This window comes from Saccostrea echinata, unplaced genomic scaffold (assembly GCF_033153115.1).
Source record: "Saccostrea echinata isolate AGI-Se365-2 ecotype Australia unplaced genomic scaffold, CSIRO_AGI_Sech_v1 ptg000023l, whole genome shotgun sequence".
Taxonomy (NCBI): Eukaryota; Metazoa; Mollusca; class Bivalvia; order Ostreida; family Ostreidae; genus Saccostrea; species Saccostrea echinata.
The window spans coordinates 1,259,631-1,331,719 of record NW_026889772.1 but is presented as its reverse complement, the minus strand read 5'-3'; the positions used below and the strand labels follow the sequence as shown (position 1 = coordinate 1,331,719).

At 33.8% G+C, this 72,089-nt stretch overlaps 3 protein-coding genes and 1 pseudogene across 3 annotated transcripts in view; 1 reads left to right on the top strand and 3 right to left on the bottom strand.

Annotated features, from left to right (window-relative positions):
* Nucleotides 1-5,560: 5,560 nt before the first annotated feature.
* Nucleotides 5,561-11,108, top strand: LOC133191036 (E3 ubiquitin-protein ligase TRIM71-like; annotated as a pseudogene).
* A 5,288-nt stretch (nt 11,109-16,396) lies between these two features.
* On the bottom strand, nt 16,397-39,992 carry LOC133191037 (cullin-1-like). The gene is made up of 20 exons (XM_061326695.1): nt 39,905-39,992; nt 39,258-39,506; nt 38,746-38,926; nt 38,439-38,606; nt 37,104-37,245; nt 36,412-36,575; nt 35,955-36,117; nt 35,486-35,616; nt 34,592-34,699; nt 34,047-34,153; nt 33,852-33,900; nt 32,161-32,292; nt 31,866-31,989; nt 30,559-30,641; nt 29,969-30,100; nt 29,338-29,430; nt 28,241-28,356; nt 24,062-24,167; nt 19,731-19,844; nt 16,397-19,384 (listed from the first exon to the last, which is right to left on the bottom strand). The coding sequence occupies exons 2-20, from the start codon at nt 39,398-39,400 to the stop codon at nt 19,304-19,306; spliced, it is 2,337 nt and encodes a 778-aa protein (XP_061182679.1). The 5' UTR covers nt 39,401-39,506; nt 39,905-39,992; the 3' UTR covers nt 16,397-19,303.
* A 16,914-nt stretch (nt 39,993-56,906) lies between these two features.
* Nucleotides 56,907-61,131, bottom strand: LOC133191051 (caprin-2-like). Its single transcript, XM_061326725.1, has 3 exons — nt 60,406-61,131; nt 60,202-60,330; nt 56,907-57,517 (listed from the first exon to the last, which is right to left on the bottom strand). Exons 1-3 carry the CDS (start codon nt 60,971-60,973, stop codon nt 57,126-57,128), a joined length of 1,089 nt encoding a protein of 362 aa, XP_061182709.1. The 5' UTR covers nt 60,974-61,131; the 3' UTR covers nt 56,907-57,125.
* A 6,373-nt stretch (nt 61,132-67,504) lies between these two features.
* LOC133191048 (uncharacterized) overlaps nt 67,505-72,089 on the bottom strand; it is a 5,674-nt gene continuing 1,089 nt past the window's right edge. Inside the window, exon 3 of the mRNA XM_061326721.1 lies at nt 67,505-68,082. Within this exon, the coding sequence (XP_061182705.1) occupies nt 67,691-68,082 (392 nt within the window). The 3' untranslated portion in view covers nt 67,505-67,690. The remainder of the gene's footprint in view (nt 68,083-72,089) is intronic.

Sequence of the window (72,089 nt, the reverse complement as noted above, 5' to 3'; positions counted from 1 at the left end):
TTATGAAATTTTTTGGCAGGTTAATATACCTTTATTCTTTGAAATACACTCTTCTTGTACATCATGCACTTTAAAATTATAGCTTTTTTGTTTGTGACAAAAAAATTTATGATTGTCAAAACTTAATTGAAATTGGACGACTTACAGCTATGAGCTTGGTGGTTAGGATACTTACAGCTATAAGCTGGGTGGTTAGGATACTTAAAGCTATGAGCTAGGTGGTTAGGATACTTAAAGCTATGAACTGGGTGGTTAGGATACTTAAAGCTATGAGCTGGGTGGTTAGGATACTTACAGCTATGAGCTGGGTGGTTAGGATACTTAAAGCTTTGAGCTAGGTGGTTAGGATGCTTAAAGCTTTGAGCTAGGTGGTTAGGATGCTTAAAGCTTTGAGCTAGGTGGTTAGGATGCTTAAAGCTTTGAGCTAGGTGGTTAGGATACTTAAAGCTTTGAGCTCTGTGGTTTACATACTTATAACTTTGAGCTGGGTGTTTATGATACTTACAGTTTTGAGCTATGTGGTTTAGATACTTATGACTTTGAGCGGGTGGTTAGGATACTTACAATGTAAGCGTATGGTATATTGGTACGCAAGTGAAAAATAATAGAAATACGAGCATGTCATTTCAGTCTCATCTATTCCAATAGTATTGAAGTATCATTACAGTAAGATGGAGCATCTAGGCCGTGACAATACTTTATCATTTGTAAAACAAAAGTTTTATTTGTCAAGAATGCAGAAAGATGTGACCAGTTGGATTGGGGATTGTGAGAGATGTCTGCGTCTTAACCGTTAGGGTAAGTGTGCATGGACTATCTTACTTTGGAGTAATCAAAATGAAGAATTCAGATTTAGAACATTTTAATTAGTGGTATTACAGATCATTTTACGAAATTTTCTATTGCAGCTCCAGCGAGATATCAGACAGCTAGAACAACAGCAGAGACCATCTTCATCAATTTCATCATTCATTATGGAATTCCTTGGAAACTTCACTCTTATCAAGGTAGTAGAAGTTTTTCTTGTAATATTATTAAAGAATTGTGTTTACTTTTAGGAATTTCCAAATCTAGAGCTACTCCATACCATTCAATGGGAGATGGAATTACTGAGAAATTTAACAGAACCTTATGTTTATGTAAGAAACTTTGAAGAATTCACAGAAAGACGACTGGAATCGCACATTTACAGCCTTGTACATGCGTACAACTCTATCATTAATGACACGACAGTGAGGATTTACATCTTTTTTTTTTCTTGATGTTCGGGAGAGAACTGAAGTTGCCTGTTGGTGTAATTTTTGGATTGTCAAGATCCTTTGATGAAGACATATGTACCACCAAGTATATTTCCAAAATGAGAAAGAGATTACAAGAAGGAAGCTCAGACAGCCAAAAAATCTCCCCTGCAACGACAGTAATCCATGCAACTATGACATAAGTCCTAGAGCAGCTACAGTGAATGTTGGAGACAAGGTGCTTGTCAAGAGGTAGTCTCATATTATGGCAACCATAAGATTGCAGATAAATGGGAAGAAGTGCCATATGACATTCTATCTCAACTGAACGAGAACATTCCTGTTTTTAAGATGAGCCAAGAGGATGGTGAAAGACGATGTAGAGTTCTACACCGTAACCTATTATTATCTATAGGATCCAAGTTTACATCTCCTTTACATCCAAAACTTAAACCTAGACAATGAAGGAAGGCAGAAAAAGAGAGGATTCTCTAAATACTAAACCAAATTATTCTCTTTGTATTTCAGATTCTGAATGTAATTTTTCATTTATTATAGGTAACCTATAATGCCAGAATTCACCACCAGAGTCCTCCAGTCAGGATTGGAGAAGTTTCAGAGCCTGATTCAGAAGAGGACACCTCTTCAACAGGATGAGCCTGAGAATCAGAGATAAGGTGACGTCGTAGAAGAAAATGAAAATGAAGATTTTAAAGGTGCACAAAAGGTGATCAGCCTTCTATAGTTGCTTTTTCAATAAAAATTCAACTCATAAATTTACTTACCTTGTCATTGGTCATTTATAAAACCACAGTCAAAACTGTCCCAGCGGCCACTTAAATTCAATAGCCACTCGCCACAAGCGGTCACTTTCAATTATGTAAGGGTTAATGTACGAGTAGCGCTCCATTCCTTAAAAGTAATGGAGCCGAGGCCCCGAAGGGGCCGAGGCCCATTGCTTTTAAGGAATGGAGCGCTACGAGTATATTAACCCGCGTAAAATCCACTTTTTAAAATGCTTGTATTTATTTTTGTTAATATATAATAAAGAATATTTATATGATACACTGTAAATATACATTACATATTAGTAGTATTTAATTTATATATAGAGAGAAAGTAGGGCGAAAAAAGTGTACTGAAGTTATTCTAACCCACTGACAGTCAACTGCTTCGATAGCACAGTGAAATGAGTTGCTAACTACGAAGTTGAGGGTACCGGGTTCGAATCTCGACATTGGAATATTTATTTTCTTTATGTGAAAAAAAAACTTAATAAAATTTTCTAAGTTCTTTTCTCTGAAGAGGCACGGGAAGGAAAAAAAGAACATAACAAATTCCGTTTTCAATGTAATTTGCAACTCTCCATTCCTGAAAAATAATGGAGCGCTCAAACAAAGGAGTGACGTCACAGGTGGATTTTACTTTAAATGGAATAAAAGGCCACTTTGGCGAATTATGCATGTTTGTGTTGGAAATTTACATCAATCAGTACATACATAAGCCGCTGCCTAAAGAAAGAGGCAATGTAGCGGTAATGCATACTTTTAAATACAGCAGTTACTAGTACTGTTATACATGTACATGTATATACTTTTTTTATAAACGGAGACCGGAAGTACTCAGTACACCTTTGCCGTAAACAGTTTTCAAACTGCTAGTGTGTTATTAATATTTAAAAGTATGTGTACATTGTAAATGATTTACAAGTTAGTATATTTGGTTTCGTTTTATATATTAAGAAAGATTGATATTCAGTAACATTTCATTTATTTATCGTCAGATCATATAAAAAGTCCGTAATGTTTGTCTGTTTGGCCTGAGGACATTTATTTACAAAAGTCTCCAGAGTTGCCAGAGTCGTGAAAACTTCCGACTAATGCCCTTTGATCGTCTGGGTAGATGGTATGCACATGTGAGGCACGGCCTTGTCGTCCTCGCTGTCGTCGCGGTCTACTGATATTGAATCACTGTATTTTCCTTTCACTTGTTTATTATATCATTTTCGGTTTTATTGCTATTTACTGACTCAAGGATGATTTTTTATTATGATTTATTATGAATACATCTACTAGTACTCGATGAACTTTATTCAAACAATTTATTATAAATACATCTACCTGAAACAACAAAGAAACCTCGTTAGAAAAACACCCATTACGGAGAAGCTATGAAGTCAACAAACCGTGACTAATCCGCAGTCCCTGAGCTGATTGAAAAGGTGTGAAACCAGGTGTCAGAATACGTTATAAGAGGTGTAATTATGTAACGGGACCAAATTTCTAATACTTTATAAGCGATACTACGTTATATACAAATACGTTGTAAGCGGTGTTTTTTCCAATGAAATATATAGACACTTTGCTGGGACTACGGAATGGCTACTTTACATCCGGAGATACTTTATAACCGAGTACGTTATAAAAGAAGTTTACTGTATATACTTTTTTGTTGCGGTAATGAGAATGTAGCGGTAATGACAATTTTGAAAATGTAACGGTAATGATATGCACCAAAACGTTCTAGATACCTAGCACTGAAACTCAAAACAATAGACGGAAGTGGTGATTTCTGACTATGTAAAGCGTTGAGGCCTCCCGGAATTGCACGGAAAGTCTAGAGAGGTCAAATGGCCGTAGGAACCGGCGAGGGGGGGGGGGGGGGGCACGGGGGCCGTGCCCCCTCCCCCCCCCCACAATAATTTTACCGATAAATAGATTACCATAGAAAACATACTATATGCTTGTGTCCCCTCAATAAAAACATCTGACGACTTTTTTTTTTTGCTTGTGAAGAAATTTTTGGTAGATGAGAGTGCCCCCTCAACTGAAAATGTATGGTTGTGCCCCCCCCCCCCCCCCAAACTGAAATTGCTTCCTACGGGCCTGGGTCAGAAAATGCGCCAAAACTATTCTCTCCAGATTTACCGCGATTTTTTATTTTTATTTTTAATGGATGTATTTAGACAGACATAAAAAACAAACAATACACAAAATACACCATCCTGATACCAAGCGCCTGTGTTATCACCTACGTATGCATTTCCTTTATGGATTTCGAGGTATTGTCTTTATATTTCGCATATCCTTGAGTATTTGTTTTAATATTTTGTATATCCTTTACATACATAGGTTTGCTTATAAGGGTGTTGCTAAAACGCGGAACGGAAAACGTAACGGAAAGCGGAACGGAACGGAAAACGGAAAATATGATTCTAGGTTAAATCACTGTAAAATATAAAAATCATACCTGAAACGGTATACATCATATAAATTTTTCATATTTAATCCTTATTTATTTAAATACGAGTTGATTTAGTCATGTTCGTTCTCTTATTCATGGAGATCTCTGAACAAAGACAAAGAACGGGGTACGGAAAACGTAACAGAAAATATCTAATGCCGTACATATATACATGTAACATGCTGTGGTAAAATATGGATGAGTGGGAAAACTTTATCTGATCAATATGAACGGCAAGTATTCGATATCCTTATGAGCCGTATGAGCGAAAAATTCCATAATTTTCAATGCATATGTACCCATGCACCTTAAGATGTTAAGCTTGGAAAACGTACATCTCTGCCCCCTCCCTTTCAATACAAAATATTAATAACAACTATATGTAATTTCCCCATCTATCTTTACATTATTCTGTCCAATCAGTTTGTGATGTTTTGCACCATTTGGCCATATTACATCTTCCTTAAATCCCCGTATCAGGTCCCTGTGGATTGCATCGTTGCAATAAACCTTTTTATTTTAAATTGTTTCTTTAATGCCAGTGATCGTTGTCTCCAACACAAATCTATGTATAATTTGTCGTTCTCTTTCTCTCCGCCTGTTTAAAAACATTGCCCCTTTTATAATCAATAATGATATTTTGTCTCTGACGAATAAGTCATTTTGTAAATTCAGAGTTGGATGAGTGATAAATGAGACATTCTGATAGATGATTTGTTTGTGAATGTAATTAATGTGCATTGTATTGACCATTGCATGTATTTGCCACATGTTTTGAGGAAAAAAAATCATGAATAAATCAAATTATTATGATAACTTTTAATTAGATATGAAATACATGTATTAGATAAAGAATATTGCTTTCTATGTCTGAATTATTATATGTGCACAGTGAAAAACTTGACATCAAATTTTCCGTTCTCCGTTCCGTTCCGTTACGTTTTCCGTTCCGCGTTTTAGCAACACCCTGCTTATAAGTGGGCACCGATGGGCTTCTGTAGAAAGAGTAAACACCTACACCTGTCACGTGACAACCTACCAGGAAGAAAAAAAAACAAACCAAAAGTTGTAAGATACTTCAACAGAAACACCCAAAAGGATAAGTACGTATTCATGACGTTCATTAATAGCAACAGCGTCTAATTCATTGTTGTATGGGTATCTCTCTCTTTCTTTCTCAACCCGAACCCCAATTACTATCTTAAACAGATTGGCACCAATTGTAATAGCCTGTTTAGAGGTATTCGGGCCTGTCTGGGATATTATATCCCAAAAGGAAATAGTATTACAGTGCAAAAAAAAAGATTATTTGAATTTTTTTTTTTAAAAAAAATCAATATAAACGTACATTAAATGCAACTATGTACAATAAATTCAGTAACTTTTCATCCCAAGAAATTCTGCGCATTTTCTCCGATTTAGTTTTTACGGAAGCGTATTAGGGCCGCAGCAGTATCTTTTTTTTTAAATTTGTTTAAACAAATTATTAATTTGTTTTAACAAATTATTTGTATTAACTAAATTCTCAGTTCGAGCAAGTGAAACTGTTGACGTTCTTGTCCGATCGTGCAAGTGAATCTTTCTCATAATGTACATGTTTAGTTAACAAAAATTTAAAAATAAAACAATGAATTGAATACATGATTTCCGCCTCGTACCTGGCTGCCAATGTTTTTGCATTCAGAATTCCTTGCTAGTGTTTCTGGATTATACAGTTCATCTAAAAATCTAGCTGCAGATCTGTAGCTCACTATCTGAAATAATTGGGATGGACGACCAGAGAGCTTCTCTGTTCATCCATCCCAATTTTTTTCAGACCAGCGAGCTACAGATCTGCAGCTATTAAAAATCGGATTCGTTATTGTTTTCTTTCGTAGTGAATACACTCTACATCTAGACTAACAAGTTTGTTAACTTCCTATTAGAAAATTAGATTATTTATTCACTCGCAGAATATAAGTACAGTTGATCAAGATGTATGTTTTGTAGCAACCATCTTCTTTCACAGTTATCTCTGAAAATCACAATTAAAAAAATCACTGACCATCCTATTTCTCATGCTTTTGGGCAACATAGCTTTATCGGCTTATTTTGTTTTAATTTCTGAATCGTTGCATTATACTCAGGTGACCGTTAAGGCCCTTGGGCCTCTTGTGAATTTTAAAAATGGGTATACACAAAATAATGCACTGTTTAAAGTAATAAATAATTTTCTTAAGTTTTTCCTAATTTTGGGCAACCAAGTTTTGCATTCGGACAAGTCAAAGTTTGACATCACTTACCCGAAGGGCAAGTGAATCTGAAAGTTAATGTCTATCCCTGTATTAGATCCATGGGGATTTCAACAGATTGCAGGTTGTCAATGAGGAACTCGGACATCTTTTTAATATTAGCTCCAGAGTACATGTACGTGTGTTGAATCACAATGGTTTTCGCAAAGTAAATTTGTAGATGATAATGAGAAGATAGGAAGAATTTGCTCACTCCATTTTTATTAAAGAAGCAGTTGTCTATGATGCCAGATAGACTGTTTTTTTTTTTATTTAACAAGGGGACTGGTTGTATTAAGTGTTGGAAAAGTCAACTTTTCTTATTTTATTTAGTATTTTTCCACTATCACCTAATTATGGTGTTTGTATCCAGATGTATTCGGTACGCAACATCATGCTCTGAGAGGGAGGGTACTGGCAAAAAGTAGATGTTACAGGGATTTCAACAACCTCGTTTAAAGTCAGCATTTCGAAAATTTTATATGGGCGTTATAATGTCATAGTTTACATCTACAATCTACATAAATCACTCAATTATATTACTGCTAACGTTTTTCATACCCATTGTGAGGCCCTTGTTTTATACTAAATTACTCCGTCTACTTGCTTAAGGTATAGAGCTCAAGGCGGGTGTGTCAACAGGGGATGCTTACTCCTCTTAGGCATCTGATTCAATCTCTGGAGTTTCCAGGGGTCCACGTTTTATGTACTGTTCACAAATTTGTATTGTATTTGAGATTTTGAGATCATTCACTGTTTGTTATTTTCACCTATTTCATTTTGGATGAAAACTACGTATGCCAGTATGTTTTGTAAAGAAAATTCAGTCAGTTCAACTTATAAACTATAGTGGAAACTGGAAAGTCAGATACTTCTTCTTTTCAGTTATTTCATTTCATAGAGAAAGATTACCAAATTTCAGATCTATAGTATTTTAATAAGACCATATGCCATTGTCATTTCCGAATTCATTTCATATGTTTTGGCTGTCATAGGAGGTCAGAAATTTGTATAATGAATTAATGAAAAATAAATGAGAAAGGGTTGAAATTATTGAATAATGATACAAAGGAAATAAGGTGTCACATTTTTTATTACGGGGGGGGGGGGGGGGGGGGGGTGAATTAGGGATGGAGAGTTTTAATAATATACAAGGGCTAAAGCTGTTGTGTAACATTAAAGTAACTCTCAATTTTCAAGTTGGATATAGTCATCACTAAGTACGAATCTGAAGATACATGTATTTCCCCATTTTTGTTAAGTTTTGTAGATTGTCCCTCCATGGGTATATAAAAATACTAGTATTGCCTGTGGCGATAATATTCAAAACGTTCACTATAGTATATAAGTGAAAAATAGTACAGGATTGCATATTAAAGCCTTCTTTGCACAGTTTAGAAAAAGTGAAAAAAAAAAAATTTGATAGATCTTTAGAAAACCTTAGACCTTTCTTTCTTAAGTGCTACATGTTTAGCGTAAATTGACCATTTCGAATTGAATATGCATCAGTATTCATGTTACTCTAAAGAATAAAAATATATTCAGTGAACAGCTCAGTAGGAAGAAAATTCAGTTTTAGTTTTTGCTTGCTTGTTCTTTGGGGGGGGGGGGGGGGGGCAATTGAACAAATTTTCATTGACAAGCAAAAAAGACACAAAGAAGGTCAACATAGTGACATTGTTTAACTTTGTGTCTTTTTATATAGTATATGATCACATGTATAAAGGGAAACAGTCACCCCGTGCCCCCCCCCCTTTCCCTCACCTGATTCCTACGGACATGGTGAAATATAGTTATCTATATATACATATGTTTAATTATGTTATATACACTCGTGTAATTTTTGAATGAATAATCATAATTGTAAAGGTCAATTTATTTTATATGTGTTTTTATGCTTTTGAATTTTGACCCAGTTTTATGATCAAAATTCAACAATCCGGCTCAGGCTAGGATTTGAATTCAACGCTGATGGTCTCAATATTCAACGTTGAAAAAAGACCCCAGGGTCAGTTTTCAACCCAGGTCAAAATTCCACGTTACAAAAGCACTAAATCTGTAACAGGAAAGGAGAAAATGTGTAGCTGGATGGGGAATCGAACCCGGGACCCCTGTATCACTATATAGTCAGGTGCTATAACTAATGAGCTATCCAGGCTGATATCTACAGCCCAAATTAAAAATTAAATACTACAAAATTAGTTGACATATGATTTTTAAATAAATATTTCTACACATCGGAAGCAGGCCCCTATGATTCAAACAAAATAAGCTCCAAATGATTGTTCTGTATTTTCCAACTGTAATCTCAGTGTAGTATTTGTGAATGTAACATATTTACTTAAGAAACTAAGCAAAATTTTCAATGTTTAATCAAAAAGTCAATATTTGAAAAGCTTCATTTGTAAAAATAATGCCAAAAAATTTAATGATTGTTTTGTGCTAATTAATAGGCTGTGTCTACCAAAAAAAACAGGATTTCACCTTTTTGTCTATTTTATTTTATATCTTTTTAATTAAGGAGAAAACCATTATTAGGCCTCCCTTAAATTTAGGGGGGAAAACATGTTTATATTCAATACTTTTTAAAAGAAATAGTATATTTTATTTTAATTGTCAAGTTAATTTTTTGCAGGTATGGCTTCATTGTAGAAATAGGAATGGCCACTGCCACCACCCAGGCACAGGAACTCGTAACCTGTGACCTTTGTGTCAAACCTGTCCAGCAATTCTGTAACAGCTGCCAAGTCGGTCTGTGTGAAGACTGCATCAACAAACATGTCAACAGCCTCAAGTCCATGAAGCATGACATTGTTCCTTTCACAAAGCGTACAGTACAGCTTGTGTTCCCTCAGTGTACATCTCATTCCCACCAGAGATGTGAGGTCCACTGTCAACAGTGTGATGTCCCAGTCTGCATCAAATGTCTTATTGGTCAACATAAAGGTCATGTTTTTGAGGACATGGCAGACATCATTGCTGCCAAGAGAGAAAAAATTAAAAGAGAAACTGAAGAAATTGAAGGCATTATTCCAAAGAACACAGCACAGGACGTAGCCACTGAAAACAAAATTTCAAAATCCATGGCCCATTATGCAGATTTACAGAAACAGACCAATGGTCATAGAAAACAATAGCACCTAGAGGTGGACAACATTTTTAACAAAATGGAATCACTGATTCAGTCACTCAGAGATCATCATATTACAACTCTAAAATCATGCCAGTCCAAACTCAGAAGTCAAAATTCCAGTATGATCCAAACTGTTCAAGAAAACAAAGAAATTCTGAAGTCCAACAAAGGATCTGATGTCAACAACTACCAATCTAAACTGAAGGAATACAGGAATGTTCCACAAATACCAGATTTACTATTGCCGTCTCTTCAAACAAACACAGTCCAAGGGAGAGAACTCAGCATAGAATTAGGAGAATACAAGGCTACACTGACACGGACATCACTATCCAGTCTGACAGATGAAGTCTCCTTTTCATCTGTTAAGGAATTATTAGAAGAAGCTAAAGTGATTGCAAACATTCCAACAAATGTTACAAACTTATTCAAAGTAGCCTGTGTAGGATCAGATAAAGCTTGGATTAGTGGAACAGACAAAATGATAACCTGTGTGGACATACATGGAGCTGTACAAGACACTATCACCAGTACATGTAAGCCATTCCCTGCTGACATTACGGTGACCAGACAGGGAGAACTGATATACAGTGATGGTCACAATAGAACTGTGAACATTGTCAGAGATGGGAAGACAGAGACACTGATCACCACACCAAGGGGCTGGTATCCATCAGGACTGTGTTGTACCAGGTCAGGGGACATCCTAGTTAGTATGGATACTACTGATGGTAGTCATTATAAAATAGTCCGTTATCAGGGACAGAGAGTGATACAGGAAATAGATAAAGATGAACATGGTGATCCAATCTATCAAGGAGGAGTATATGTAGTGTATGTGGTGGAGAACAACAATGGAGACATAGTGGTCTCTGATATCAATGCTAGAGCAGTGGTAGTGGTGGACAGGGCAGGAAAAGTCAGATTCAGATACAACAACAAACCTCCAGGAGGAAAGGAATCATTTGGTCCTAACCAAATAGTGACAGACTCCATGGGTCACATCATTGTGTCAGATTCACTCAATAACTGTCTACACATCCTAGATCAGAATGGACAGTTCCTGAGATGTGTGGATAATTGTGGACTAGAGCGTCCTAGAGGACTGAGTGTGGACAGTGAGGGGAGGTTGTGGGTAGGGTTGTTTAATTCAGGGGAAGTGAAAGTCTTACAGTACATGAAATAAACATCAAATATTTATTTCTTATGAATTTTCTTAGCATGTGTTTATCACATGAATTCACATTACAACTTCAAATCATGTTCACTTCATGTCTAAGATTAAACTTTTATAGAAGAATTAAAATAAGAGAAATTATTATTATAATGTTTGTGATAAACTTGATCAACTTGAATAAACAAAGAATCAAATATACTCGTCATTGTATTGTAGGAGATTAGATGATGCAATCAAATTAAAGTCTTAAGAATTTTTTTGTATGTAAAGAATATTTTTATTATCTGTACACATAGCTTAATTAAAAATGAAAAACAAAAAATGGGGGTCAATATGCCTCTTTTAGTGCTATGATGCAATAAATGTGACTTTTCTGCACTGAAATTAACCATTGTTTTCCACTAATCTTTTTCACCCAAATAAATTATGGAACCAAATACAGTCTTATTCTGTGTTACATGGACACATTGAAAGCCGTCAAGGAGAAAGTTTCAAATTATTAACATAATCATTTATGCACTTTTTGCACTCGTAGTATAATTTTTTGGCTTTAAAAAATGACAAGCAATAATTTTTTTTTAAGTGTAAAGAAATTTCAGAATTTACAGCAGAGTCATTTGAGTTACTGTATATAATTCAGAAAAAAAAACTTGTAAGTTGGGGTCTATGGTGTAATTTTCAGATATTATAAAAAAAAAAAATTGTTAAATCTGAGCTAAAATTAGGATTATTTTTTCTCAACTTTCAAATAAATTTGACTCCGAAATGTAATCTAATATGTAATTAGGATCAACAAAAATTATCTCACTGTGCACAAAATAACTCAAGCCTGTAAGTCTGGAAATCTAGAACATGCGCGGATCTAGAGGAGAGGTCGGGGAGGGGGGTCCGCCCCCCCCCCCCGGAATTTGCAGAGTTAGTAATAGTATATAATGAAGCAAATAAAAAAAATGACTTTTGAACCCCTGCCCTTTAGAAAATTTGGACCCCACCATCACCACCATGAAACAGGTGTTTTTCACGTTTGGGAAATTGAATTTACGTTTTTTTTTTTGTTTTTTTTTTTTTTGTTTTTGTTTTTGTTTTGTTTTGTTTTTTTTTTGTTGGTTTTTTTTTGTTGTTGTTGTTTTTTTGTTGTTGTTGTTGTTGTTGTTGTTTTTGTTAACACAATTTCTGGGTTTAATACGTTTGGAAAGGGAATGAAAGTTTTTTTTTTTTTTTTTGCTTGTCAAGAAATGTTTGGGTTGGGATTTTTTTTTTTTGACTGTGGTGCATACCCCCACCCGGAAAAAAATTCCTGGATCCGTACCTGTAGGAATCATAAAAAAGTGAGAAGAATAATTTGCAGAGGAATGAGTTCCATTTTATCCACAAAGGATTTCCTACTTGAGGTGTAAGCCAATAAAAAAAATCCTCTAAACCCTATAGGTTTACAAATTGCTGTTATGTTAAGTGAAAGCAATTATATGAATATAAGACGATACGTCATAATTTAAGAATTTAAATGAAACTATTTTTTATTTCTATAACGTGCAATCTTAGTTAAATTTATATGCTGAAATCATATTTTTTCTTCATTTCAAAAAACTGGGTAAATGTAAGACTTCTTACATAGTCAACCCATTAAAAAATACACTATCTGTCTCTTATTTTTTATTTTTCAGAAAATAGCAATAATGTCAAAATTGGTAAATATGTGAGGCTCTTGCAGTTGGTAAATATGTATTCCTTCTTCCAAATCACCAAGAAAGAGAGGAAAATGATGATATTTATAGAAGAATTACAAGTAGCAATGAATTGCACATTGAATTGAGAAACATTGAATTTTCTGTTTATTACATTTTTTTTGATTTCTCTTTGCCTCTGTCTTTTCTTAACACAGTGTCATAGACTGTGATGTCATAATTGAGCGGTTGAGACGTCATACAGCTTAGCAGTTGTGAGATTGAAAATATTGTAACATGGATTTTAGCAACATATTTGGGAAGAAATTGACAGTTTTAGTCTCTATAAAGATGGTTTAGTTACTATCTTTATCTTGTGACAGGCCAAAATTATTTTTTACTTACTTTGATATCCTTTCACATTGTGACAGAATATCACTGGTATCCTTTCACACTATGAGAGAATATCACTTTTATTCAATAAATAAATCACAGTATTTCACTGATGGAAATGTAATAAATGTCGTACTTAAACTGTAAAAGTCATTGATTGAAAAGTATTTATAAATAAGTGTATGAATACACACTAATGTTATCTTGCCACTTAGCAAAGGAAAATCAATTGCATTTCTTGAAAACAATTGAAATCTGAACTTTAAGTCCCAATCAAAGTGTATCCGGTTTATATATGCATTGATAGATTCCTGGAAGACATGTTCCTCCAAAGCTTGTTTAATTAAAAAAAAATTACAAAGATTGTGAAAATAGGATGGGGTCATTCAAAATGCTTCTTCTAAAGAACATTAAACCAGAAATGACAAAACTTTTTAAAAAATATTATTTTTAATAGGTGGCCTATGGGACACAACACTCACCTGAGTCACTGTACCCATACTGTTCTTCATCGGTAGGTTTTTCTCTAAGTATTCCTGTATAAAACTTTGATTGCCTATTGTGGCCCCACCCTACTCCTTCGGGTCATGATTTCAACAAACTTGAATCTACACAACCTGAGGATGCCTCCTCCAAAGTTTCATCTTTTAACACCAAGTGGGGATTTCTTTTCGAGAGGAAGATTTTTAAAAGATGACATTAAATTTTCACTTTCTTAATTCCCTCCGCTTGGAAAATGTCGCAGTCCTTCATTTAAAACAAAAAGTGAATTCCCTTCAGCCAAAGATACATTGGTGCAAGTTCGGATGAAATTTGTCCAGTGGTTCTTGAGAAGTCGAAAATGTAAAAGGTTTACAAATGGATGGACAGAAGGACAGTCAGATAAATGCCTGAACAAAATTTGATCAGAAAAGCTCACTTGAGCCTTTGGCTCAGGTGAGCTAAAAATATTATAAAAACAATAAGGCAATAGCAAAGGAAATGACCAGGATCTTTTATGGCCCTCTAGTTACCCATGGGCACTTGCATTGTTTCCATAACAAAGATATACATTTCAGCATTTTTGTACACAAGTCTAATTTTTTTCAAAGTAACCCTTGATATAAATACATTTAACAATTAATACTAGAATCAGAGTATCACAGAACACAGAAATCTTTAGTGATATCCAATAATCAGCATCCTTATTCTGTTTTTCTACATCTCTAAATAAAACATTCCATATCAACTTTCGTAACTTCAATGTCTACAGTCATGATTAAAGCACCAAAAAGAGAACCACAATTTTGTTACATTCATTAGATTTTAACATATATTTATTACGTGAAAAAACAAACAAACAAACAAACACATAAATAGATTGGGTAGTAGGCATTGCCTATATAAACCTTCTGTGTGTTACGTTAAATAAATTTCTCACCTTGAAGTACTTAATACGAGATGATTTATAATGCAATGAAAATGGGTTCAGTTTATCAGAAACACTCCACCAATATTAATAAGTACTCTGTACAGTTCTCCATCATTAACGGAAACTCTTTAGAGTTCACCCCAATAGGTATGAACATATAATATATAGATATACAGTACTGTACTATTCTCCTCCGTTGATACTCTTCACAGTTCATTTGTACTAATTGAAATTTCATCCTGTTCAACATCAGCTGTAACATTTCACTATTAATCAACCCTCTGGGTCTCTTTTGTTCACCACTATTAACTGATACGCCATACAGTTTGCCACCGATATTAAACAAGAGGCCCATGGGCCACTTCGCTCACCTGAGTACTAGTAACTTTGGCCATGCTGTTCTTTACCAGATTTCCCCTTGAAATACCTATTGTGGCCCCGCCCTACCCCCCGAGGTCCTGATTTAAACATTTAGAATCTACACTACCCCAGGATGCTTCCACATAAGTTTCAGCTTTTTTGGCCCAGTGGTTCTTGAGAAGAAGATTTTTAAAGATTTTTCCTATATATTTCCATGTAAAAATTGGATTCCCTATTGTGGCCCCGCCCTACCCCCGGGGGTCATGATTTTAACAATTTAGAATCTACACTATCCCAACATGCTTCCACATAAGTTTCAGCTTTTTTGGCCCAGTGGTTCTTGAGAAGAAGATTTTTTAATGACCCCACCCTATTTTTGTCTTTTCTTGATTATCTCCCCTTGTAAAGAGACTTGGGCCTTTATTTTAACAATTTAAACTCCCCTTCATCCAAGGATACTTTGTACCAAGTTTGGTTAAAATTGGCCCAGTGGTTCTTGAGAAGAAGTTGAAAATGTGAAAAGTTTACAGACGGACGGACAACGGGTGATCAGAAAACTGAGCTTTCAGCTCAGGTGAGCTAAAAATGCTATCCTTGCAGACATTTATCTCTAAAATCTCAAGACACTATAATTAAGGTAAAGAAGAAGGCACAGTTTGGGCTTTATTGTGCCCTTAAACTTAAATGTTTTCAAAAAGTTATGAAACTGGCTTAAATGGATGTGATAAATCATGAAAGAATATTGCATGAAGGGGGACCAATCTAAAAGAATATGACATTATCAATTTGGTATATTTCTAAGTTTTAGACAGAAAAGCCTCAAAATGACCCATTTCAGGGGTTATTTCCCCTAAGAAAACAATGTCCACAGCTGTCGCCATCTTGATATGTTGTGTAAAATCCTTTGAAAAATCACATTTCTCAAAATCTTTGTGGGCGATGCATGTACTCTATATTATCTGAAAGAAAATTCCACTGAAAATTGATGTCTCCTGCAACTTTTTAAGAAAATACGGGGAAATTTAATGCACCAGTTCATGACGTCACAATTAGCATTTAGGAGATCGTATGGGAAAAACAAATATTGTATGTTTTTACTGCATGAATTTCAATGATTCAGAAAGAATGAATTTTGATTTCTTACATCACTTCCACATTTTAGAAAAATACAGGGTAGAATTGTATTGAAACTGTACATAAGACTTGTTCTTTCACGGTCCTAAAACACCCTTAATCTCCTAATGGGAAGACCTGAAGGGACTGTTTTCTTTCTATCTGTATATCCATCAGTCTGCCCCACTTCGTTTTCTGGACACATCTATTGAGCTGATTTCTGGTTTGTCAGTCTTCTTGAGAGCAGTTGCATATCCCAGTTCAAATTTGGGTTATGCCTTGATGGTTTTTGATAAATTGCAGCCCATAATCGAAGAAGAACTCAGTATTGCATATACAATGCTTGCAGAAAACTTGTTAATTCATTCAATGTGCATTTAATCAAATGAGACAAAGAAGCCAACAGTTCATTGACATCATTCTATAATGCAATTTAATATCTGTGACATTCTAAATCAAATTAATCAGTCCTCTCACAATCAGAACATAAAATATTGTAACAGATCAACAAAGTGTGATACTGTCTAAGAGATAAAATCTGTACTTATCAAAAAATTTACTCTCAAATTTTAAGTCAAACAAATTTTCCTCAGTGTTGATAATGTACATATTGAACAGACTCATCATTAAACAAGATATTTCAGATTTTCTGCTGTTTGTTGAAACTAACAACTGTTAATATAGTGTTCATATTTTCTTCCATGGCTTTTATAATTGAAACACAGATGGAGGGAAAGAGAGACCCTCTTTGAGCATGCATGACTCAAAGTACACACTTGACTTTTAGTACTCATGCTTACTGATCAAGAAACCTGTATATTGTACATCCTTCTCACACATTTCAATCTCTTTTAACATATGCAATGCTAAAATCAATCAGAATCTTTTATTTACTCAATATTGAACACTCAAGATGAGCTACTTTAGAGAGTTAGGTTTCAAACATCTGATACTTCTTCTTTCATACCAAAGTTTCTAATGATCAGCCGATTTTGTTACAGGACTGGGGATTAATCTTGTTAAAGATACATGTTGGTGATTCTAGTCCTTTGTTAAAGGTTTAGAACTTTCTAAATGTTTTAGACATATTTATCATTTTTCTTCAAAAAGGGATAAAATCTTATTTTCCTTACTTAGGAGTGGAGATACAATAGAATGTATACAGCTAACAAATAATGAAATGTTGAGTACCAGGGTTAGAAACTCCATAAAATTACAACTCGCAAATAATTGCGAGTACCAAGAAAGTGAACTCGCAATTTTATAAGACTACTCGCAATTTTCATATAAAGTTAAATTTATATAAATTAAATACATGTAACTTAAGGAAAAAGTAACTACTGTACAATACACAAAATACAGATACAGGGTGACTTTTATTAAAATTACTGATTGAAATCAAAAGCATTGTGTTCTGTCATATTATATAATTTTGCTACAGTTTCAATGCAAAAAAATCAACTGGCAAGTTTTTTCGAGTTACCTAATTTTTAACTCGCAATTTTGGAATTCTAACTCGCGTTTTGCAAGTTGTATATAGTGAATTTCGAACCCTGAGTACAGCCATATCGTGTTATCAGGTAGTAGAAATACTGAGCTTGTAACTGTAAACATTGAATAATAGATCAAATAAAGCAAAGCTGATTGTTTTTATCTATTTAAAAAGAAGTGAACAAGAAGTCTGTGAGCCAATGCCTACTAATAATACCCCCACTCTGATGTGAATACACAAGTTCAGTTATGGACAGACACAGTGATAATCAGGAAGTTGACATCGGATTTGTCCAAAAATGAATCCCACCATATGGCAGGCCTAAACAGTGAGTGTGCTAAAATTTCAAACATCTGCGATGAGTGGTTGCTGAGAAAACTTCCACCCAAATTTGTTATGTATGGTACAGAAAGATGCACGGATAAACAGGAAGTTGACATTAGATTTGTGCAAAAATGAATCCCACTATGTGGCATGCCTAAACAGTGTGCTGAAATTTTGAGCATTTGCAATGAGTAGTTGCTGAGAAAACTGCGACCAAAATTTGTTATGTACAGACGCAGAGATAAACAGGAAGTTGACATCGGATTCGTACATGAATGAATCCCACCATATGGCATGCTTAAACAAAGAGTGCTAAAATTTCAAGCATCTGTGATGAGTAGTTGCTGATATAACTGTGACCAAAATTTGTTATTTATGGTACGGACAGACACACAGATAAACAGGAAGTTGACATCGGATTCATACAAAAATGAATCCCACCATATGGCATGCCTAAACAAAGAGTGTGCTAAAATTTCAAGCATCATGAGTAGTTGCTGAGAAAACTGCGACCAAAATTTGTTATGGACAGACACACATACAGACAGGCGGACAGACAGACAGATAGACACACAAGGATAAAACAGTATACTCCCCTTTCCTTCAGTGGGGTATAAATAGTTTTGTAACCTGATATTTATCAAAGTGTTTATTCTGTCAGGTGCAACTTTTGGATACTTTTACTTTTTAATTATAAGTACATAATTGAAAAAGAAAATTATTCCATCATCAGGAAAGATTTCAATATTGTATCCAGTAACAAGAAAAATCACCGAAATCAATACAAGAAGCGACAGTTTCTCCATGGGTTGATTTGTGTACTTTTAAAATATTTGTTACATGTGCGTTTCTTCCCTGGCATCACACATACGAATTTAACACAGTGATCTATACAAGATATCACAAGGCAATGCACATAATAAATTCTCACTTTTCAAACATGGCTTAAAATCAATATGCTATGTTAACTATGATTAAAATAAAAATTAGATTAACAAAAAAAATTATGTCAAATCTGTATGTCCAACAATATACAAACTTAATGCACAGAATCAATAATGCACAGATTCAGCCTTTGAAGTTTCTGTGGCAAGCACTTTGTCTATTTATATCCCCCTCTGAACATATTCCTGGGAGTCAGACATGACGGCACCAATGTCTCATATGTTCATCAGAAAGTAAAAAATACAGTGTGAAGTCAATAAATAGAATTTCTTTGTACAATTGCTCACCGAGGAACCTAGGTCATTTCTTATGTCAGAAAACAAATGATATTCCTCCATCTATATTAAAGACACAAGAAGGGTCAGATAAAGCTATGATGATCTTATAACGAACATCAAACACAAAATCGGAGTTCCAGGTGGGCCGTGTCACACAGCTGGGGTGTTAAGCAGCTGATTAACAAGTGGTGATTAAATCACCTAGGGGCGGTAACTCCTTTTTTCGTAGCATATTGTACATTAAAATAAAAGCCGGTGAAACTCAGGCCAGATAACTGTAGGTGTCTTTCTGTCCCTCCACTCTCTCCAGATATTCCTTCTCAATCAGAATGTCTATGCATTTCTGTCAAAAAAAGACAAACTGATGTTAAATACTTAAAACATTGTATCCAGTCATCATAGTAATGAAAAGACACGACTGTAAAATCACAGCAAAGCACAAAGACCTGGCTCCAGGGTCCTTAAAACTTAGATGACCTCACTTTTGATCTCAGTCTCACTTTTAAGTAAAACATTCTTATTGTAAAAAGTGAGACCGATAGTGCCTCTCAGTTTTATGGCCTCGGAGCCTGGATTGTGTTTGAGTAAAAGAGCAAAGAGGTCTTAATCTTTATTATAGGTATTTCGAGTTTGAATTCAGTTGCATAATGGAGGGGGGTTAAATACCTTAAATTTAAGGAAGGGCTTACCTTAATTATAGGTACTCTGGGTTTGAATCGAGAAGAAAGCTGATTCAGGACCTCAGCTAACAGCTGTTGATGCTTCAACACTTTCCTCATCTTCATTATACGTACAATAGCAGCCTGTAACAGAGATAAAACACAATAAACAATGGCATCTGCCTAAACTGTATATGGGTGAATTAAAAAAAAATGACCACCAAACTGAAATTTTTTGGAAAAATTCAACTACTTATAACATATTTTTCACTTATATCATCATGTTGCACATGCATTCTAGTTTAAAATCCTGAAGTGGCAATAGAATAGTTAATTGGATTAAAAAGTTTCAGAATTTTTATTAGTAAAATTTCTTTTGAAAAAAGAAAATATCATTACACCTTAAAAGACTTTCTAAAATACATAATCACAAGAAATTATATTTTTTATGCTTCAAAATGGTAAAAGGGGTATAAATGATTAAATCTAGACCTTGATTGAGTATCTTCTCTTGTATATGTGACAAAAAATTGGCTTTTTGATTGTTATTTTACATTATTTTTTAATTCTGGTTTGAAAAAGTTTTAATATGAAAAAAATATGAAACAATAAAATTCCCAAAAATTCACTTTTTGGTCCGTTTAACTCTTTCCCCCTCACAAGCGCCTCTCGACGCCTAGCCAGGATTTCCGCACAAGCGTCTCTCGACGCCCATCCATGATTACCGCACTAGCGTCTCTCGACGCCTATACAGAATTTCCGCACAAGCGCCTTTCGACGTCTTGTTATTTTAAGACTATGTGAAAACGAGACTATGACGTCGGCAACTTTGGGGCAGGTATCAAATTGAAGCGTTATTATTGGCCTACAAAAATAAAGTATGTGCACTGTCATCAATTCACGTGTACCTATAAATAGAGATGGTTTTTACCTTGTATGGTAGGAAAAACAAAAGTTGTTTATTCAAAATGGCGGATTACGAACAATGTACGGTGAGATTATTTCTATTCACGCGACGATTTAGATAAACTTTATGGGCTTTAGGATGCTGAATCGAATACATATATTCATAAAGAATTCATTTGTGCAGAAAAAATTAATTTGGAACTTTATAATTGGCCAGAAAACCTTCGACATTTCATGGTGTGCAAGTTGAAAGTCACATGGCCAGTATTCCGGAGCCGATTTTTGTGTAAAAACAACTGCAACAAAAGATTTCTTGGGTGATATGTTTTCTCCAAACATTATTATAGACTATGTGCATCACAAAAATAAAAGTGCACGGAGAATAAATGCACAGAAGAGAAAGGAAGACCGTGTCTGGTACAAAATCACTGAAGCAGAAAAGAAGGCTTACTTGGCCAAAAAAAGAAATTAAAAAGATTATCCGTTTGTGTAAACTTCGCAGTGTGCATCTATGCAAAATGTGGATCTTTTCACATACCAAAATAGACATTGAAACCTTTTTATTGACTGTAAAATGATTAAATTCTAAATATTTTGTCATGAAAAATGTGTGTATATACGCTGACTCTTGACATTTACCAAACTTTTTCTTAGTTTAAAAATAAAGGATTGGCTTTAAATTATCATCATTGTGAAGATGAGATTGTGCTGAAAATAAAAATACTTGGTTTTATATACTTTTACCCAATAATTTGAGAGTAATAAGAATAAATATAAAGCACTGTGATTTTTTTCTTTATTTCTGAAAATGCCTGAGTAAATGGAGTTATCACTGATGCTAGACTGCTGTGGAGATAAGGCTGCAGCAGTGGCTTGCTACGGGAGTATACAGTAACGCCTTATCTTCAAAGCTCTGAGGGGGAAAGAGTTAAGTCAATTCTTTAAATCTAAGCCAAAAAAGAATTTTTATATACGAGTTCTCTTACAAAAAATACTAGATTTTGAAGTGACCCTATGTTACATTATTGTGTTGCACTCCTGACATCTGATATGTATTTTATTTAACATTGTTTTAAAAATTATAACACACAATTATCCATTCTTATTTTGTAAATCAATTTGTCGTTTTGATATTTTTCATCGTTTACAGCAGGTTTTTCATTTTTTGAGAACCTTAAAACATGATTATTTGCAAAGTATAAAATATATAAATTGTATTAAAAAATATATGTGAAATGAAAACTATTCCCTGAATTGACTGTAAAATTTCTGTAATTTGTTGATAGACATAGTATTTTGAACATCAAATAGTATCAAACATTTTTTTTCAACTTATTTTTTAGTAAAGATAGTTAAAAAGCATTGGTAATTATAAAGCAGTTTTGTTGCACTCCTGACTGCAGTAAAATTTAAAATGAAAACCACAGAACACAAAAATTCATAAAGTGTTGGCAACTTAAAGTGGTAATGAAATTGTGCAATACAGTGTATTTATAGCCCAATACTTCATAATTAAAACAGATGAAAGTATTTAAAATTCGCATTTTATCTGGAATTATTCCCTATTTATGTCAAAAAACTAGCTTAAATGTATATGTAGAAGATAAAATATATTTAAATAACATATATTCCTTTAGAGGACAAACACAGTTACCCACCAGAAAAATTCTACTCATCATTTTTTCTTTATTTTTATTCTTATTGGATGATTTATAATTCTAACATATTTGTTGCACTCCTGACCAAAAGCATTCGGGCCTTTAAAGTAGAATTGTGAAGTGAAAATTACATAAGAACTTGTTCTGTTGTTTCAGTGAAGTTGAGGAGGAATTACTTGAATTTTATGACAATTTTTTAGTGTGTTTATTTTTAACATTCATTAAAAAAATCACAAAAAAGATAAAACACATCTGAATTGATAAAATTGAAAAAGGAAGGATTTTAATAATAAAACTGTCAATAATTTAGTATTAAATTATACAAAAAGATCATTATTAATTAATGAATACTTCTAAGCATGAATAGAAGTGTTTTCGTCACACAACTTGAATCTTTAAAAAAATGTGTTGCACTCCTGACCATAGAAATATAGATCTGAAGCACAGACAGATCCTGTAATTGATAAATCTATTTGGTAAAAATGTTCTTTGTGTCTTTATTTTCCAAAATAAAAATCAGAAAATCATACAATACCGGTAATTCTAGTTTTTTCATGCTTGGGAGTAAAACATCAAATGTTGCACTCCTGACATTATTGGGTATGCACATATACTTGACTCTCATTAATGCTGCTTGTGATTTATATAACATTTTTAAGTTTTAAAATGTACATCAGTTATTGTTTTATAATTCAAAATTTCTTTCTTGTCTTAATTTTCTTTCAGAATTTTACAAATGATGTTTTTTGGCAACACTACATTTTTTCTGTTGCACTCCTGACATGGTATAACATTTTTTTAAACATCAGCCATGGCCACAACTTGATTAAACGAAAGTTACTACAGTCCACATTTAAAGCTCAATACTTTGAATATAATCAGGAAAGTCTTTATTTTCAACATAAAGCATTACTGTTTATTTCACAGATCTCCGAAAAATATTGAAATTTCAAAATGTCACAAAAAGGTGTTGCACTCCTGACAATTTTAGCATAATTTTTGGGCAGAACTTTTTTGTTAATTGAGATATCAACGAGATATTTGGCAGGTATTTAGACACTATCTAAAGACATATGCTGAGACATAGAAATCTATTTTCATTGCTTATATCTTTAGTGTGGGTTGATAAATATGCGTGTGGTCATTTTTTTTTAATTCACCCATATGTACTGGCCAAAAGGGCTGTTACGGTTCACAGTTTCAGGTCAAATCGGTTCTGTAAATTTTCGGATCAGTTTCTTGTTATTAGATTCGATTATTCACATCTATTTTAAACCTTAATTTCATGAATTAAACTTGAAAATTAATTCACCTTGAAAACAAGTCTTAGCCATGTTCATGTCTAGACATCTGTGTTTAGGACTACTAGCCTGACAATTAGCTAAACATGACCACTTTTGCTTGTTTTCATAATTATCTCATCCCTTTGTGACAAGTGTTTTGTCATGGATGAAGTAGATTTCAGTTGTGATGTTTATTCATCACCGTTATCGTCATCATTCTTTTGATTTCAATGCCATTTTTTTGATAAAACTGATTCTAACATATAAACCAGACCCAAACCAGAATCTTGAAAAATGGAACTGAAACCAAACCAAACAACTTGGACCCCGGTTTTCAGTTATTTTGGGAAACCGTGACGGCCCTACTGGCCATCTCAGCAAAAAATCACAGCAACTTCCTTAAAAATGAATTCAATGTGCTTCATCTTATATCATGTATATGTGTTTATATTAGAAAGAAATCTCAATTGTTTTTTAGGACTGTTCTGAACTGGGTTTTTTTGTGAGGACTGACCTGTATAAGAAGTTTTCTGTCTTCCTCTATATGTTTGTGTGTTGTCTCTTGTTCCATTTTCACTTCCGTTTTCAGAGGCACATTTATGTTCACACGTAATTTTTTGCTGCAAAAGTTCATAGTATAATTAATTACTGCTCAACAGTAAAATAGATTTATCACAATACCAAGCCACAAGCAATGAAAATCTGAAATAAGTAGAATATCATAGATGGAGGACTTTGAAAAACATGTACAATAGGTAATTTGGTGAAACATTTACCATTTCAAACCATGTGTGAACACATTCTTGGAGAGGACCACTATCCCATGACACAGACAAGATAATGAGCAGATCGATGCATGTCTATCTACTGTTAGACCTTTTAACTTCAGATGATAGATGCCATACAGCAAAAATACTTAAGACAAGTATATTGCCTGAGACATTTAACCCAAGGCACTAACAAGAAGTATCAATGGACAAAGATGTCTGTAAGAAGTCTTTATCCCAAAGCACAGAAAAGTGGGAGCAATGGACATGCTTCTGCATAGGACCTTTAGATTCCGGCACAATCAAGTGGGACCAATGACATCACATGTCTACTGCATGGGACCTTTAGATTAAGGCACAGTCAAGTGGGACCAATGACACCACATGTCTACTGCTAGATACCAATGGGCAAACATGTCTTCTGCTAAACATCAATGGATATACACATCTAGTTCTAGATATTAATGGACAGACATGTCTACTGCTAGACACCAATGGACAGACACATCTAGTGTAAGATAGCAATAGACAGACATGTCTATTGCTAGACACATTTATTGCTAGGCATCAAAGGACAGACACATTTAGAGCTAAATAGGACATACACATTAACTGGCTAAGTATCAATGGAAAACCATGTCTTCTGCTAGAGTCCAATGGACTGACATTCTAAGGCTAGAGACCAATGGAGAGATATGTCCTCTTTGATCAAGGCACAGACAAGAGGGATCAGTGAACAATCATGTCTGGTGTAAAAAACCATGGGCAGATGTGTCTACTGGTAGACATCTCTAGACCAAGCCACAGACAAGAGGTACCAATAAACAGACATGCCTACTCAGTGTTGTGGTTAACTTTTGAATCCTTAGGGGTCATGTGGGCTCCTAACTTTTCAAATTTTACGAGCCCACATTATATGTAAATTAAAATAACGACAAAAATCCTAAATTTTTCTTATTGATTTTTTTTATTTGTAGTATCAATATATTCGCAGTATATGAATTTTTGCCACGTTTTCTCTTTTCTAAAAACTTTGATCCGATAAAATAATCATTTCATCATGTACATTTTGAAGTGTTTAACCTTATACAAATGAAGCGTCTATGGCTTAACAAGGGGGCATATTCAATAATAAATGACTTACAACCTGTGATGAACTTTGATCCCAATCTTTTAATGCGTGCATTTGACACGGTAATTCAAATTCTATCTGTGAATAACTAGTCGATTGGAGTGTGTGACAACCATAGCCGATTGTTACAATATTTCTATTAGAATGATCTCAAACATTTGCTCTCATATCATCAGATTTAACGGAGATAAATCGCCATGTTTGATCTCAGTCACATATATGTTTCAAAAATATGCTTTTACGCAATACAAATAATCTAGATAAGTAGAGCGTTTTCTTTCAAAACTGAAAGTATATAAAATATAACACTGAAATGTGCTAATGTTCCGAAAAAAAAATAGTTTGCCATCTGTGCGACCAGATTTTTATTATCTAATTGCCCACAGCAAATTTTACTCGCATTTGCGAGTGGTTATCCACAACCCTGCTACTAGCAGACATCTCTAGACCAAGCCACAGACAAGAGGTACCAATAAACAGACATGTCTACTGGTAGACATCTAGACCAAACCACAGACAAGAGGTACCAATAAACAGACATGTCTACTGGTAGACATCTAGACCAAACCACAGACAAGAGGTACTAATAAACAGACATGTCTACTTGTAGAGATCTCAAGACCATGCCACAGACAACACAGAGAATACTTTAACTTTTTAAGATGACATGTTCTTAATGATAAACACTGAAATTTTTATAGATGATATCACAATCAATCACATATCTTACTTTAAAGGTGCTTGGACACAGATTTGAAGATAATATTTTCTCAAATTTTCTGTATAATTTCACGACTTATATATGGCTATAGCATTTCATACTAAAATATATAAAAAATTTCTTTCATCTCTAAGTTTTTAAAACTTCGAATTTCTGGACGCGTTGGATTGCCACATCCTTGCGCTTTCACATATTTTAATTTTATTCTTAATACAGTGTGGACTCGTTATTACAGTGACGGTTTTATAAGATAGAACGTTTATTACGTTGAAAATTCAAAGCACAAAACCATTTCTTAACAAATCTATACAAAACAGAACTGTTTATTACGATGTCCAAAAATGCCGGGACTCGGTATTACGATGTAAAAATTCTGTCCAAAATTTTTTTACTTCCCGTGTTTATTCAGTGTTGATCGACTGTAGACAATTAAGGAAACGCTAAATAAACATTGAAACACCTGTGCTCTGACACAGTGTTAACTTGCAGGGCCGTTAGGTGATTAGTGACTCTTGACTGCACACACCTTGACTGTTCTAGCGAGGTCAGCAGAATTGGAGACGTGTCAAAGCCATTGTTAAACAATTAAACTGTTTATTTATAAATGTAGTCTCTAGTTTATCTATCTCTGTAAAGTTTATTTTATTATTTTTTTTACTATGGTTAATAAGTAAAATTAATTTATTAAATAAAGCATTACATTTAATCGTATGCATGTATGTTAAATAAGTAATGTGTAATTTCGTTTGCAGTTAAGCGGGAATTGACAGCTTGGGTATCAAACATAATTTTGGCAAAATTTGAACTCCACTAACGTTTTAACAGCTTGGATAGTGGCTTGGACTACCTAACAGGTGTCAACAGAAATACAAATTGATAATTGCTTAACTGCTAATTGAACTCTGTTCAGTAATTTAAAAATTCAAATTTATTTTGACATTTAGCTTGTGTGTTCTCAAATTCCTGATAGGAATATGCCTATCACACTGCCCACTTTCATCAGTTGTTCACTGCAGCTCTAAGCTCATTGAACACCCAAAACCGCCCAGTGATGTATTGTTGTTATTTATGTAGTAATGATACGAAGACATTGAAAATTTTACGAATGCATTATCTAGACAGAAACGAAAGTAAAAGGAAATGGCAGCAGATAAATGAAGATTGCCGAAGTTTTTATAAAAATGTGCACATTTCTTTTAAAATGAAGGAAATAGAAGAAATAGCATCATGAAGATATCTATTCAAGATAAGTTATCAATAAATTATATGTATATAGCGTTTTAATGAAGAATTTGAATAGAAGAAGGAAACAAAAGGAGAAAAATACACCTCCTAATACAACAACAAGCTTTCAAAACGATGTTTTATGGATTTTATTGGGAACTTTTATTATGTTGCCCTCGGTATTACGATATTTTACCGTGACAAAATGAACATCGTTATAACGAGTCTGCACTGTACTTAAGAATAGTGGCAATTTTGTTGTGTATTAATGAAAAATATTAAAACTATAACCCAGAAAATTCAGAGTGGAAATGCTCGACAGCAAAACCCACTCACAGTATTGTAGGTCCGTGCTCAGTGGTGTGTGCAGAGTTTAACAATTGAACACACCCGGTGAATCGTAAACATTAACAATAACAGAGCTCGTGCCCCGTTTACAAAAACAGTTTATGTTTCACGGTTGTGTTTAATTTGTTAAAGTCTGTACACATCACAGAGCATGGACTGACAATACTGGATTATAGATGTAATATTTTTCATTAATGCATAACAAAATCGCTTCTTTTCTTAAATAGTAAGGATTAAGTTAAAATTTGTGTAAGTGCAAAGATGTATTAATCAAACACGTCCCGGAATTCATAGTTCCAATAATTTCCAGATAAAATAAGTTTTTAATTATATTTTCGTGTGAAATGCTATTGCAATATACAAGTCTTGATATTATACAGAAAATTTGAGAAAATAGTAAGTTCAAATCTGTGTCTAAGCACCTTTAACATTTTAACTTCATAATACTGACAATCAATCACATATCTTTTACTTTATAAAACTGATAATCATGTATCTTACTTTTTATATCCAAAGAATAATTCCAGAGAAGATGAAGGTCGGAGGTCATTCTCATCATCATCACAAACCAATAATTTAACTTTTAATAAAATCTGCAACACTTGAAGCAGTGTTTCCTGTAAAATAAAATGTTTTACATGTTCATTAAACACAGTAAAAATGAACTTAAATCAGAAAATTGCAATGCAGGGCTTAGGGATCACTTTGCCAGACAATATATCAGTCAGTCTGTAACTGTCTACATAAATATCTCTTAAGCTCTAAGCAGTAGGGATCTGACATTTTACAGATGGACTGCTTTACAAAAGGGCTTTTGAAAAATACCACACTTATTAACCTGGTCCCTAGACCATAAACAGAGAACAGACTTAAGTCAAAATTTTTATTTTGATTCTCAGTATCTGGAATTTTAGGATGAAAAAATTTGGATTGTTAAGTAGGTGGAATTTTTTTTCCCTAGAAAATTTCAATATCAATGCTGAATTTTCAAAATATATTTTCTGGAATACATAAAAAAAAAATTGCTTCCTGGAGGTAAAAATAAGTTTTGAGTCAGGCCATCTTTAGCCAATCGGTCGGGAGAGGGCAACCAAACATTTTTTTAAAAATGGGCGGAGACGTTAAATATTAAGTGTGTGCAATGTTTATCACCAAAGTTATTGAACTTACCTATCACCTTGGTTTTTAATTTTTTAAATTTTTTGGAGCTCTCCATGTATTTCCAAAGCAATACAATTACTTCACTGATGCGAGACCCTAGGAGATCAGCAAACATTTTTTTTTTACCTTAATCTTTGACCTTCCTTTCAATTCTATGGTAAAACCTAGTTTCATATAAACTACTAACTTCTTTTTAAATTTACTAAGTTATGATATTTACAGCTTCAAGTTGGCTGCTCTGTGGTTTAGATACTTATAGCTTTGTGCTGGGTGGTTAGGATATTTACAGCTTTGAGCTCTGTGGTTTAGATACTTATAGCTTTGAGCTGGGTGGTTAGGATATTTACAGCTTTGAGCTCTGTGGTTTAGATACTTATAGCTTTGAGCTGGGTGGTTAGGATACTTACAGCTATGAGCTGGGTGGTTAGGATACTTACAGCTTTGAGCTGGGTGCTTTCTTCCAGTTGCTGCATTGTCAGTTTGTTTACAGTATTATACTGTAGTAACACTGCCATCTGATATGTAGATGCCTGTAAAATAACGAAAAATATCAGTGTCTATTGATAATTACACATACACTGCAGTAAAATAATGACACTGTCAACTGAAGAATATGCCCATATTGAAGCAAGATTTGCTATTTCCGAAGAAGATACATGAAAGATCTCAATCAGGGAAAGATGGTTAAATAAGTCAAAAAAAAATTACAAACTCTGATAACTGTCAAAAACTGCTTATACATGGCCTTAAAACTTTCATGAACTTTGGTGGTAAAAATTATAAAATTAGAAGAGACTCTAGCAGAAATAGAACACCACTACAAACTGGTATTGTGTGGGACTACCATTAACTGTTATTAGTGAAAACTGAGTTCAATTCTAATGGTTCTTATGAAACACAAAACCTTTTCTAGTTTTACTTCAAAGTGAGAAGATAATAGTTGAAGAGTTCATAATTGAATCAAATATAAAATGTAGCTTAAACACAGACAGAACTATGAGAGGTCTCAATTAGTTACCTGCAGAGTCTTAAACACAGACAGAACTATGAGAGGTCTCAGTCATTTACCTGCAGAGTGTAGCGATTCTTGAAGCAGTGAGTGACCAGCTCGCCCTTGGAATGATGATACAACCAGTTCAGTTTTCGACCACTGTGTCTGTTGTTATAGAAACACGTAAACCTTTGGAAACTCCTCTCAAGCTGTAAAACAAACAGAGCTTACTTCACAAAGAAAAATAATAAAGCAGAGAAATAAGCTCATTGATTATTAATATTTGTCTTCTTCATTTTATATTACAGATTTTCCAGACGTTTGAAAAATATAAATCTAAACTGAAATGTGACAATAAACAGAAGTCATTAAATAGGAAAGGTTGTTCCTTTAACCTCCTTTGGAGAGTTAATTTAGGGGAGTTAAATGTAGGTTAATTTAGGGGAGTTAAATGTAGGTTAATTTAGGGGAGTTAAATGTAGGTTAATTTAGGGAGTGAAATGTATGTTAATTTAGGGGAGTTAAATGAAGGTTAATTTAGGGGAGTTAAGTGTAGGTTAATATAGGGGAGTTAAATGTAGGTTAATTTAGGGGAGTTAAATGTAGGTTAATTTAGGGGAGTTAATTGTAGGTTAATTTAGGGGAGTTAATGCTAAGTTATACCCACCTCTTGAGGGAGAACAAAAGTACAGTCACAGGATTGCTGGAAAGGCCAGGAGCCAGAACTTAGGACCTGTATGCTGAAGTCAACTGAAAGAAAAACATCATTTATTAGGTTAAGGCCAGGAACCGGAACTTAGGACCTGTATGCTGAAGTCAAGTGAAAAACATCAACATTTAGTAGGTTAAGGCCAGGAACCAGAACTTAGGACCTGTATGCTGAAGTCAACTGAAAGAAAAACATCAACATTTAGTAGGTTTAGGCCAGGAGCCAGAACTTAGGACCTGTATGCTGAAGTCAACTGAAAAACATCAATATTTAGTAGGTTAAGGCCAGGAACCAGAACTTAGGACCTGTATGCTGAAGTCAACTGAAAGAAAAACATCAACATTTAGTAAGTAAGGCTACTACCACTGGTAGTACCAGTAACATCAAAATCAATCTGACAATGTCCTGTCAAAAAGCTGAAAACAGAAAATGACAGTCTGCAGTTTAACATCCCTTACAGTGAGTACAATCTTTTGTTGTACATGCATTTTAAGAAAGACGATAGATAGCCATATAATTTTCATTCAACTAGATGTGTCGTAACGCCACGAATGCCCCCAGGCAGCCAAAATTTCAAATTGTAAATTGCACATTTGTAGCCGAGATAATGATTAGAAATTGTGCATTTTTAAATCTTTTCTAAGTTCAAGGGGGATAACTGTCAAAAATCATCGAACCACGACCAAATTCGAACTTGACCTGTATTTTCTGGTAAAATACCTGCATATGCACAGTCTTTCAACCTTATACATACATCCCTACAAAAGTAAGAGAGTGGAAACTGAAAATTTCTCATTTTTACTTAAGTTCAGAGGTATAACTCTGTCAAAAATCATCGGACCATGACCAAATTCAAACTTGACCTATATTTTCTGGTAAAATATCTGCAATTTAATCAGAAAATACAGATCAAGTTCAAATACAAATTTAAAACTAAATATGGCACTTGAAATCTTGGCTGCCTGCAGGGGCATTCGTGGCATAATGACACCTTTTTCTACAGTGCAGTTGAGTTTGCCAAAACTTCGCTAAACTCATATTCTTCATAAATCTTTAAGATCCAAATATTTTAAAAGAAACACTTGATTTAGACTTATTATGTAACTTTAACAACTCTGAAGATAAAATCTAGGGAAGATAACTCCTTCATAATTATAGAACATTTCTCAAATATACCATTTAAGTTATAAAATAATACATTACACATTGTAAAGTAGATTTTCTTCATGTCACTTTAGTGACCTCGGTAACAGAATACTACTTACTATCCAGAGGTTCTTCCGACGTTTTCTTTAAGTGATCTCGGAACTGATCGTTCAGTTCTTTACTGACGCTGACATCCTGGAACATTCTCTGGAGTTTAGATGTATACTCAAAGCCACAGGCTTGCTGTAAATACAAGACACACCATTAATATTACTCCAAATCAACTCTTGTATGAAAGAGTAATTCCTGCACTAAACCACTCATCAATTAATCTTTATAATTTTATTTTAAGCATGTCAAACTGATTGAAAATTATTTACAAAGTTTTCATCTCAAGTGAAGTGAATCACTGACCTTGAGTTTTGAGATCATACTGGCCTCGGCATCGTCACTAGCAGACATGTGCTGTACTAGACGTTTAGCCAACATCTTACTATAGAACTTTTGAAACACATCCTTATCCTCAATGTACTTGAACACAATCATCTGGAAAAAATCAACATAAAAGTCAGCGGTAATGCAAAAACAAATAAAGAAAAACGTCATCCATATAAGGAAAAAATTTACATCAATGCAGCAGTAGCATGAGATAAATTCTGAACAGGAAATCAACTTTATATTGTACATGTTGTAAAAAATACAGAGTTCTGACAGTAGGGTGTTGAATGAGGGGAAAACAGTGCTTTAGGAATGTTGGAATCGGATTTCACTTGGCTTTGTTATTTGGATATTTTCCTAAACCTATTTATGTATTAACATTGTACCCTCTATTCAGTTCTTGTATTACTGATCTAATTCCCACCTTTTACATCTGAGAACAATAAGAATGTACAGTTACTAATGTACAGTTACTAATGTACAGTTACTAATGTACAGTTACTAATGTACAGTTACTAATGTACAGTTACTAATGTACAGTTACTAATGTACAGTTACTAATGTACAGTTTCTAATGCATGTTTTCACGTATTTTATACAATGTTACACGTAGCAGACCTTTTCATTTCTTCTCATATTTACTCTGCATGCTTAAATTTTTCGGCATTTGGTTAAATTATTTTTTAAAAAAAATTGACTCAGTTCATTGTTTGTGTTTTTTGGAGATATTTTACTCCACATGCTTGTTTTCATCATTGATTTTTATCTTGTAAAATTTGAACACTGTGCATATTGTTTACTAGTGATTGGTTAGTTTTCATAATTGATCATCGGTTGGAATTGGTTACTGCTTCCGATGCAATTTTACCGATTATAATTGGATGTCATAGTTTTGTATATAAAAAGCAGACTATTACAAGTATTTCAAATTTTTTCTTTAACATGATATATAAAATATATAATATATTGTTTTCTTTGTTGTTTTGCTTCTTTTACACTTTCTATATATCCACATTTTGGTTCTGAATCACCTGTATCAGATGCAGATGCCATTTTCTTTCATTACAAATAAATATATTTTAAACTGAGAAAGGATAATTCCCGAATGCATTTTATAAGAAGTTATTGTTTCCAATGATCGATTATGAAAAATAATAATCAATTATCGGAATCGTTAGCATTTTTTGGTCGACAATCGATGTTTTCTGATTATCGGTACAACACTATTGTTAACTGCAATTGTTCTGAAAACTTTCTTCAACTTACACAAAAAAACATTAAGAAACATAAAAGTTAATAACTCCAGATTTATATGCACACCCTGTAACATTTTGTTTTTATAAATCATTCAATAAAACATTTCTTTGTCATTAATTGATCTCTTGTTATACATTCTCTGTATCATAATAAAAGGCCTAATATCCTCTTCAATTTATAAATTATTCAAGTAAAAATTCACAATTTTTTAGTATTTTAAGGTATATGTTGTATGTATGTGTGTGTTTGGGGGTGGGGTGAGAGTTGTTATTGTTGTTGTAATAACAATGATAACAGAGTCCCTGGGATACATGTAGGTACTGATCACTTGATTTCTTGATTTAGGGTGTACGTATGTGAGTGCATATGGGGGGGGGGGGGGGAGGGCTCAGATACATGTAGGTACTGACCACTTGATTTAAGGTGTCCTCCAATTCTGCTTCCTCTGGATTCTTAGAACTGTTCAAAATATCACAAATTATTGTCACCTTTCACAAATAATCATCAACTTCATACAAAAGGGTACATGCTACCAGTCTTTAACAAGAAAAGATAGAAAATTTACATCTACAAATTACGTAGATCACTTAGATTCCATTACTTACCTCTTTTTGAGTAACAAATCACAGTATCGGGCCAGTAGTTCAGGGGACTTGCTGGAGGAGTTGGCCATTTTAGTGACGGAATTACAATTAATAAATCTTCCACAGGCCTGTAAAAAAGTTATCAGATTTTACACACTGCACATTGCGAGGTGAATTAAAGAAACTTAAACTTCTCTGAAATTTTAAATTTAAATTGCATAAATTCAGTTTAAATTTTGTCCTGGAAAATTTCAATTCAACAAAAATTCTGCATGTATTGTGACTTCCAAGCGGATTATATTTAAAAAAAAATTATCAATAAATGATTTTCAGTGACTCTACTTACAAGTATTTTAACTAGGAAAAGACAAAGAGAGCCCTCCCTAAAGATTAGAACTGCTTGAGGCTGAAACTTTGTGCTAATCACACATTACTTTTTATGATTTATCCCAATAAATAAAATATATCCAACAACTTTAAATAGCTACATCTTCAAAGTGATTTTAGTCAATATTTATAATGCCCCACACATAGGTATTCTTAACGTACTTCTTTACTGATCTAACCTTGTCTAAGGCAGCAACAAATCCTGCATCATTGCTAAATGCCGTCATAACAAGGGCGTGGTATTTCTTGTGGACATCAAGAATTGTCTGTACATACATCTTAGGATCCTGATAAAAATACACAAATATATTCTCTTTTCAATTTGTGTTAAATGATATATTACTTTGTTTTCATGTACATGCACAAAATACAACTTTATAAAATCAGGAAAAGTTTTCTCTTTGTTATTTTTGTCTCATAAAATTAACGTACAGGAAACAATAAGTATAACCATACATAAATAAATGTAAGAAAAGCTGCTATTTGTACAGATATGTGTTTTTTAATTACGACTGACATTGGTCTCTGTATCATTAATTCAAGACAGCGACCAAAGGGTTGTCAACCATGATATTTCCCTGCCACACTTACATTGAGAGCGGAGTCCCCACACTTGTCTATGGCAACTATACACACTTATATTGAGAGCAGAGTCCCCACACTTGTCTATGGCGGCTATACACACTTACATTGAGAGCAGAGTCCCCACACTTGTCTATGGCGACTATACACACTTACATTGAAAGCGGAGTCTCCACATTTGTCTATGACGGCTATACACACATTAAGAGCGGAGTCCCCACACTTGTCTATGGCGGCTATACACACTTACATTGAGAGCGGAGTCTCCACACTTGTCTATGGCGGCTATACACACTTACATTGAGAGTGGAGTCCCCACACTTGTCTATGGCGGCTCTATACACTTACATTGAGAGCAGAGTCCCCACACTTGTCTATGGCTATATACACACTTACATTAAGAGTGGAGTCCCCACACTTGTCTATGGCTATACACACTTACATTGAGAGCGGAGTCCCCACACTTGTCTATAGCGGCTATACAGACTTACATTGAGAGCGGAGTCTCCACACTTGTCTATGGCGGCTATACCCTGGTTATAGATGTGCGTCTCCAGCAGACATTTCAGCTGTCCTAAGCCGTCCTGAATCCTGGAGACCAACTGATACATCCTTCCTAGGTCTACAAATAAAATAGATGTCTCTCAAAAAAGTAGGAACACATTGTTATTATCTGCACCAGTTTCTGGACAGAGTACAACTTGATATATTGCACTGCATTTAAAATTTTTTTGGAATGAAAATATTAGATCAGTTTAATATTTAGCATTAAATTCTCCAACATAAATAAGGTCTGCAGAAGTGAACCTCTGATAAACAGGCTAGGTCAACTTACAGACTGAAAAAGTCCAAATTGGTCAACTTACAGACTGAAAAGGTCCAAATAGTTACAGACTGAAAAGGTCCAAATAGGTCAACTTACAGACTGAAAAGGTCCAAATGTTTAATTCTATTCCTTACCTTCATTTTTGTCATCATCCAACAAATGTTGAAATTCGAAGTGGAATACCTCCAGGTGTTTCTCTATCATCACTTTCTCACACTTCTTGGCGAGGACATCTTGTGTGCTCTCGTGTAAGTACAGCTGTACTCGCTTCTGCTCTTCCATCAGTCGAGCTTCCTCCTAAAAACAAACATATTTATCCTGTAAAAACATCGTTCATCTTTTGAAATTTGTTATGTTTGTCTAGTGCTGCACCATAAAAAAAAAAGAAAAAAAACAAGATACAACTTTTAATTCAGAGAATCACTGATTCTTTGTACATTGCAATATTTTCCACTAATGACATGTGCTGCATATTTATGACATCTGTTAAAGTGATTTTTTTCCCATCTGTTTCTAAAATGGGTCAGGCAATTTTTTTTTCCATCACAGACACTGTCTAGTGCTGACAATTTCAAAGGGAGACAACTGTACCTTTTTCATGTACTCTGTGACAGGATTCTGTCTTAAGAACTCAGTGCTCTCCCTTGTATAGTACCGCTCTGTGTCCTCCAGGAATGGGGTCTCAAAGTGTTCCTTGTAGACCCCCAGGGTGGGGCCCTTACTGGTGGGGTCATCCTCATTCAGCCCCAATTCCACTAAAACAAAAATCATCCAACCGTTAGCATGCATTCAGTCCTCAATTCCACTACCACAAAAATCACTCCACTGTTAACATACATTATAACACTGGTATTAGGATTAGTAGGAAAACAACAACATACTTGACTCATTTATTACATCACGTTTACTGTAAATACTGAATATAATGCAAAATGTATCTAGTACTTTTTAATCTGCTTTCTGAAGGATCTGCTACAGAAAAATGACTGACAATTGCATTAACTTCTTATTACATACTACTTTTAAATTCATACATGCTATTTAAATGTTAACTTAGCGAACTGTTTCAAATTATTGTTACAATCTGATGCTTCCAATAACTGGTAGAAATTCTCAATATCACCATCTTAGACTCACCATAGCAGTTTATGGCACCAATAACGCATAATATATCACCATCTTAGACTCACCATAGCAGTTTATGGCACCAATAACGCATAATATATCACACTCTTAGACTCATCATAGCAGTTTATGGTACCAATAACACTCTTAAGACTCACCATAGCAGTTAATGACACCACTGACTAGTCTGGTGTTGATTGTCTCCCCATTTCTCTCTTTTTCTATCAGCTTCAGGACTGCATTTGTCACTTGCTTGTTCAATGGCCGGAATAAATGTTCTCTCCATGTAATCAATGCCAACTATAAAATCAGTAAAATTTTACAATCAGTGAAATATCACCTTTCAACAAAACAGTGAACTTAAACTGTCAGTGAAATTATCACTACTCAACAAATCATAAAATTGTCATATCCTCTTGGACGGCTTCAGTAAATTTTCAGTACCACCAGGGATTTATCAGTACCTTCTCAGGGGCCGAAATTCGACCCCATTCCCAATTGAAAATGAGCTCATTTTTTCCCAATTTGGTTGCATTTTTTCCCAATTGGTGAACAATGCTTTTATATTCAATTTTCTTGGAAAAACACAGAGTAAAATTGTCAGATTGTCTGTAATTTTCATCTATTTAACTCATTTAGCAAAGCTACAGTCATAACATGTTTAACAACACTGTAAAAACATCGCCAATTTTTAATCCGAATTTCCTCCGTTTTTCTGAAAATGGTGATATTGTGTAATTGTATAGATTTGTATAGATTTTTAAGTTATTTCCACCTACTCAAATGATCTACGAATGAATGGTAAGGACTGTAGGCATTATTTCAGATAGAAAAATATATTTTCAATGTTTTAATACATATTAAAAGAGGATTTTGAGAAAATGTGTACTTTAGTATAATTTTTTCCAGGAGGTTTATTTTTTCCAGAAACAGATTCTATAATGACCTAAATTGAAATCTCATACACACATGTACTACCCTAAGTTGTATAAATACTTTATACTCATTGAAGTAAATTTTACTTTTATTAGTCAATTATTCATAATTGATCATGTATGATGAAGTTGGAACATATTTAATTGTCTGTTTGGTTGTCCAAATCAGAGTTCATGCTGAAATGTTAAATGATTTACACTTGAATACATGATTTAAGCAACATTTTTAATTTTTCCCAATTTCATCAAATAGCTGATAATTTTTCCCAATTCCCCAAAAATGGCATTTCCCAAAACAGGCTGATAAATCCCTGACCGCGTTATACTTTATCTATAGAAACCCATTTTTATAAGTTTGAACACAAAACAAAAATATAATATCACTGAAACATGATCAAATTGGACTCAAGTACCACATCCAAGAAATCAGCAGATAATAGTAACTGAATGCTTTCCAATAAAGATTCATCATAAATGTATATCACAGAGACAAAATTCTTACAGAATAATAAAGATTTCATCACTGATATTTATATATCACAGGGACAAAATTCTTACCGAATAAATTTCATAGATGCCCTTTGTTCCCTCGTCACACTCCCGTCTGACCCAGTGTCGATTAAGATACGCACAGACACCATTCAGAACACGACTAGAGAACTGGTAGTCCTCCCACTGCTTCGTGTAGAACGACAAAACCTGCTCGTCCAGTAGATCCTGCCCATCCTGTAACACAGATATCTAAATCACCATCGCATACACTTAGCTGCTCCAATTACTGAAACATCTGGGATTCATTATCGTAATGTTTGAACTTAAATACTGTGTGTACCTAATGTTATTTTATTTAGGTCTCTGAACTTACTGTGAGAAGATTGACTAAATATTGCTTCAGGAACTCTTTCAGTCGTTTGTATAGCTCTAATCCTACAAATTGAGCACCACCTGTTGGCTGGTTTGGGCCGCGGCGATTGGTCGGCACACGTGATTGCCTCTGTCCACTGGGACTTGATTGGTGGACACTTGTACAGTAATTATATACATGACTTATTTGGTCAAGGTGAAATCAATTTAGGGAAAGCTTACTTGCCTTTTCAAAATATGTTCTACCTTTAAATCAAGAAATGATACAAACAATACACAAGAATAGTTTAAATACACAAGAATAGTTTAAATTACATTTTAAAATGCAAAATTTGAAAATTTGAACATGTGTCGGCATTGAAAATAAAATAATGTTATGAAATTTGAAAAAAGAGCAAAATCAATCAAATATTCAGTGCATAATTCCATATTATAAGATTTTTGTTCTTTGACAATGCATATTTTTTCATTTCTTAGTTGAGAAAACAGAAACCATTTATATAACAAGGATACGTATACAGTTCCATATATCTGACTTTAGGCATGCTTTGTCGACTGTACACATTTTTTATTCCTTCTTTTAAATCATCCCAGATCTGATCAAGGCCAATCTGTTTCAGCCCATGGGGGTTCGCACCTCGACCACCTCCAGACATTATGGATACACTTCTGATTGAAATGCTCTATAATATGTTCTCCCTAGTCAATGCAGATATTTCAAGTTAGCTTTTCCATTTCTTCATTGAGTGGTGGTGAACTCAACTGAAATAAAAAGATTAACCATTTTATATTCTGTTTAAGATTTTCTTCTTCATTTTTTATCTCATTCAGAGAACATGGAGAATGACTAGTCAAAAATTTCCAACTTCTTTGTTCGGTAAAAAAATGAAGTAATGAAACCCCCTCTTACTATATTTATTTGTAATGGGCTCCAAAGAGATTGCAGTTTTATAGCAACATCTCCATATAAGGTATATTTCAAACGACAGAAGGTCTTTGATCATGTCAAAAAATAACACATCATGGATGGTATTTCACCGTGACCAAGATGGCGACGATCACAAAAGATTTCTCAATAATAAATTGTGTCATATTCTAAAAGAACTCACCGAGATGGATATCGTTCAACACAAGTATCACAAATCATAAATAAGACTTACCGAACAAATAATAAGAAAAGATTTTGTCCCACATTTCTCAATACCAAATTGTTCTATAGACTGACATAATAATCAAGATTTATTTCATCTTTAGTGCAAAGCCTTGCCACAAGAGGACGCTTTTTATTATATTCATAATTCGTACCATAGATATTTCGGGCCATATCTAAGCCTGCCTTTTCAGAGAAAAAAGAGAAGTCCATCTCTAGGAGTATATATATTCCTAAATTAAAATATAGAGTAAGAATGGCTTTATAGGAAAACTCCGTGATAAATATGTGTATTGTATAAAAAGCACGTGCTACATTTTTCTTTAAAATTCTTTATTGCCCTTCAGTTGTTCAGCTCTTCGGGATATCAAGATTAAATTCATAAATAGTGTCACACATGCATTTTTAGAAATTTAGGGGTGAACGGACAGAAAAATGATGGTCATGATATATACGTTTTTTTTAAGAATAATAATTATAAAATTAACCCCTGTACAGGCTGTCATAATAACAACTACAATGAAAATTAATTTTATATACAGCTTTTACTAAAATTGTACCGGCCCAAGTTATAAAGTTCTTTTGTATTCACCACACTAAACAGATCAAGTACGTAATTCAAAGACACTAGCCCAGTAGGTTTTATTCTCAAAATAATAAAAAAAAAAAATAGATAAATAAAATAAAATAAAATGGTCGACGTTTTAAAATAAATTGAAACTTTTCAATATTCAAACAGTGTGAAGAGGTTCTGAATTTTGCTGTATATTTTCTACCATTTTTTTTTTTAAAATAGGCTTGTAAATAAGAATCATTTATTAAATACTGATAAAGAACATTCTTTGCTGAACTTGATAGATATGGAAGAAATTTGTGCTCTATTCTTTAAATATACGCTCGTACATGCGTACATGTATTACAAACCTATCTTTGACAGGTCATTCTTTATATTTAGAGCCCACCTGTCATTATTAACAATCACGTTTTCATAACCTTCTTTCAAACTACAGGACAAGTACAGGTATTCAGGTTTAATTTTTTAATCATATATTTTTTTCTTTTACAAATTTATTAACATTATTTAGAATCCTCTATATCCGTAACAACCAATTTCCAATGATATAACAATTAATTCTTCTTTGTGTTTTTATTCCCGTCTACAGAATCTTGGCACATTCTACAAGTAAGATGATTGACTTCTGAAGAGCCATCATACAAGGGAAAATATCGTTAACATCAATAAGTACGAAAGTCAGAGACATAAATACAAGTGTGACATCATTATCGCCACACGGAATAGCACTGGCGGATTTAGAGGGGGCCAGAGGGCCCGTTCCCCATTCTGTGTGCAAAATATATATAAAATTTAATAAATCATTTTTTTTGTGTTGCCGTTGGCCCCTACCCCGACCTCAAACTGGTCGGGCCCCCTTTTCAAGATTCCTGGATCCGTCACTGCATGAATAGTACGAATTTCCAAGATTGTCTCCCTTTCTACACAATCAAGGATATCATAGTCCAATCCTTGGATGTAACAAGATTCAGATGGTAGCTAGGACAAACACGAAGCATACATATAAATTGAATATAAAAAGTTTTATCTTTTATCCACTGATAATCAATAAATGTACTTGGTTGAAAGTTGACAAAATTCTTAAAACATTTCGTAAATAGGGATGGCTACCTATTTTACAAATTAGAAAGCATGTAGATTTCAAAGGAACTACTGTTACACATTAGATAACAATATTTTAATAAGGCTATATATGAGGAGTGTTTGAACAGGAAAAGTTTAATTTCAAACTACACGTTTGAAAAGAAGAAAACGGTTTTGACTAACTAATTATAGGGATTTCGACAACCTCGATCGTTTAAAGTCATCATTCTGCAGATTATGAGGTCGTTATATATTGACCATATAAGGAATACTGTCTGACATGTTTCATACAATTTTTTGGGTTATTGTTTTTATACTAAAGGATCACCTCATTTTAAATGAATCAGAGACCTATAGGGCCGGAGGCTTTACAAAAATCTGATAGATTTCCTTTCCTGCCAATGACTTTAGGCTTGTAGTAATATCGCTTTTCATAGTTAGACAATTTCATTTCTAAGTCAGTGCATGTAGTATGTAGAGATAGAAGGCACCTTTTCATAGACTTTAACTATGTAATTTTTTTTTTTTTTTTTTTTTTGTTAACGCATTTTGAGTTGAATTGTTATGATCTCGAAAAGCATTTTTGATATTTTTCTTTACTTTTCATTGTAATGTCTATAATACATGTAGTCCTCTTCTTGATGCGTGTGTATACATATTATACATTTCCGCGGAAATGATGAAAATGTATGCATTTCATACAAATGAAATCCCAGAAAGTGTAGTTTAAGTCCAAGCTTTTTGACATCTGATCCGTCAGAATTCCTTTGTAATCAAGCTCAAAAGTCCATTGAAACAATACGAATTTGAAACAGAGCAAACAAGGAACTCTAAAAACATCAGGTGCTATGGAGGAGTAAGCAACCGATGTCGACCGGTCACACCCGCCTTGTGCTCCATGTCACGATCGTGCAAACGGAAAACTCCGTAGACAATTCAGTGAAAAAAAATGACCTAGAAATTTGTATAAAAATGTCAGTCTACATTCGACTTAATGATAGATTGTATTTGCTGACAAGATCATTATATCGATCATAGAATTTGCGAGTTGTTATCTTTAAAATTCTTATTGTTATCATTCTTGTTTCATCAACTTATTTGTCATTAGCCTGCTTTGTTTAGAAATTGTTAGTACTGTACGTAGATCGTGCTCTTGCGTATCGAATCAAATGAGAGACTTGAACCTAATATACAGGTGATAATGGTTTATTGCTACATAAATAAGGGAAGCTGACTATAGAAAAGTTGAAGTCATCACGTTTAACATAAAGTTTTGCTGTTATTGGTTACTATTCAGTCTTTTCCTAGTAAAATATCAAATTTGAAACAGATGTGTCAGACTCTGTGGTATCTTTTATTTCGAGTTCAAAGGGAAATATTGAATCAGTATAGGAATGAAAATGAATATTGTTAATTGATAAGACGTCGTCGATATATCTTAATGTTGCATTAAAGTTATTGAATAAATTGTGCTTCATATGAATACAAAAATAGATCTGCTTATAACGGGACAAAGTTAGTACCAATGATAATTCCGGCAGATTGTTGGAATACACTACATAGATATATTGTCATTCAGAAACTCAAGCATCTTTTTAATATCAACTTCAGAGTACTTGTGTGTAAAATCTGAATGATTTTTAACAAGATTATTTTGCACATGACCAGTGACAAGGTAAGTATATATTACGAGTTCCATTTCTATTGGAAAAAAGCTAACTATGATGTCAAAAAGCCTGTACTTTAATTTATCGTGGAGAATGATTGTATGAGGTGTTGAAAAGTCATACGTTTTGATGTTATTGATTTTGGTAAAAGTTCCTTGGAGTTTTTAATTATCCACATCTGATTTGCATCACTTATCAAATATGTTGTTTTATTACATTTTCAACAGTGAAATACTGTGATTTATTTATTGAATAAAAGTGATATTCTCTCACAGGGTGAAAGGATATCAAAGTCAGTAAAAAATAATTTCTGGCCTGTCATAAGATAGAGATAGTAACTAACCATCTTGATAGAGGTAAAACTGCAAATTTCTTCCCAAATATGTTGCTAAAATCTATGCTATGTAATGTTTTCAATTTCACTGCTAAGCTATGACATCTCAACCGCTCAACTATGACGTCAAGCCTATGACACTGTGTTAAGAAAAGACAAAGGGAAAAACCAAAGAAAATGTAATAAACAGAAAATTCAATGTTTTGTAGATGAATATGGAATTTATTTCACTCTTGAGACAGGATTCTTTTTATATTTTTACTCGTGCTTCGCACTCGTGAAAATATAAAAAAAAATCCTGTCCCACTCGTGAAATAAATTCCATATTCATCTACAAAACATTGAATATCCTCTATGTACAGTACTCCTGTAGATTCTCCTTCACTGCCGTTAATATTTTAGTGAGGAGTAAAGAAAGAGGCTTGGTAGAATATTTTTATTAGAACCCGGTTCATGTTCTTTGCAATGGTTCTTTTTAATGTAGTTTAGGAATCCAGTATAGGTATGAAAATTCAGATTCAATTTGATTGTTGGGAATATTAAAAAAATGTTTCAAACTGACATATGATTTTGAAGAATTTCTTTCTTAGAAAGGGATCTATGAGTATAAGTTAGATTACTACTTGCAAAATTAAATCCAAGTTCCTCTAAACTACAATTAATAAAAGAATGAGTCTTACAATCTTACAAGACAATGTTTTTACCAGTACATGTTGATCGTGTAATCTATCTGATACTGACTTTTTACTTTTGAATTATTGAAGACAGAAGAATAGATGGTTTTCATTTTGCCCCTTAGCCGCTTGATGCGAGATTTAAACATCCCTCTGATACTTTCAATCCATTCTGACAATGTATCAAGGTCTTTTTTTATGTTTGGCCCATCGTCTGGCGTAATCTTTCACAGAATTCATGATATTTATGAAATTATGACGCCAGTCGAAAGATCGGGGTTCCCTAAATTTTGGACCTTTTAAAATTAGTGATTTACGTCATTAGTAATGACACGTCCACCAGGACTTTATTTGTAGAGTGAAGAAGAACATGAACAGGTAGGAGGATTATGTTTCAGATGTTCGATATTTAGGCACTGTAGATTTATAAATTATTCTCTCCTATAGATCAATTTTTTGATATGCCGAATACATCCTTTGACTACGCATTACTCTGTCTACCTGATCAATGAAATATGGAGAAAACGAACAGTTTTCAAGCTCATTGTCCATGAAATATGAAGATAACGAACAGTATTCAATCTCGAAAGTCCAATGAAACGATACAAATTTGGAGCACCGCAAACACGGACCTCAAAATTTAGATGGGATCAGCTGCCATGGAGGAGTGAGCATCCCCTGCCGATCGGTCCCACCCGCCGTGTGCTCCCTGTCATGATGGGGAAAACCGGAATAATCCATAGACAGTTCAGTGCATAAATAATGGCATAACAATTAGTATGAAAAACGTTAGTCAGCATTTGACTCAATGATAGGTTGTATGTATGTGCTGACAAGGTCATTGTATCGACCATAGAACTTGCGAAATGATGACTTCAAACGAGACTGTTGATATCCTTGTTTGTCAATAGCTTGCCTCGTTCTAGAAATTGTTCATACGTAGAGCATGCTCTTGCGTATCGAATCAGCTGAGAGACATAAACCCCATATGCAGGTGATAAGGGTATATTGCTACATAAGTAAGGGAAATTGACGATTGTCACGTTTATCATAAAGCTTTGCTGTAATTAGGGATGTCAACGAATATTCGAGTACTCGACTATCGTTCGATCATACTGACTATCGACTAAAACCTTTTTATTCGGTTATTCGTTAAAATTTTGCTACTTAATAGTAAACTTATATTCAAAACAAAAAAACTTGAGCTGCTCAGTTCATTTATTAACGTACAGAACATGTATCAGTGTTCAGTGTTCTCGTGATTAAAACTCAGCTTAAAAAAGTTTAACTGGTCTTCGTTAATTGTTTAAAAGATTTTTTTTAATTGTTTTTTTATTTTTATTGCATTGTCATAATTCTAAAGATGTCAGGTCCAAATTGTAAAGTTTCAACCTGCAATTCCGTAAGATCTCGTATAATGCATATTAATTAATGAAGAATAATTAAACAGCTATTACATATTTGTAAATACATGTAAATAATTGGGGGACAGTTATGAGCGTAATTTAAAGGTGTTTCTTTCTGATATTAATATCAAAGATTTTAAAATTGTATTGATTGTTTGCAAAAAAATCTCATAATTAAAATTTATCGCAAGCTCTCTTTGTTTTTATAAGAGTTACGCTTCAATTGTTTAACAATCACGGGTCACTGACAAGACACATTCAAATGGCTTCAGGTGAGAAATCAGTAACGGGCACTTGTACTAGCGTCATGAAAAGAAAGTATAAATGCGAGCATTTGATATTCTGTAAATAGATAAAATATGCAGAAAATATTATATTTGAAGTCACATACATTTGATACCTATGTTTATTACTATGTAAATGTTAACCATTCAATAATTTGCTGTATAATGGTGATAACGTAGATTAAATATTGTACAGGTTAGCAGTCGGTTGAAGACAATAGGAAAAATGACATGAAAAATTAATTTAAATTTCAACGAGTACTCGACTATCGTTCGACTAAAGCCTCCGACTATTCGACTAAGCTGTCCGAGTAAAATTAACATCCCTAGCTGTAACGTTACCATTAATGTCTTTTTCTAGTAAAATATCTAAATATGAAACAGATGTGTTACACTCTGTGGTATCTTTTATTTCAAGCTCACTGGGATATATCGAGTCGACATGAATGGAAGTAACTATTGTTAATTGATAATACGTCGTTGATATATCGAAATGTCGAGTTGAAGGCCACAGCAAGTGTCTTCTTCTCATATAAAAGTTTTTGAATAAATTCTGCTTCATATGAATACAAAATTAGGTCTGCTAATAATGGGGCGCAATTGGTACCCATGGCAATTCCAACAGATTGTTGGAAGACCTGATCTCCAAAAACTACATAGATATTGTCAATCAGAAATTCAAGCATCTTTTTAATATCAACTTCAGAGTACTTGTGTGTACAATCAGAATGGTTTTTAACAAAATAATTTTGCAATGGCAAATGACAAGGTAAGCATATTTACGAGTTCCATTTCTATTGAAAAAGCAACTGTCTACAATATCAAAAAGCCTGGACTTCAATTTACCGTGGGGAATGGTTGTATAAAGTGTTGAAAAATCGTACGTTTTGATGTTATTGATTTTAGTAAAATTTTTTGATTTCAAATTTTCTGAAAGTTCCCTGGAATTTTTAATTAAGTTTTTGATTTACACCACTTCTCGAATATACTGTTGTCCAGTACTCCCGAAGTTTCTACTTCATTACAGTAAATATTTTTGTGAGGAGTAAAGAAAGAAGCTTGGTAGAACATTTACTGGAACCCGCTTTGTATCTTTGAAAGGATTTTTATGAAGTTTAGGAGTCCAGTAAAGGTATGGTAATTCAAATTCATTTTGATTGTTGGGAATATTAAAAATATATCTAAAACGGAGATATGATTTTGAAGAATTTCCTCACCTGATCCCACCTTTGATGTTTTGGAGGTCCGTGTTTGCTCTGCTCCTATTTTGTATTGTTTAATGGACTTTTGAGCCTGAATACTGTTTGTTATCTCCATATATTTCTCCTTAGAAAGGGAGCAATGGGTATAAGTTTGGATTTCTAGTTCCTCTAAAATACAACTCAAATAATGAACCTTACAAACAAAGACTAACGTTATGTTGCTACCAGCTTTGTCTGCTGGGTCCAGTACATACTATCTAATTCTATCTAATTCCTTTTCACTTCTGAATTATTAAAGACAGAAGGATAAAAAGTTTTCATAAAGCCCCTCAATCGCTTAATATGAGATTTCAACATCCATCGGATGCTTTTAATCCATTCTGACAAAGTGTCAAGATCTTTTTTTTCGTGTTTGGCCCATCGCCTGGCGTTTAAAAAGCACCTGCTCCTACATCTAGTGTTTCCAGGGGTCCGTATTTTCGTACTGTTCAGGTTTCGTATTGTTTGGTGGATTTATCAAATTGATCACTGTTTGTTGTATCTTAGCCTTAAACACATTCATCTCGAAGCTTAATTAACCTCCTATGGAGCGGTGATGTGATTTCTCTCTCCAAAATATGACACAAAATATCAGTAAAAGGAACTCCCAAACACAAATCTTAATTTCATCTTAGTATACACAATATTTCTACTTTACAAATCTTAATTTCATCTTAGTATACACAATATTTCTACTTTACAAATCTTAATTTCATCTTAGTATACACAATATTTCTACCTTCACGAAAAGTAACAGATAATCAGCAAAACTAACACCGCGTTTTAAAACTAGAAGCCCCCGAAAAGACTATATTTTCTGATTCGTCCTTATAATAAGGAAAAACTAAAGTGGCAACAAAGTACGTATTACATCTCCTATAAATAGAACTATGATCTTTAAACTAGTCTACTTATGTACACAATCTCATTAAAAATTGACTAAAACTGCAGGAAGAGTTTTTTTTTTAAGAAATGACAGAAATTCCTATTCTGACTACACATGGCAACACCTACAGAACTATGTATCTTTGTGTAGTGTACCTAGTTTGTGTTTACTAAGTTTTCTGGAAATCACAGCTAAATCTGTAAGAAAAGTAAGGTTTTGAAAAAAAAATCACAGAATTCATTAGTAACTGCGTGGGAAAACTGTTTATTACATAAAATAACCACTTGAAGAATTATGCATTTTTATATAGTCTATTTTTTGCAATAGGGTTTAAATCGGAATAAAACTATAGGATAAGTAGCGTTTGGAAGACTTTCACAGAAATTTCTATTTTTTTAAACTTGGCAATATCCTATGTCGAAATCAAAAATAGATATTCAGAATTATAAACATATACTAGTATTTTAGAATTATCCCTTTGAGTTTTCTTGAAATCGGATAAAAACTGTAGGGTTTCACAGAAATAATATATATTCTACAAGCAATCATAGTTATATTACATATCAATAATATCGAACATAATTCAGTTGCATTTCGACATATTCAAGTGCATATTGACATAAATTAGTTACATGTTACCATATAGATAAATCGCATGTTAATATGATTTATAGATCTTGCATGTTAACATTATCATTTTGCATGTCGATATAAATGAGTTGCATCTTGAGCAACAATTTGTCCTATCTGGGCAATAAAGTTAAGAGGACTTGAATTTTGTAGTGTTATGTTGCAAGTTGACAAAACTTTCTTGGGTGTTGACTTTAACATGTTGCATGTGACAATAAATATTTTAGTAATTTAACTAGCACATGTACGGTCAAAATGATGTCACCATTCAAATTAGAACTGAAATAATTGCTTAAGTTGAAGCTTTAGATTTCGAAACATCAAAAAGCAGGGTTAAATTTCCGGGGGTCCGTGTTTTATATCCTGTTTACAGATTTGTATTATTTGTAGATTTTTTTGAGATGATCACTGTTTTTTATCTTCACCTTTTTTCATTTTTGAATAATACACAGTAATAGATGCCTAAAATTTTATACTATGTGTCCTGAAACATTAAAAAATCCTAAGAAACACATACCTGTTACAATTCTACTAATGATGTCCCTGATGTTTTTCTAAGGTAGACATATTCGAGGACAACTGCTCACCTTTTCTTGCAGACGCTACTATATTTCCACTCAAATTTTGGAGTGATTTATTCAGCCTTCCGAACAAAAGTGTTATCTTGTTGTTGATGAGGTTTGGAATATATTTTTCCAATTCTAGAGTGTGTTTGTCAAGATCTAACAAAGTCAATAACAAATTACGAACTTCTGTTTGCATGTCGAACAGTAGACTGGAAGTGTTCGAATCACATCCTTTACTATTTGAACCCCATTCCCTCTCAAATTCAACACGGCTTTTTGAGACGTGAGTAAAATTTCTATCAATTTCTTCAAACTTTTTATTAAAGTTGTTGACAGTCTGCTGACATTTTCTACTCTGCTTGGTTTTTGGACTTTAATATCTGCACCTCGAGCTTAAGAAGCATTATTTCTTTCTCTGTATCACCGAGTCGTCTGTCATCGATGGCCGTACTTTGTTTCATTTCCACCATGTCCTTCATCAGAGTGTGGACGTTTTGAACTATAGTCATTCTGATCAGGGTCTCCTGGTTTAGCAGCTATCGGACGATATCTTTATTCCCACTGCCTGATTCCTGTCCTATCAGACTGGCATTATTCTGCAATACTCCATCAGTGACGAGCGACAACCCGCTTATGACTGTCATACACATACAATCCAAAATGAATAGCAGCATGACTGTGAATGAATGAAAAAATCAAATAATATCAAAGCTTTTATAATGGTTAACTTTATCTTAATGATGATTTCTTTCTTTATTTTTTATTTATTTATTTATTTATTTTTTTGAAGTGAAAAATACTTGACATATACTTCAGCTGTGTATATCGTATTTAATCTAATTCGATTTGTAAAAAAAAAAAAAAAAAAAAAAAAAAAAAAAAAAAAAAAGCAGCGTCATTTTGGCGTGGGACTTGATTCAAAGGTGTGATTAAAAATTAGATTGAAGGTTCATTACCTCAATTCTGAATTTTAAGTAGTGATATTAATAAGAATTGCTACCTACATTTCAAGATTTAAAAAAAAAAAATCTTGTTTTTAAGCAGCTTAATTATTAATGGCGAAAAATACCATTATCATTTATATCATTTTTACATACTCTACCTTTCATTTGTCTTTCGTTTTCATCACAGAGACGACAAAACTGAAGTAAAACTACATTGAATTTAAGACATTTTGGATTGAATTTATTTTTTTGGATAAAGCTTAAATGAATCCACATAATATACAATGCATTGGTATATACATAGATTGTCATGAATTCATATATGAAAACAATGCCTAAACATCGCCATGAAAAACAAAGATTTATCTCAATTTCCAAAAAGTGAAAAAAGCAATATTAATAAAGGTTTCCTTCTTTCATTTAACATCTGTTAAAATTTCGTAATTCCGATTTTTAACATGTTGCTTTTTTTTTTAAAAAAAGTATATAAATTTAACTGAAAAAAATAAGACCAATTTTTCTTTTATTCGTCATATATATCGCCACATAATTTTTATGATTTTTGTTGCAACCATCACCAGGTTGAAACCAGGTTTCCCGTTTTGAGCCGAAGGCTCAAGAGAGCTTTACTGACCTTTGTCTGTCGTCGTTGTCGTCGTTATATTTTCACAATTTCATCTACTTCTCCAGAACCACTAAGTCAATTTCAACCAAACTTGGCACAAAGTATCCTTGGGTGAAGGGGATTCAAGTTTATTCAAATGAAGGGCCACGACCTTTTTCAAGGGGAGATAATTACAAAATAGGGAAAAATTAATGGCATCTTTTAAAAAATCTTCTCAAGAACCAATGGTCCAGGAAAGATGAAACTCATGTGGAATCATCACCAGGTAGTGTAGATTCAAATTTATTCAAATCATGACCCCCGGGGGTAGGGTGGGGCCACAATCCACGATCAAAGTTTTACATAGGAGTATATAGGAAAAATCTTTAAAAATCTTTTTTCTCAAGAACAGCAAAGCCATGATTGGTCATATATATATGGAAGCATCCTCGATGGTGTTGATTCAAGTTTGTTCAATTCGTGACCCCCGGGGGTAGGGTGGGGCCACAATCGACGATCAATACATAGGAGTTTATAGGAAAAATCTTTAAAAATCTTCTTCTTCAGAACAGAAGTGCCATGATTGGTCATATTCATATGAAGGTATTCTCAGGTGGTGTAGATTCAAGTTTTTTAATTCATGAACTCCCCGGGGGGTAGGGTGGGGCCACAATGGATGATCAAAGTTTTACATAGGAGTATATAGGAAAAATCTTTAAAAATCTTCTTCTCAAGAACGGTAAAGCCATGATTGGTCATATTTATATGGAATCATCCAGATTCAAGTTTGTTCAAATCATGACCCTCGGGGGGTAGGGTGGGGCCACAATGAAAGTTCAAACTTGTAGGAAAAAAGCCACAGTTATTCAAAGTAATATTTAAGCATCCTTAGTTAGTATAGATTTAATTTTGTTCAAATCATACCCCCCTCCCCCTCACCCCCACCCCCACTCCCACTCCATCCCCTGTTTTAGGGGTAGGTCGGGAGCACTTATGCATTTAAGCTTTTCAATACTGACTGATTTTTGCTTTTTTCCTAGCCACAGTGCTCAGTTTAGCGATGTAGCCCATGGGACTCTTGTTGTTTTTGTTTCATTGTTTTCTCTTTAAAAGGGAATTTGAGCGCAAATTATTTATCATTATGACAAGCCACTGGAAAAGTATTTAAAGTCCGTTTGCATATACATGATTTATTATGCCCATATAAAATTAAACAAGGGTAAATAAAACACTTATGGTCTTGAGAACACGTAACAATTTTTTATTTTACTAATATGACAATATGAAACTGCCCCAGATAGTGTGTTCCTGCCTAGGGTGAAAACAATCTTATTTCCTCACAAATTGGAATGCTTCAAAATTGAGTGATCAATTTGTAACACCAGAACGATTTTTGTAAAACTTCTATTCCTACCCTAGTTTAACCTCTTTGTGAAAGGTATGAATTTAACAATTTGCTGAGTTTCTAACCCATACAGGATACAGAAACATCATAATGAAAAAGGTGAAGATAACAAACAATGATCTATTTAAAAAAAATCCAACAAACAATAAAAATATATGAACAGAGCATAAAACACAGACCCCTGGAAATTCCAGAGGTGAAATCAGGTGCATTGGAATAAGCAAGCATCCCCTGTCGACAGGTCACACCCGCCGTCAGCCCTATATATTGATCAGGTAGACGGGACGGAATATTTCGAAGTCATGTTTAGAATGAAAATAAAGGCATAACAATTGATTTGAAATTTATCAGACAAAATATGACCCAAACATAGATTTATTTGCCAGTTATATTTATAACGACCATGAAATAGGAACATAACGAACAGTAATCAAGCTCTAAAGTCCCTTGAAACAATACAAATTTAGAGCAAGCAAACATTGACTTCTAAAAACATCAGAGGTGGGATCAGGTGCCATGGAGGAGTAAGTATCCCCTGTATGTAAATCTTATCCTCAATGGCACCTGATTCCACATCTGATGTTTTAGAGGTCCGTGTTTCCTCTGCTCCAAATTGTATATTGTTTAATGGACTTTTGAACTTGAATACTGCTCGTTATCTCCATACATTTCACTGTACCAATTTCGATGCACCAGATGCGCATTTCGACAAATTTTGTCTCTTCAGTGATGCTCATGCCGAAACTTTTGAAATCTGAAATATTTAAATAAAAACAATTAAAGAGCTGAAAGGAGGATGCCAGAGACTGGAGCCAAATACGTCGAATGATTAGAGTTATGCATGAGGGAAATAATCCAAATTTTGAAATAAATTTCTACATTTTATTTGTCGACCTGTCAAAAGCCGTGAAAATCCGTAGACAATACAGTGCGAAAATAATATCCCAAAAATTTGTATCAAAAACGTCAATTAACATTCGATTTAGTGATAGATTGTAGTTGCCGACAAGGTCATTGTATTCACCATTGAATTTGCGAAATGTTGACATTAAACGAGACTGTTAGTATTCTTTTTGCATCAACTTATTTGTCAATAGTTTGCCTCGTTTAAGAAATTGTTAGTACGTAGAGCACGCTCTTGCGTATCGAATCAAATGGGAGACATAAACTTCATATCAGGTCAATCAGAAGCTCAATCATCTCTATAATATCATATTCAGAGTTTTTGTGTGTACAATCAGAATTTTTTTAACAAAATAATTTTGCAAATGACCAATGATAAAATGTCGAGTTGTCGCTTTATCTAGTTATCTATCAGTTGAAGGCCACAGCTAGTGTTTACTTCTCATTTAGAAGTTTTTGAATAAATTCTGATTCAAAGGAATATAAAAATAGGTCGAAAGAAAGAAAGATACATTGCAGGATCCAGTAAATGTACTTCCAATCCTCTATCTTTACTCCTCACAAAATGTTAAGTGAAGTTCCCTTCAGACTAACTGTGCTACAGAATATTCAAGAAGTGGTGTAAATCAAATGTATGTTCTCAAAACCTCCAAACAACTTTCAGAAAATTTAAAATCAGGATTTTATTCAGAAATCAATCAAAAATGCATTGTTAAAAATCATTTAGATCCTATGCACAGGTACTCAGAGATTCTATTTTAAAAGCATTTTCTTTTCACATGTTTAAATTATTTAGAAGAAAGAAGAAACGAACTATCACCATGTGTAAACTAAACGGAAATGTGCCATATACTTTCGCAAATCCAAAGCAAGAGACACAGTTTATTTTCTTTAAAGCATCACTCTTAATAGCGCCTGATTCAATAAAATTGAAAACAACAGATATGTACGTGTTGAATACTCAGTTTATTTAGACATAATTCCCATTTATTACTAACTTCTAAATGAGAAAAAAGAAAACTCTTGATGTGTCCGTCAACTCGACATGCATAAGATATATCGACGGCACTTTATCAACTAACATTACTTACATTCATTCATATGTCGACTCGATATATCCCAGTGAACTTGGAATAAAAGACACAACAGAGTATGCAATATCTGTTTCATATTTGGATGTCGTACTGACTAAAAACGACCATGGCTAACTAACAACTGTATGACACACTGGCTAACTAACAACTGTATGACACACTGGCTAACTAACAACTGTATGACACACTGGCTAACTAACAACTGTATGACACACTGGATGACGTCAGCTTTTCCATCGTCAGCTTTCTTTATTTAGGTAGTAATGTTCCACTATCACCTCCAGTGGGGTTTATGTCTCCCAGCTTATTCGATACACAAGAAAATGCTCTGAGTACGATCTATTTTTAAACCAAGGGTGACTATTGACAAATAAGTTGATGTAACAGGGATTTTAACAGCCTCGTTTAAAGTCAACATTTTGTAAATTCTATGGTCGTTATAATGACGTTGTTTGCAGATTCGACCTATCATTGGACTGACATGTTTCATACCCATTGTTGGGTCATTGTTTTTATATCAAATTTGACTATGGATTATTCCACCTACCTTATCAATATATAGGAATCAGGGTGGGTGTGACGTGTGACGAGTAGACAGAGGATGCTTCCTCCTAGATACCTGATCCCACCTCTGGAATTTCCGGGGGTCCGTGATTTATACCCTGTTAACAGATTTATAGTGTTTATAGATTTTTGAGATCGATCACTGTTCTTTACCTTTTACATCAGTGTGTCAGAGTGTGACCTTATTTATGACCTTGACCTGTCCCTGATGAGTTATCTCCCTTTCCTTTGCTTTTAATCAATAAGATCAATTTTTAAAAAAATCTATCCGAAAATATTGTTTACAATTGTTATTCTATTCTTAATGATTAAATATGCCATTCCATCGCAGCATTTACTGATATTCTTAGTGTTGGAATTCTTATTTTTAAAAATTTGCCTGTCTCCGTAGACCCCAATACAATTTTTGATAATAACTTACAGCTTAGAAAATTGAATTTTGGAAAATTACTGTTGATAGATCATTTCTACTCTATAATACTTTACATTGATATGAGTATTTTATAATTGGTGGATATTTAAGGATAGAGAATGAGGTCCTTTTAGGAGTGGAATAAAGTCTAGAACCATTGTTATAACAACGACATCGAAATTTATATTTATATGGTCTCTTTGCATTCGAAGATACGTTGATTCAAGAGATACAGTCACGCTAAAAAACGGAAAAGTTTAATTTTTGCATGACCCATGAAAATTTTGTTAAATTCTTGAAAGAATAACATTTCATTACAATTTTCAGTTCACGCAAAGTCTTACAAAAAATCTTTTATGGATAAAAAAAAAATAATAATGCTTCACATCTTCCTCATTATTAGCGCTCGCTAATAATGAGGGAGGTCGTGAGCTCGAATCTCGGCCGCGACTGACCTAAGTCGATAAAAAATGGGTAGCAACTGTTCCTTCGCCATGCGCTCGGCACTTTGAAGTGAAGGTTGCGGGTCTTTCGGATGAGACCTTAAAAACCGAGGCCCCGTGTCACGACAGGCGTTGGCACGATAAAGATCCCTCACTGCTCAATGGCCCTGAGTGCCGAGCAAAGGTCAAAATTTGAAGCCCTTCACCGGTATATGGTGACGTCTCTATATGAGTGAAAAATTCTCGAATGGGACGTAAAACAACATACAATCAATCAAACTTCCTCATTATTGTACGCATGTGCACAGAAAAAAAATGGACAAGTTGCTATGGTCCCAAGTCCCACGAAGTGAAAAGTCGATAGATCGACTGAGAACTTTGATTCAATCTTCGAAAAAGATAATCTAAACACAGTCCTTTAATTTAAATTTGTTTAAGAGTTTTACGCAATAAGTAAAAGTTGCATGATCTTGGCATGGACGATATTAACGGTGAGGTATAATCTTTGTTTTTCCGGCATTTATATTTTGCAATCTTTTCTGTGCAGTTGAGATAATCAAACTTTTGCCATTCTTCATTTTTTATGTCTGTAGATTAATGATACAAATATCATAAAAAGATACATATCATTTTGACTCATTGTGTCTCTTTAAAGTAAGGATATCATACAGAAGAACATGTAAGCTACATGTTTATTTTGTACGATACATTGTATGTTTTCTTATCTTAACTGACTTATAAGCCCGTGTGTTGCTCTCATATTAGTATGTCTATAATCAACAAGAAAAGTCAAAAGGTAAAAAACTAATGAGGAGGTAGATAAGAAAATAAAATGTTTAATAGATTATACAATGTACCATTTATACAGAGTGAAAAGAAGCTGGATAATAAAAGAGAACTTAGTATTAAAAGAGGCTGATCAAAGGTAAAACATTTAAACCTTTATAATGAAAATTATAATTTTATATATTTTAATAATAAAAATTTATAAATGATATAAATCACACAATGATTTCTAACTGGACTTAGAGTTTATTAAAGGACGTTCAATTCGAAAACTTCCAAGAAACAACAGCATATTGAGTACAATAAATAAAGTGATAGCGGAATATAACTATACATAGATGGGATGTTGAAAAAAATTAAAATTCATTAAACAGTGTTCTTCTTACTTAAATTTCCTTCTAATCCCAAATTTAATCTTTCATAATATGCAATACTACAATACAAATAGAGTAACAACATTTAGTTAGAAACATTAAGCAAAAAAAAAAAAAAAAGAACTACTACACGTGAAAAATGAAAAATGCCAACACTAAACAAATCTGATTTACAAGAAGTGAGAATTTATATTTCTTCTCCAGTACATAATACTATACTTCTTTAGTCAACGCATTATAATTAGTCTTTTATTAGTATTTTCTAAGACAACACACCTTTTGTTATATGCGATATCAACTCTGCATTCGAATACAGACAGGTATAAACATTCAGTATTAAGCTGTCGTTTTATTAAGTCATAAAAGGAAACCAGAGAAGGTTGTAATTGGTACACCTTCGGAATAGTAGCTCTTCCCAACATTGCGTTTAATCCAAACTGTGTCGCCTTTAAATAACTGGAGGACGGCCATGTTTGTTCCAGTCATATACGTTGCAGAATTGTACGACATTGTTCTGACCTTTGAACTCCCATTAAGTACGATATCTAAGTAAATATAATTAGCACCATCAGTGTTAATATTTACAAAGAAGACGTAAGTGCCGGCCGTGGGTGAGGTAAATATCCCAGTGCTGGGGTTGTACCCATTTCCGTTATTGAAGACAACATGAGGGAACACTAGGGTACTTCCAGCCCAGGTGGAGTGGCGACTCGTCATACCCACAGTAAATCCTACGTGAACCGTATTACCTATTTTAAAAGAAAAGGAAAAATAAATATCAAACTTAAGTTTTGAATACAGCAAGTTTTTGTGTAAAGATACTCACAAGAACTGAATATTGTTTTCATTTAATATTGAGTTAATCATTAAGAAGCATTTACAAGTGTGATTTGCGTATCAAAAGGATATAATCACGAGGATACAACCTATCACGGGGGGGGGGGGGGTCGTATTTTGACTGACATGTCTCATACCAGTTGAGGCCATTGTATTAACTACGGATTATTCCGTCTACCTGATCAATACATAGGGATCACGACGGGTGTGACCGGTAAATAGGGGATGTTACACCTCCTAGGCACCTGATCCCACCTGTTTTATGCCCTGTTCACAGATTTGTATTGCTGGTGGGTCTTTTGAGATCAAATACTGTTATCTTCCAATTTTGCATTCCACCATATTTCAAGTTAAGTCCACACCTTCTATTTTTTACAAATATACATCGACTACTGCTTCCAAACTTTTTAATTATGAAAAAAATTCGACTGTCACAGTGCCTAGATATCGAGCATCTGAAACATAATCCTCCAACGTGTTCATGTTCTTCTTGACCCTACAATTATTCCTGCTGGACACGTCATTACTGGTGACATAAATATAGTTAATAATGAGGACCATAAATCACTTATTATAAGAGGGCCAAAGTTTAGAGAACCCCGATCTTTCAACTGGCGTCATATTTACACACTGAAATGTCTACAGATTTTCCCGTTTTTCGCGATCATGACAAGAAGCAACGGCTGGTGTGACCGGTCGGCAGGGGATGCTCACTCCTGCATGGCACTTGATCCCACCTCTAATGTTTTTGAAGGCCCGTGTTTGCTCTGCTCCCGATTCGTATTGTTTTAATGGACTTTGAGCTTGAATACTGTCCGTTATCTCCATTTTTTCACTTTACCTAATTCATATTACGAATCCCTTCTTCCATTTTGTTTGTGAAATTTTACACACGGCTTCCATGTGTCTAAATATATGAAGTAATAGTATCCACAAGAATTTTTTTTTTATTGTTTTTGTGTTCCTTTATACATTTGCTTAGAGAGTCTAGTCTTATCTAGAAGATTTACCTTACTAATTAGCAAATTCGAAATGCTAGGAACTTACACATGTAGGCCCAAGACAAGAGCATACTTACTTAATGTTTTACTGAATCATTAAATCAATTATAAAAATTCTCTGTTCCCCACAAGGTAAGAGATTTAATTTGCTTTAAAAAAAGATTCAGTTTGAAAATATGGGAAAATAAAAAGTAAGATAATCGTAGAAATTGAAAAGGAGTTAAAATACTTTACTTTTTAGAAGACTTTTTTTTATTCCTTGATCCATCCTATACTGTGTATTTTAAATGATTAAACCTTATTGGCCTTTTCTGGATCTCTCTCTTCATTCGTTTATTTGTGCTACAACAATATAACAATTTGTGAAACACATAATCCGTCAGAATTTGTTTGATTGTAATCCTCGAACTGTCATGGAGATAAATTATTTTTAAATTTACTACTTATTTACTATTTAGCAACTTGACAAACCTCAAAAATGGACAATTATGAAAAAAGAGAAAGAATGAAAATTATTTCCTGAATTTTGATTTTTAGGTATCTCAAGCTAAAATCCAATTGGTCTAAGATCTAAAAGATAATTACACGAACAATTTCTAAAACGAAGCAAACTACTGACAAAAAAGTTGATGATATATGGATATTGTTTAAAGTAAACATTTGGCAATCTATGGTTGATACAATGACCTTGTTAGCAAATACAATTTATCGTTAAGTGGAATCTTGACTTCGTTTTTCATACAAATTTTTAGGTCATTATTTTCACATTGAATTGTCTACGGATTTCCGTTTGCCGATCATGACAAGGAGGACACGGCGAGTGTGAGCGGTTGACAAAGGATGATTTATTCCTCCATGGCACCTGATCCTACTTCTGATGTTTTTAGAGGTCCGTGTTTGCTCGGCTTTCAATTTGAATTGTTCCAATGGACGTTTGAGCTTGATTAGTGGTTGTTATCTTCATATTTCATTGTACTACATGTAAATGTTCAACAGTATGAAATTGAAATCATCAAGACAATTCTATTGATCTTTGAAAAAATCCTATCATTTGACAAACGATAAGATATCTTCTACCCCCTCCATTATATTTCTTTTCTCATTATCGTTGTGGTAAAAATGAAAATAGCGGGCAAAATGCTGCTCTGTTTATGGTATTTAAAATATTATCAAATTTTCCTATTAGAAGCTACCTTAAATTTTCCTGATTTAGCTATATCAAAATGAAAGAAATTCTGCTACTTTCCTGGAAGCCAGCGATTTTGTTATCTACATAGAATATTATGGTTTATATGTACATATTATTTTGGATGAGATATCTGATAAAAACATTTCATTACATACTACTTGATATGCTTTATTCAATGTCTACTCTATATTATTTAATAATACTTTTTCAAAACTTGTTTGGCTAGTATGGATTTATAAATTAAATACTAGCTGTACAGAAATAAAAATTTGTTTGATAAAGTGATAAATTAGCAATAAATAATGCAGATGAAACAGTACAACAGTAAAAATATGTGATAAGAATAAAATATTATTATTTTATACTTATTATCATTTTGTAAAACACAATGATTATCTAGTCTTACCACAGCTGTTTAAGGACATGTTTAGTTTGAAAACTTCCAAGGACGCCACAGCAGACGACAACTTTTGCTGGTCATTCTGTGATTGTTGAACGTCCGCTTTCAAACCATGAATTGTCTTATTAAGGTTTTCTGGAAGTGAATAAAGAAAAAAGTAAAATACGAGAAAGCAATCGTTCCACATCTTTCACTGAAAATTGAATATACCTGAAATCATTCTCTTAATGCTTTCCTGATATTTTCCCAGAGCAGATAAGTTTGTTGACAACTGCACACTGTAAGTAAAAGATGCTGCTATATCGTCACTCAAATTTTCTAGTGAAACATTCAGCCTTCCTGACAAAAGTGTTATTTTGTTTTCGATGAGGTTTGGAATAGATTTATCCAATTCTAGAGTGTGTTTATTAAGATCTAACAAAGTCACCGACAAATAACGAACTTCTGTTTTTATATCGTCCAGTATACCGGAAGTGTTTTTCTCATATTCCCGTCTTTTTGAGTCCATTTCTCGTTCATATTCAACGCGGCTATTTGTGAAGTTTGTGAAATTTTTATCAATTTCTTTAAATAATTTATCTAAATCCGTGAATCTCTGCAGGAATTTTGTAGACTGCTGCTTTATTTTATGATTTTCAGACTTCAGTGTCTGCACCTCTTGCTTGAGTTCTTTGATTTCTTTCTCAGCCTCCCGAAGTCTTCCGTCGTTGACAACCATCGTTTGTTTCATTTCTACCATATCCTTCATCAGTGCGTGGACATTTTTCACCAGCGCCATTCTGATCAGGGTCTCCTGGTTCAGTAGCTGTCTGAAGACATCTGTGTTTGGTTTGCCACCTGATTCCTGTCCCAGCAGACTAGTGACGTTCTGTATTTCGTCATCAGTAAGAGCAGACAACCCGGCCGTAACTGTAATACACAACAAACAAAAGGCAATGTTAGGAAACATGCTTACATATACGCTATGATGCTTAATATACAAATTAATGCGCTTTTATATGAAAATCGTTAAAAAGGGCTTGAGTATTTTGAGAAGAACAATACTTACAATATAGATTTTGTACACTTTTGTACACTTATGTACACTTTTGTACACTTATCTTTCCTTTTGTTATGTTACGTCCTATATTAAACCTCAAAGAAATCTTTAAGTCCCTTAAGTACGTTTATCTGATGGTTGTTATTTGCCTTTGATTACAAAGATTCAACATAATAACATCACTCAAACAAATTATGTATGAATCATGTCGGTTAAAATCATATGCTTTATTTCTTAAGTTAAATATGTTGATCTAAAGGAAATGTGTCGATCCATCCATCACAGTAAAATCTTAATAATTATATGTAAAAATCTTTACTTTTGAATAAAAAGTACTTAAAGATATAGCGTCTACGAAACTACAGTATCCGGTATCAGACTATGAGCATGGGGAGTTTATATGTAAAGATGCTTAATTTGTTTGTTAGAAGAGGAACTTTTCAATAGCATCGGAACTCGTTTAAGAAAGTCTAACATTTTCAATGTTTTACTGAGCGGTTAAAAATCCTTATTGGACCTTGAAATGTTGGACACACTGCAATCGGGATGAACTATATCTTATTTGCATCCTTCGACAGTTACTTAATTGACCAAATGAAATCCGCAGCGCTGGTAAACGAAATTTACATAAATCACAAACACAGAAGTTGGCGCAAGATATATCATTATAAAAAGTAAAAAGTGAAAGGTATTACTGATCAAAACATTTATTGACTTGGTTTGAGAGCATCATGCGTTTTGAAGAACCCTCGAACGAACTTCATCCTTTGAATGATAAAAGATGAAGATAACGATCAGTGACCGATCTTACAAAAAAAATCTATAAACAATACAAATCTGTAAACAGGGCATAAAACACGGACCCCTGGAAACTCCAGAGATGGGATCAGGTGCCATGAAGGAGTGAACATCCCTGCTGACCTGTCACACCCGCCATGAACCCCATGTATTGATCAGATAGACGGAATTTAGTATCAATACAAAGGCCTAACAATTGGTATGAAACACGCCAGCCAAAGTACGAACCAGTGATAGGTTACATTTGCTAACAAGGCCATTATAACGACCATAGAATTTTCGGAATGCTGACTTTAGACGAGGTTAATGAAACCCAAGTAATGTCAACTTTTATGTCAGTTTAAAAATTGATCATTGTCGGACCTTGCTCTTAAGTAGCGAATAAGTTGGGAGATATAAACACCATATGCAGGTGATAGCGGGATATTGCTATGTAAATAAGGAAAGTTGACCATGGAAAAGCTGAAATCATCTCGTTTGTAATACAGTTTAGTCGTTAGTTGGCCCTTTTTGTCTATAGTCAGTAAAACATCCAAATATGAAACAGACGTTGCAGACTCTGTTGTGTCCTTTATTTCAAGTTCACTGGGATATATCGCGTCGACATATGAATGGAAGTAACTACTGGTAATTGATAATACATCTTCGATATATCTAAATGTCGAGTTGAAGGCCAGAGCAACTGTTTTCTTCATCTCATGTAGAAGTTTTAGAATAAATTCTGCTTCATGGGAATACTAAAACAGGTCGTCTAATAAAGAAGCACAACTGGTGCCAATTGAATTCCAACAGTTTGTTGGAAGATCTGGTCTCCGAAGAATACATAAATGTTGTCAATGAGGAACTCCAGCATCTTTTTAATTTCAACTTCAGAGTAATTGTGTTTAGAATCAGAGCGATTCTTAACAAAGTAATTTTGTTAATGACCAATCACGTGCACAAGATACGAAAATTTCCAACTTCCATATTTTTTTAAAAAGCAGTCGCCTATGATATCAAAAAGGAACTATAAAATGGAAACCAGTAGTAGAATTAAATCCAAGCTCCTTTAAAATGCAATTGTAATTATGAACTTTACAAAGAGTATGTTGTTACCTGCTTTGTAAGCTTGGACCAGTACATAGTGATAAAATAGTCTATTAAATTCTTTAGTTCCTTCTGAATCAATGAAGACAGAAGGATATGTGCTTTTCATATTGCTCCTCAGCCATTTAACATATTTCAACATCCACTTCATACTTTCAATCCATTCTGACAAAGTGTCAAGGTCTTCTTTTACATGTTTGGCCCATCGTCTGGCGTAATCTTGACGGATTGCAAATTTATGAAATTTATTTGCTAGTTGAATGGTCGTGGTTTCCTAAATTTTGGGCCTTTAAAAATAAGTGATTTAAGATCCTCATTGTTAACTATATTCACATCACCAGTAATGACGTGTCAAGCAAAACTATATTTGAAGGGAGAAGAACATGAACACATAGGGAGATTTTGTTTAACATGTTCAGTATCTAGGGACTGTAGACTTTTCTTGTAATTAAAAAGTTCCGAAGAAATAGGCGATGAATATTTGTAAGAACTACAAGGTATGGACTTTAACTTAAAAAAATATGGAAATCAAGACTGGATCTCTTTGTGATTAAGAATATTTATTTGCGCTTTTAGTTTAAGACACAGATTTCTTGAGACTTATAGTTTTTTCATAAATCGGGGCGGCTTAAAAAGCCTATGATTGGCAACATTCATTATCACAGAATTCAGCCTGTAGTCTGGTGTTGAAGAATCCAAATATGGACTTTTTTAGCCTTTTCATTTATAGCACATAAAACTTTGAAAGGGACACAGTAAAGTTTGGTGCAACAAATGACAGCTTTTATCTGTACTTCACGGGTACACAGGCATAACATTTCGTACTGAAATAGTCAACGAAAAAGAAAAAATTCCCTCCGAATTTTTTGAAGTCTTCTGTGATTTCTGCTGTAGGAAACCTATTATCTCTTCGAAAGAAATTTAAAGGATTATGTATCTTTATAGAAATTATCATTATACAATGTAGTAGTAATTTAATATATGTTGATATTTTCTGATTGACTGAAAAGGACAAAGTACAGTGATCAATTTCATAAATCAAGAAAACTATGCAAATCATAAACTGGGCAAAATCATGGAATAATGGAAACATCAATATGAATCCACTAACCCACATCTATCTCTCTCTTCAGCTACATTGCTGACAAAGCTAACATAGTCTTTTAGGTTATTCGGCAGACCTGTTTTTGTATTCATATGAAACAGAATTTATTCAAAATCTTATATATGAGAAGAAGAAAACACTTGCTATGGCCTTCAACTCGACATTTATATATGTCGACAACGCATTATCTGCTTGAAATAAGAGATACCACAGAGTCTGATACATCTGTTTCATATTTGGTAATTTTACTAGAAAAAGACGTTGATCAAATATGAAGATAACGAACAGTATTCAGTCTCGAAAGTGCAATGAAACGATATAAATTTGGAGCAGAGCAAACACGGACCTCAAATTTAGAGGTGGGATCAAGTGCCATGGAGGAGTGAGCATCCCCTGTTGACCGGTCACACCCTCCGTGTGCTCCTTGTCATGAACGGGAAAAAACCGGAAAAATTGGTAGACAGTTCAGTGTATAAATAATGGCCTAACAATTAGTATGAAAAACGCCAGCCAACATTTGACTCAATGATAGGTTCTATATGCTGACAAGGTCATTGTATCGACCGTAAAATTTGCGAAATGATGACTCTAAACGAGACTGTTGATATCCTTGTTTCATCAACTTGTTTGTCAATAGCTTGCCTCGTTTTAGAAATTGTTTGTACGTAGAGAATCAACTGAGAGACATAAACCCCCATATACAGGTGATAAGAGTATATTGCTACATATGTAAGCAAAGTTGATGTTTGAAAAGTTGAAGTAATCACGTTTATCATAAGGATTTGTTGTTAGGTTACCATTAGCATTTTTTTTTCTAGTAAATTTATCTAAATATGAAACAGATGTGTCAGACTCTATGGTATCTTTTATTTCAAACTCACTGTTATATATCGAGTCAACATATGAATGAAAGTAACTATTGTTAATTAATAATACGTCGTCGATATATCGAAATGTCGAGTTGAAGGCCACAGCAAGTGTTTTCTTCTTCTCATGTAGAAGTTTTTGAATAAATTCTGCTTCATATGAATACAAAAATAGGTCTGCTAATAAGGAGGCGCAATTGGCACCCATGGGAATTCCAACAGATTGTTGGAAGACCTGATCTCCAAAAACTACATAGATATTGTCAATCAGAAACTCAAGCATCTTTTTAATATCAATTTCTGAGTACTTGTGTGTAGAATCAGTGTGCTTTTTAACAGAATAATTTTGCAAATGACCAATGACAAGATAAGTATATTTACGAGTTCCATTTTCATTGAAAAAGCAGCTGTTTATGATGTCAAAAAGCCTGGACTTCAATTTATCGAGGAAAATGGTTGTATAAAGTGTTGAGAAGTCGTACGTTTTGATGCTATTGATTTTAGTAAAATTTTATGATTTCAAACTTTCCAAAAGTTCTTTGGAGTTTTTAGGTATCCACATCTGATTTACACCTACCTTCTATAATACACTGTTGTACAGTACTCCTGAATTTTTTCGACTTCAGTAAATATTTTAGTGAGAAGTAAAGAAAGAGGCTTGGTAGAACATTTACTGAAACCCGCTAAGTATCCTTGTTTGTAAGGATTTTTATGACGTTTAGGCGACGCGTCTGCCAGTATCTTTTCGTTATACTTTGTGCTACTCATGAATGAATAAGTACCGGAAGACAAGTATCCTCGGGGACAGACTGTCCACCAGCAGAGATACATGTTCGGTGGTCAAAATGAAATATGAAGATAACGAACAGTATTCAATCTCGAAAGTCCAATGAAACGATACATATTTGGAGCAGAGCAAACAAGGACCGCAAAATTGGTAAAGTAACAACAAAGTTTTATGACAAACGTGATGACTTTAACTTTTCAATCGTCAACTTCCCTTATGTATGCAGCAATATACCCTTATCACCTGCATTTGGGTTTATATCTCTCAATTGATTCGATACGCAAGAGTATGCTCTACGTATGAACAATTTTTTTAATGAGGTACGTTATTGACAAACAAGTTGATGAAACAAGAATATCAATAGTCTGGTTTAATGTCATCATTTCGTATGTTCTATGGTCGATACAATGACTTTGTCAAGCAAGTACAATCCATCATTAAGTCAAGTGCTGACTGATGTTTTTCATACTAGTTGTTAGACCATTTTTTACACACTGAATTGTCGACAGATTTTCCAGTTATTTCCCGATCATGACAAGAAGCACACGACGGTTGTGACTGGTCAGCAGGGGATGCTCACTCCTCCATGGCACCTGATCCCACCTCTGATGTTTTAGACGTCCGTGTTTGCGCTGCCCCTGATTTGTATTGTTTGAATGGATTTTTGAGATTGAATTCTGTTCATTATCTCTATATATTTTATTAGACGACTGATGACGATTCAAAATATTTTTAAATTAATTAATGCAAAAAATCCATCATTTTCAGTCCATCTTTTAGAATGAGTTGTTGAAGTTGAGCAATGCTATTCTTATTATACCATGTTTTGTTCCGGTTTTTTCGTTGGTTTTCTATCTCTGTGTGCTTTCTGATGTAGATGTAATGTAGTAGTCTTATGCCAAATGCTAAATTCTGTCTTCTTTTATTATCCATTTTTTCTTTTTCTATTTTAATTATGTTGAGAGGATTTTTACTAGAGCCATTCTGGGCAAGGTGCCCCTGAGTCTGAAGCTTCTGAAACTTCGTCTCCTTTGTCTCTACTACTCGCTCACCATACTTCTTAATTAAACCATCTAGCCACTACAAGAAGAGAGATATTCTACCTTGCTTCATAAGATATTTATGAGTTACCAGTTACCAGCACTGAAACATATCAAGATTTACGATAAACTCAAAAAGATTGATGAATTCAAAATAGTTTTTATGAAAATGAAATATGAAGATAATCAAGCTCAAAAGCCCAATAAAACATTATACATTAAGAACACGGCAACATGGATTTCTAGAAACATCAGAGATGTGATCACGTGGAGGAGTACGCATCCCCATCTCGTTCTTTCATGTGTCATTTTTACCCGCCATTAACATATATGCACGAACAACAACTTTGTCAATGTATCGGTTCATGGAACTCTACGAAAGGAAATTATTCCATTCTAACTGAATTTTCTAATTGCAAATATCTAATTATAAGGAACTCATTTGGTGTTATTGTTTGATCTGTATACAATATTTATAATTTGAAAGAATTAGTTTTATTCTTTTAAAACACTTTCAAAGATGCAATATAACAAAGTTGCTAGAGCAATGACATTTGTCCCTGAAAATAAAGCAAGCAAAGGAATGGTTACAAATAATTTTAAAAAGTAACACACAAGCTATGTCATTTTTTCATTTCTAGCGTTTTATTTTGTTATCCAGTCCATGTTTTTTTATTACTCCTTCCTTACTCGAACGCAAGTTTTCTTAATGGAAATTTCCTGATTGTACGGGGATACACATGACAGAATTAGGTGATCAGAGGCCTGCTGTTGTTACAAGAGAAAAGCAGAGAAGGTAGTTATTGGTACAGATTCAGAATAGTAGCTTTTACCATTAGCACGTTTAATCCACACGCTATCGCCCTTGACCAGTTGGAGGACAGCCATATTTGTTCCCGTCATAAACGATGCAGTGTTGTGCGACATTGTCCTGACTTTTGAACTCCCGTTAAGAACAATGTCTAGGTAAATATAATTATTACTATAGCCGTTAACATTGACATAAAAGACGTATGTACCGGCCGTGGGTGAGGTAAATACCCCGGTGCTGGGGTTGTATCCATTTCCATTATTATAGACAACATGAGGGAATACTAAGGTACTCCCAGACCAGGTGGAGTCGGAACTCGTCATACCAGCTGTAAAGCCAACGTGGGATGTCTTACCTATTAAAATAAAAAAGACATATCTAACAAGTATAAAATGTGCAATTTCAAATCATGCATTAGAACAAAGTCCTTGTTTGAAATGAATAGAAAAATATATATATGAAAAAAAATCAAATAATGCCTACTTTTTCATCCAATGAGCAACCGCTAAATATTAATCGTAAGAATTTTCTATGCGAAAAGTCAAATTAATTCAAGAGTTTAATTGTTTTAATAAAAATACTGTAGTTAGATCATGTAAACAGTCAATATAACATGCCATTTTGATGAATTTAAAGTCTCCAGACAATGAAAATCAAGTAGTTGAATTTCAAGAAAGGCTAAATCGAGGAAAATGAAATACTAAATGTGCATATCAATTAAAGTCAAGTAGTTAAATTTCAATAGTCGCTAAATCAAGAGACAAGGAGTTGGATTTCAAGAGTTGCTAAATCAAGAGAATTAAAATATCAAATGTGCACATAAATTTTGAAAGTCAAGGATTTGAATTTAAATAGTGACTAAATCAAGAGAATTGATATACAATGTATGTAATATTCATATAGATGAAAGTAAAAGAGATGAATTTCAAGAATCCCTTAATCAGAATTGAAACACATTGATGTGCATAGAGTTTTCAAATTATTGGTATGAAAACGTCTCAATTTAAGAAAGCAGTGAAAATATATTTAATGTGCATATTAATGAAAAAAATTAAATTTGTATATAATAATTTCCTACTTGTAATACTTTTATTTTGAGATATGTGTGTAAAAAGCTGTTTTTTTTAGTGTGGGGGGGGGTGTATTTAGAAGCCTATTTATTTCTGTAATGTTTATTTTACAACAGTTGTGCCATTATCTCCCCTTTTGAAATTTCTTGTCACTTTCATATACAAAAATTCTTTAAAAAGATATCGAGTCTTCAAAAACTGTTCGCGGTAGTCTTAATGATGATACAAATATTCAGCTCTGTAAACATTTCATTGATTTTACTCTTTAATGTTTTTTTTTCTTTTTTTTTCTTTTTTTTTTTCTTTCTTTCTTTTTTTTTTTGCTAAACAAATTACTTTGAATTCAAGATAAATTGTCATCTGACTAGAATTTAAACATTTACTAGTTTCATTTGTTTCTTTTATCAAAAAGATTGATATGTAATTAATTACTATAGAAGTAGATTTCTTAAAAAGCATACGTGTTAAAGAGGCATGATTTAAAAGGTGCAAATGAATAGATAAAACTTGATTTTTCAAAAAACAAAAAAAAAAAACCAAACAAACAAAAAAAAAAAACAACAAAAAACAAAAACAAAAACAAACAAACAAAAAAGAAGATATTGTAAAGTGATAGTTTTTATCATTATACACAGCATCACAAATCACATCTTATGAGTTTGCATCTCACATGACCCAAAGTTGGATTAGAGACCACAATTCATCTAGACATGATACATTCAGTACCATCAACTCGTAGCAGTACTTTAAGTACTTTGATTTAATCTATTTTCAGGAGAGGGCTACCATTCTATGACATATCTGTAATGTGCTAAAATATTTTTTTAAATACCGGCGATTACAGGCAAAATAAATTGTTTTTGCATTCAAATTACTTCTAATTAGATGGAATTTTTATTCAGTGTCAACAACAAAGCCCGGGCCTTTATACGCGAAAACCATGTAAAATATATCTGCGTGTTTACCAGTCGTTTTCCTCAGCAGCCATGACAGTTCTCGCGTGATGTACTGAGACTTGGGCTTAAAATTTAGAATAACTTGGTAAAAGTAAATGTCGCTGTTGATTAATGATTGTGTTCACTGTTGTATGCTATTACTAAACATCGATAATCTAAAGCATTCCGTGTGATATTTTTATTATAAACAGTGATATTTATGCCTTAAATAAGGAAATTCCTAAATAGATGCGCTTCCTAGATCCCGAATTCTCATTGGCTGTCCCAAAATAAATTCGATCAAGGTCAGTAAACATGCCGGATAAATTCAAGTTAAGATGATGACATACGCGAAAAATAGCCGCTATATGGATGGTTCTGTATATTTTTGGATCAATTAATGTCTTGCATAACTACATTTAATGAGTTCAGTTAAGTAATTATAATAAAATAGTCACCTAATTACTGATAATTTAAGTCGAAATCTGTGCGGTAGTGAATCACTCCCGCACTTGCACCATTGCGGAGATCCCATGGAGTTGTAGCCCCACTCCCCCACAAAAAAAATCGGAGAGGGCTACATTATTGCTGCTAGGTAATGAAGTATCACCGACTTTTGCACGACAATGCGCCTGCACACAAAGCACGCATTGTGACCGAGTATTTGGAGGAGGAAAAAAAGGTTACTGTCCAATAACATCCCCAGTTTTCTCCAGATTTAGCCCTGTGCGACTTCTTTCTGTTCCCAAAACTTAAATTCCACCTACCTGAAAAAAGATACAATCACGAAATGCCCTTGGGTCTGCAATTTATCAGTATGTGATGGGTGTCCCTTTTGAGTAGTATGATTGATTGATTGATTAATTGTATGTTGTTTTACGTCCCATTCGAGAATTTTTCACTCATATAGAGACGTCACCATATACCTGTGAAGGGCTTCAAATTTAGATCTTTACTCGGCACTTAGGGCCATTGAGCAGTGAGGGTTCTTTATTGTGCCAACGCCTACCGTGACATGGGGCCTCGGTTTCTAAGGTCTCATCCGAAGGACCCGCAACTTTCACTTCAAAGTGTCGAGCGTTTGGCGAAGGAACAGTTGCTACCTATATTTTTATCGACTTAGGTCAGTCGCGGCCGTGATTCGAACACATGACCTCCCGATCACGGAGCTAGCGTTGAGGAGTGTGAAAAATGTTTTCAGAAGTGGATTAATCATCTAAAAAAGTGTATCCAGGCCACGTTTGATTACTTTGAAGGGCAGGGACGAATAAAAGGATCAAAATGTGGGTGAAAACAGCCAAGTGTCATTATTTTTTTAACATCCCTCGTATATGCCAGGTGCATAAAGGATAAAAGTTGAATAATAAAATGGTGAAATAGCATTAACCTACAGTGGCAGATCTAGAGGTCAATGTAAGGGAGAGGGTTGATTCTCAAAGGAGAGGGTATGTGAGGGGGTACCCAATTCTATGGGGATTGGGGGACTCTCCCGCATTTTTTAAAACTCAATATGGTTATTTTCCAGCATTTAGACTGAATCGTTATTTTTTCTTTTTTGCCAGGAATTTAATTAGACATCATGTTTAACTACAAATCATTACACAAAATGGTAACTTTTTTCATGAAACACATTGAAACAAAATTTTCAAATTAGTCAACTGTATTTTTATATGATATATGCAACTCTTTTGCTTTAAAAGGTTAATTAAATTGTAATTTCTATAAATTTATACAAGAAATGTTTTTTAACTTTAGACTAAATCAATTTCGTACACGTCACAATTGGAGGGAAGGATTAACTGTCCGAAGAGTAAAGCCCATTCGATTGTTAAAATATTGTATTACCTTGAATAGAAGTATCAATTAAAAACAACGTTTATTTACATAGGTCAATAAAGTATAATTAATACAGAATATCACAGTACAGTTATGCCAAAACAAGACCTTGGGCCATCACTTACATAAATTAAAACGTTGAAATAACGACCAGTAATAGATCTTTGAAAAAATACAAAATCTGCAAATAGCGCATAAAACACGTACCCACGGAAATTCCAGAGGTGGGATCAGGTGCCTTGGAGGAGTAAGCACCCCGTGTTGACCGGTCATTCCTGCCGTGAGCCCTTTGTATAAACCAAGTAGACGGAATATTCTGTTGTCAAATTTAGTATTAAAATAAAGGCCTAACAGTCATTATCCATCATGAAACTCATGATATCCCTACCACCCTGTTGATTACCTGTGTAGTGTGTGCATTCAAGCGGAAAGGGATTTCCTGCTAGTTGTTGGCGTATATTCCATACCTTTGTGTAAAAAAAAATCCGGGTAGTCAATCACAATTTTGCAACGTGAGGTAA

What these genes read in the sequence shown, in the direction of transcription:
- LOC133191037 (XM_061326695.1), bottom strand. Translation starts at nt 39,400, where the DNA reads ATGTCTGGAGGTGGTCGAGGTGCGAACCCCCATGGGCTGAAACAGATT. An exon ending in TCACAGAGTACATGAAAAAG is followed by an intron (nt 36,118 to 36,411) that starts GTACAGTTGTCT and finishes GTTTGTTTTTAG; the next exon opens with GAGGAAGCTCGACTGATGGA. An exon ending in CTTTTGTTCTCCCTCAAGAG is followed by an intron (nt 30,101 to 30,558) that starts GTGGGTATAACT and finishes TTTGTTTTACAG; the next exon opens with CTTGAGAGGAGTTTCCAAAG.
- LOC133191051 (XM_061326725.1), bottom strand. Translation starts at nt 60,973, where the DNA reads ATGGCGCTGGTGAAAAATGTCCACGCACTGATGAAGGATATGGTAGAA. An exon ending in CATTAAGAGAATGATTTCAG is followed by an intron (nt 60,331 to 60,405) that starts GTATATTCAATT and finishes ATTCACTTCCAG; the next exon opens with AAAACCTTAATAAGACAATT. An exon ending in CATGTCCTTAAACAGCTGTG is followed by an intron (nt 57,518 to 60,201) that starts GTAAGACTAGAT and finishes CTTTTAAAATAG; the next exon opens with GTAATACGGTTCACGTAGGA.